At 39.0% G+C, this 71,938-nt stretch overlaps 2 protein-coding genes and 1 long non-coding RNA gene across 6 annotated transcripts in view; all 3 read left to right on the top strand.

Moving 5' to 3' along the window:
• The window catches only part of SCEL (sciellin), a 69,015-nt gene extending 67,398 nt beyond the window's left edge, over positions 1 to 1,617 (top strand). For both annotated transcript variants that reach the window (XM_053936136.1, XM_053936137.1), the window contains one exon: positions 1 to 1,617. This exon is cut by the window's left edge and continues 26 nt beyond it. The gene's annotated coding sequence lies outside the window, so the exon portion shown is untranslated.
• Positions 1,618 to 12,042: 10,425 nt separating this feature from the next.
• On the top strand, positions 12,043 to 57,319 carry SLAIN1 (SLAIN motif family member 1). Of its 3 annotated transcripts, XM_053936381.1 has the most exons (8): positions 12,043 to 12,624; positions 15,723 to 15,862; positions 35,840 to 35,989; positions 37,869 to 38,018; positions 40,067 to 40,405; positions 49,774 to 49,938; positions 51,891 to 52,182; positions 56,111 to 57,304. In XM_053936381.1, exons 1-8 carry the CDS (start codon positions 12,176 to 12,178, stop codon positions 56,184 to 56,186), a joined length of 1,761 nt encoding a protein of 586 aa, XP_053792356.1. In that variant the 5' UTR covers positions 12,043 to 12,175; the 3' UTR covers positions 56,187 to 57,304. The 3 variants fall into 3 exon arrangements, with proteins under 3 accessions (XP_053792356.1, XP_053792354.1, XP_053792355.1); XM_053936379.1 differs by lacking the exon at positions 51,891 to 52,182 and having other exon boundaries at positions 12,077 to 12,624; positions 56,111 to 57,319; XM_053936380.1 differs by lacking the exon at positions 40,067 to 40,405 and having other exon boundaries at positions 12,077 to 12,624; positions 56,111 to 57,316.
• Positions 57,320 to 66,905: 9,586 nt separating this feature from the next.
• On the top strand, positions 66,906 to 69,750 carry LOC128784224 (uncharacterized). Its single transcript, XR_008429405.1, has 3 exons — positions 66,906 to 66,999; positions 67,348 to 67,534; positions 67,721 to 69,750. It is a non-coding gene; the product is annotated as an uncharacterized LOC128784224 (long non-coding RNA).
• Positions 69,751 to 71,938: the final 2,188 nt, after the last annotated feature.

The raw sequence follows: 71,938 nt of genomic DNA, 5'->3' as shown, positions 1-71,938 counted from the left end.
ACAGAACATATGATGAAGAAAATACTATTGTTTAGTTAACTGTATTGGCCTGTTAATTCAAAACACTGGGAAATTATTCATTTTTACTGCTGGGAATTCTCTGAATGAAGTCCTACTGCATGGTTCTTAAAAGAATTATTTTAATGAGAATTTAGCTGCATTTTCATACACACATTGCAGGAATCAAAACAAGATATTGGTCAATATATTTATCAGATCTGTGAAACCACTAAATTTTATGTAAAATCAATGATAATTTATTGAAATTTTCTGAATGCCAGGACATTCCTACATATTTGTTTTGAAGGTGCTGTATTCTCTTTTCCTCTAATATAAAGACCTGTTTGCTTAATACAGCATGAATGGGATTCTCCTCATCAAGATTAGCCATTGAGAAGTCAGTTACTCAGTTTAAACTACTGTTTTTCATGTAGAGGGAAGTGGGTTCATATTGCACCTTCAGTTCAAGGGGAGACATCAAACTCCAGAAAAAGGTTCTTCCCAAATAACTTAAATTATAAGTTTGAGACAGAACAAATGATTTTTGGAAAATGCATCTCTACTACTGTAAAAGGAATCTGGACAAAAATTGCTAGAGGGTTTTAAGAACCACCCCACTCCATTTAGTAGTTTAAGAACTACCCCACTTGCAATTCTGGTAACTATTTAATTACCATTTTTTAAGAAGTGCATGCTTAATAGTTGCCATGAAATAATGAAATACCTACGTTGCATGACAGTATGTTGTTGTATTTATCTTTCCTAGTTTTATTAAACTGACTATTGAAACACTTTGGACGGATTAATCTTGCCTAAATTTATACATCTACAGTGTAGATTTCTGTTTCTGAGTTACTTGATCTATTCTATTTTATATAGAGAAGCAGATATTTGTAGGAAGCAATTCAATTGGTCAGATTGCAAACATCTATTTTACTGTGACATTAACCAATGTACATCTTTACTTCCATGGTTTGCAAAGGAACCTGGAATGAACAGCTCTAGATTTCTAGACATCTACACCGTGTCAGTTGCACTCCTTCCTTTGAGACTACAGTGAAACCTTTTTTTTTTTTCCTTTTGGAGAGAATATAACTATTGAAACTGAAAGAAGAATTAATGCTTTGTTATAATATGTTGCCTAAAATAATCAATAGTTCAGTAGCTTACTGGACAGAAAAAGGTATTGACTACTGTCATGAGATGCTTTAGATTATGGTTTATTCAGAACTGATTTTTCTACCTTACATCTCAGTTTAAATGGACTTCCTGGACATGACAAAGACAAAGTTAGTGTTTGAAGGCTGCTGGACCTAGGCGAGAGCTTAAAAGCACGCTAAGTATTAAAGCCATAGGTTAATAATAGACTGGTGAGTGGCTGTCCCAGTCAAACTCTCTCTCCTTGACTGCACATTTCGTAGGGGAGGCAGGATGTATGGATGTCTGTGTAATTTAAACCACTCGGCCTGCAGCTGAGTAAGGATGTTGTCTGGCGTAAAGGATGTTCAGACTGATTATGCAATGGAGACATGAGACAGCAGATACTTTGTTTTGTTAATGTTATTAATATCTTATGAATTAATGTCAGTAACTCTAATAAATCTTTAGTTATTGATATTTTTTTCTGGTGTGTGTCTCTTGCTGATGACATGTCCTAGTTAAACTATAATTGTTAAAACTCTGTGCTTTACCAGTAAACAATGATTTGCACAATGGAGTTAAAAAAGTACTGGCAAAATTTTAATGTCACAAATTTGGTCCTGTTGAGAGACCAACACTTACTGCTAAAGCCCGGTTACAATGGAAGATATTAGACATTCATTTGAGTCAGCACATTAGAATCTAGGACTTCCTAGTGTTTGAGGGGGATGAGAGATTTCAGTTCACTCCCCCAGAGACCACGCTCACTGACAGAGAAGTAGCAATAAGAAACAATAAATAATAATTCTGTGCTCATTAAGTCATCCTCACTGAACAGTCCTGGTAATTTTGCCATGTGGGTTTTTTTGTTACTTTTTATTGTATGTTATAAGTTGGCTAAGAAGAAACACCAGGTTTGTGATTTACCATATCTGGCAGAGCAGTACTCATTAAGAGAAATCATATTAACATCTCAATACCAATGTATCAAAACTTAAATGTTTTTTGTCCCTTTTGGATATCATTAGCCTGTGGTGTTTCATTTCCCTTTGACTAATCCTTCCATGAAACAATCCAAATGAAGAGTTTGCTGGCAGCTGTTTTAATGAACGTGTTATCTTCAATAATGCATTAAATTAGACTGAAAAGCTTTATTGAGAGATGATGTACTAAATTATGTGGGGGGTTGTGATTCATCAGGCCCATTTTTTCTGTGTGTAATGGATACTTTATTTTACAATGCTGGTGCATTGCTCTATGGGGAGGGGAATCAAGCAATCAGAGGAAAGGAGTGAAATAATGCATATAATGCATATTGATGCATTTAAATATGTAGATTGCTTCAAAACTACTGATACTTACAAGAACAAGGAATGTCATAAGAACATCTTTGCTGTGTTAATATATTCTGTTGTATCCTGTGTAGGTTCCCACAGAAAACTCAGGCATAGCATCCCTTCCTATCAGTGCTTGACACAGAGTGATAAACATCTGTAACACCGTCCCCTCATCCTCTTCCTCTTGAAATAAAGATCAGTGTCAGTTTGGTAAGACATACTCTCTGTTACTTCACAGAGTCTCCTTAACTAGGCTTGTAAAGAACATCAAATGGATCTCGCATTTATTCCGTAGGTCACCTCTATTCCTTGCTTCCTCATATAGGGATGTGTATAGTGTTGGGATAGCTCCAGGTGTTCAGTTTATTTACTCGCAATGATGAGGTCAGAACTCTGCTACTCTGCTTGCCTTCCTTGATACTTGATGTTTTTATATAATCTCATTGTTTAGAATGAAAAGTACCCACTTTCTTGGTTGGTTTTGCTCTCTGATCATACGTGAACATTGCTCATTGTAGCTACTCTATTACATCAGGAGGTGATTTCAGCTTTCAGACTAGTTGATGCCAGAGTACAAGGGAGAAATGCCTCTTTTTCTTCCTTCTGCTGCACAACACCTCTTTTTTCTTCACAGCAGCAGAGACATCCATCATTCCATAAAGACAAAGGATAAAGAGAGTAAATACATAGGTAGGTTTGATGTGCCGATGTCTGAAATTGTTGACAAAAATAGCTCTGTTTAGCTGCTTAATTGATGCAGAAAAACTGAGTTCTTAAACTGATAAGGTCCTTCTTTGACTTCAAAGGCCTCCTCTTCTGTTTTGTGCTTTGCCTGGTCTGAGCAACTCAACTCTAATATCATCAGCAAAACTAGGACTTACAAACATTCCTTGCATTTCAGAGAGAAGAATCTGCACATATTCTCAAATATGTTTGGCACAATCTGCTAAAATGAGACCTTCTTGAACACCTCAATAACTACCACCTTTTAAAACCATGGAGATGATGTTCTCTGAACAGAGGAACAGGGCCCAGAAAATGGGAGTGCCAAGTTCAATGTCTCCCCCAACATACCTAAGCAGGTTGTGTAACAGATGCGGGTATGTGGAATAAACAAGATGTTCCTGGTAGTCTTTTTGCCACATTCCCTGCCCAGAACAGGCTGGATCCTTATGGCCCATGTTCCACTGGATAGCCACACTGCTTATTCATTATATGCTTATTGATAACTCAGGAATGACTCCTGAACAAAAAATACATTGTCTTGGTAGCAAAGACCAAATCCTGGAATTTCATCATCTCATCCAAGTGGTCTAATTAAGAATGAAAAGCAGTGTCAAAGATTAGAGGGACTGTCTACATTCAGATTTGGCTTGAGTAGGACAGTGAGAGAATGAAATTTTGGGGAGTTTCATCTGAAGACTATTACAAATACATCTTTATATGATAATCTCTTCTAAGCCTTAGTATTTTCTTTGCCTTTCCAGCCTCTGAGCCCTTTTGGGCAGGAACTCTCTCCAGTTTGTGCAGTATCCAGCACAGCAGTGGCCTCTGGGTGGTACTGCTGCACCTGTATGAATGACCCAAGAAAAATTCAGAGTTTACCTCCCTTTCCAAGAAAGCTGCTTGGAAATTGAGTATTTTTTCATGGGGTTTTTATAACTGTGTCAGGTATAAATTGACAGCTACAGCATTGTAGGCTGTGCCAGGACTTAAAAGTGACTGGTTTGGTCCTGTTAGAATCAATATCTGAATATAATCATGCCAAAAGCCCTTGTCTGAGTCTTGACATTGCTGTGCAGTCATCAGACATCTGTTTAGCGAGCTCAGACAGCTATTGTGGTCAAAACAATTGGCAGCCAACATTTTAAAACTTACTCAGGAAAAAAAGAAGACACACTCAATTCTGGAAAGAAAGGACAAACTTCTGGCATCCAAGCCATTTTTGCAAATGTTTAAATACTAAATGAAGCAGAAAAGAGAGAAAACATTATGAAAAAGATTAAAGCATTATGCAAATAAGTAAATTAAAGAATTTTAATAGTACTATTGTTGTAAATAATGCTGCCATTGAAATTAATAGTAAACCTTGACTGTAAGACGAATATTGCAGTAAAGATTGGTCTGTCTTCATATCTTCTGGTTTCTCCAGGGAGTCTCCACCTACGGAACTTTGAATTATATTATCCCTGTATGTAGTTCAAATCTTGTAATTAAGAATGAGAATCAGCTAACCATATTTGTAGCACTGTAATTTCAAATAGCCAAATAGTTAAACAATATTTGGGAAATCTACAGAAATATGTGACTGATAATGCATTTGAACACTGTTTTTACCTGTTTTGACAATTGAGAATGCATTTGAGCATTGACTTTATCCATTTGCCCAAGTGACATATATGAAAGTAACAGGAAAGCCTTTTGAACAAAACACTAGTTTTCTCACAGTAAAATTCCGTCTGGGAGCAAACATAGCAGTTCTGACATGCCTGACATCTGTGGAAAGCTGAAGGATGAAAGCCAGGAAGCAGCAATGTTTTTTTTCTGCCTCTTCGACTCTAGTGAGAGACATCCCAGATACCCAGTCAGAGGAGGGCACATGATTTGAGAACTGTGGTTTCTGGGTTTTAATTTGGAGATCACCAGGACTATTTAAAAACTCCCCTGCCTTCTAATTCAGAATCAGAATCTCCTCAGTAGAAACAGAAATGAAACAGGGAGTGAAGATAGCAGGGACTTTGCTTCTCATAATGAAAATGGAGCAAACACAAGGGAAAGATCTAGGTAATAAGAATACACTCCTTTAGTAATAACACAATTCATACACCCTTCATCAATCTAGTGAACTTACTCATGGAATACTTTTGCTGTACTGCATTTCTTCTATTTCCAGACTGTCCCAGAAAGGGCTGATTCTAGACCAGCTCCCCCCCAGCCCTGGAACTGTGTCCAGCACTGATTGCACATCTCCACGATGGACAAAAGGGACCCAGAGGGAGTAAGACTGATAGATCCATCACCACCTGTGATAGATCCATCACTACCCACACCCAGGAGTTCTGGCATGGCAGGAGGAAGGGCAAGGGGTTTTATGCCAGTCTAGTGATGTTGCAGCAAAGATCTCAAGTACTCTGAAAGTTATACAGTTTATGGAACAGTGGGTCCAGAAAAAAAAAAGTTTGGGTGTAAGTTTTCTAACTGTACCTAAATTACCCTCTTGGTATCTTTGTCATTTTATTGTATCTTTTGTGATTCAGTGGGTTACAGATAGTGCAAGGACAAGTTTTTACATGCAAGCTTTTACACACTATTTTCACAGGCTTTTTTTCCTACCCCATCTGACAGTAAAAAATAAATGATAAAAATAAATTACATGGGCTTTTCAGGATAGTCAGCAAAGATTCTTGCTTGACCAAACTGAATTTGGATGAAAGTTCAGGTACTTATTTTTTTCAACCATTCCCTCCCTATCTGAAAAGCTAACACACCCATTTTGACACAAGAAAAGCCTTTCAAGCAACTGCAAATTTTCCATACTCTTTTGACATGGTGCCACTCAGATATGCCTTCTCAAACACAATTGCTGCTGGACTGAAGGTTTTTTGTATTATTTAATTTTTTTCCCACATACATCACATAACCAATGCTAAGCACATTGCTGTTTATTTTTTTAAGATGATAACTTCTAAACCACTTTGCAGCATCATAAAGTCTTGAGACTGTTGGCCTATACTTACTAACATTTTGCACACTGTAAAAATCACTTATGTATCTACATGATGGACTTGATAACATGGATAGTAATTTTTTTCACTTTTTTGCAAAGTTGATGAATTTCTTTAATCTCTTTCCCCAACTATATGCAAATAGACAAAAAGTAAAGATGACAGAAGATTAATAAAAAGAAAAAAAAATCATAACCAGGATTAGATGATTCCATATTCCTGTTATCAGGAAATAAGGCATTTTTCCTGAATCAACTGCCACTGTTCCCTGAAGATAAACCAAGCTGAAATCTGGAGTCCTGGCAAAAGGTGTTTAATGAATTTTTAGCCTCCTGAAGAGAAGCTGTATTTCTGTCATTATGATCTTCACACTCAAACAGTGTTTCAAAAGCTTTACTTTTAGATTATCAGCTCATTTATTAACAACCTTGAACACAACATCTCCCCCTCAACCTTCTCTTTCTTATTCATCAGCGGTAAACCAAATTATACTTTCCAATATACTTGTATACTGGAGACAATGTAAATATTCAAACTTCTTTGAAAGTCTAATTAGTCTTTGTTATCGGTGAAGATCATTAGAAAGAAACCCATCCTGATTTGCAAGATTCAGCCTGATGCTTTCAGTTTATAATATACAGAAGGGATGGGAGGGAGGAGGGTCTAAAGCATTTGAAATTCGGAGTGATTTGATAACAATCAAATAACAACCCCTTGAACAAGAGCTGTCATGGATAATTCCGTCTAGATGGATCTACAAACTAGCAGACCCAAAGTTTAATTCACAGACAGTATCTTTGGATACCATAAGCACTGGAGTAATTTGAGCTCACTGAAATGATGAAATTTTGTATTTGTTCTTATAGTAAATCCATTCTAATGGTGATTACAATGTACTTCAATTTAATATTAATTAAATAAGGAAAAAGCCTGGAGGAACCATGGTAATTCAGAGAAGGAAACAGTATAAAAAAAGAGAAAGTCAATTAGCATGAAATTAGCAACAGCTAGGAAGTCAAAATGTTTGAAAGAGACACTGAGAATGAGGAATCCATGCTGTAACTTTAGGATAAAGTGTTTAATTGCTCAAATAATGCAGAGTAAATGTACAAATTTAACAATAACAAATTGCTAGGTCTAGGTAGTATCCATGTAAAACCTCCATGGAAGCTCAAGTGTGACATTGTTGAGCTTCTCACAAACATTTACCCGACCGTTCAAAACAGGCATGGTGCCAAATACATTGGAAGCATTAGCTAGGACATCAGCCTTGAAAAAACCAAGAAAACTGCTCTGGGGAACTAAATTTCATTTAGTCTTATTTTTTTTATCAAGCCAATCTGTACAAATTGGAATAAATGACAGCATACAGAAGCTAGGGATATGTATGATATATTGGAGGAGAGTCTGCACAGATTTTTTAAAGCAGAGCATGCTCATGAATATATGAGTGTCTCTGGAGAAGGCAATATGCTTTTGGTTAAGCTGATTTCTTTAACTGAGAACATTTGGCTTTATAAGAAAACAAGAAGTGAGAACAGAAAAAAACCAATGAGATAGAAAAATCCGTTTTCATTATGGAGTGAGACAGGAAACAAAGGGAGACTTAGCCTGACTTCTGTGGGGATAAGGCTATATAAATTAGGGCTTGTCAGCTGGGAAGAGAAGTATCTAAATTTTATACAGTCATGAATGACAAAGAGAAGCTGAATAGTGAATGATTAATCATTCTGTCTTTCTCAGAAAACCAGAACTAAGGGGCACCCAATCAAATTACTAAGCAGCAGATTTAAAGTAGATAATAAGAAGTAGTTTTCCTAACAATACATTATTAAATTGCAGCTCTAATTGCCACAGGGGGTTGTAGAGCTCTAATGTTTAAATGGCTTAAAAATGGGTTTCAGCAAATGGAATATTATTGCACATTGGTTGCTATCAAAATTAAATGATCCAGATGTCCTGATTCAATGACTTTTGAAAGAGGGAAAATATCCCTCAATATTTTTCTTGTTTCTGAGATATTTTCCTTACAAAGCTACTAACAGCCCTTGCTAAAGGCAGAATACTGGATAGGATGGACTTCTGCTGGCATGATAGTGGCTCTATTTTTATAAAACTACTTTCACAGTAATTTTTCAGACTGGAACTGCACTTTAAAATAATCTCACGCGACTTGGAGTTTGCTGTCCATGCTCTGACCTTATTGTCACACATTTTTTGTATAGCCCAGACCGGATTACAGCAATTAATTCTTTACTGGCTTGCCTGAAAGGCAGATCCAGCCTGCAGCTATTGCAGCATAAAGCAACAAGCTTATTACCAGAAAAGAGCAGATGGGATTTGCGGACTTCCTGCTTCTTTGTTCTCTGCATCGACAGCCTATTAGTAACTACACTGATTCAGAAATTCCTACCGTAGGATACTGTGCAAGTAGCATTCTATAGCAGATTTCTACTGATTTAGGGCATATAATTTCTCAAGTCCGGGAGTAACAGGTTTCATGGGCACATTAGGATGTTTGGGATTGGTGTTAGACAATTTTATTGATGCCTTAAAAAAAGAATGGAACCATCAAGCCTTTAGTGTGGTTTGTAAAGTGCTGATAAAGTTCTGGGTTTATCAAACTCATCGTCTATTGCTGGCATACTGAATGGAACTCATTAACAATTTATTAGTAATGTCAATATTGGGAGGAGAGTAATTTATGTTTAAAAACCCAAACAATTAGGTTAACTATTTCAATGACTAAGATGTTCAAATCATCTTCGCAGTATTCAAACTGATCAACCTGAAAACCATGGGACAGTGTATTTATCAACATACATTTTATCTGCCAGCACCTCTGTGTGAAGCTATGTTATTAGTGGAATTATGTGTTAGTGAAATTACAAGTACACTTAAAATAGAGTAACAAATACAACACAGTGAAAAGCATTTTTATCCTTTACTAAATCCATTTGCACAGGAAATGCCTGAAAAAGACAGTCTCTCACACTGACTGTGAGCATGGTAGTTGAAATATGCACAACTTCAAGCTGCTTTCTACCCATACTACTGGGTATCTCACTTAAGAAGTCCCAGTCAAGGAGGAGCCAAGCTCTGGACCATTTTCTTGGTGATATGATGTCTCTGATCAATGCATCTGTCTGGAAAAGATGTATTTGTACCCATGCTAGGGCATGACACTGAGTCCTAAGCTTTTTCTCTTCAGCAACTGAGTTCTGAAATGAATGCCTGCAAGCAACATTTATGTAGGTGGCACAAACAGTAGAGGGCATTTGAAAATTGTTAACTGTTTGTACTCATAATTGAGGACAAGCATTCCCATAGTGACTCTTAAGATCCTGAACTATGATGCTACATGCTCTACCCTGTCTTCAAATGTGTCCCCTGATGTATCTCCGAACAGCTCCAAACTGGTTTCTGCACCAAGATATTTTTAGTGATGCAATAGCCAGACCACACCATCATGTTCCTGTTCTGACAACTGAAAATTTCAGATACCCATTTATTGGGTTTTTTTGCTGGTCCTTGGTTCAAGACTAAAAGACTTTGCATCCTTGGTTCAAATAAAAAAAAAAAAAAAATCCTCCCTTTTGAATCTCTTTTGAGTATTTCAGGGAATCATCAAAGTTGGAAGACACCTTCAAGATCATCTAGTCCAACCATCAACCTGGCACCACTATAATCACCCCTGAACCATATCCCCAAATGCCACATCCAGACACCTCTTGAATGCTTCCAGAGACAGTGGTTCCACCACCCACATGGGCGACTTATTGCAATGCCTAACTACTCTTTCAGTGAAAAAATGTTATGATATATAACTGCACCTCTACTGCCGCACTGCATCCTCCAGCACTGATATTATAATAAACTTCTTCTTGGCTTTTTTTTTTTTTCATTGTAAACTAGTGATGTATAATAAACTCAATATTACATATGCTACCAATTCATCTTTTTATATAATTTTGCAATCTTATCAATGTACTTCTAAGAATTAAGGTTAGTACTATTATTAGTGATAACAAACTGAGAGATACACATTTTGCCTGGGACTAAACATGTGGAAGCTCAATTCTCCTTTTCCTTGTGGGAATAAAGATTACAGCTATCTGTAGTAGTGAAAATTGGATTCTGTTACTCATTCTAATAAAACATGGCAGAAATGGAGCCAGATGGTTTTTACGCTCTCAACATTTTCTCCCTTCTTTCTTCCAAAGGGACAGAGAAGACACAACCAAAGTTTTGGGTTAAATGTTATCTGGTTGCATAGTAGTACACTGGGGGCTGTATTTACTCTCTCTTTACTCTGATAGAAGTTATATCATCTGGAAGTCAATGCTTTGTGCTCCACTCTAGCTTCCTTTCTAGTCATTCTTATAGGACTGGTTGTCATCTATACTGCAAGAGTGCTTAAAAGACTGACAAACAATAGTGGTGTTGTCCTGTGCACATGTAGAAGAAAGTTTCCAGATTATAAACAAAAGAGACAGGATTGTGACAGGTTGGATGATTTCAAAGTTGACTTATGCCCTGAACAGAGTCAATGTCTGTTCCTCCTCATACCAGAAACCTGAGACAGCAACAAAGCGAGGTGAAGGCAGCAGTGGCTGACAGTGCTACTGCTCTGCCTAAAGCTGATGTTCAAGAACTGGATAGTGACTGACCAATAGCTATTTTTAGTGGGTAGCTGAGCAACTTACAACACTTAGACTCACAGAATCATTTAGGCTGGCAAAGACATCAAAGGTCACTGAGTCTGTTAACCCAGCACTGCCAACTCCTCGCTAAACCATGTGCCACATCTACACATCTTTTAAATACTTGCAGGATGGTGACTCAACCACTTCACTGGGCACTCTGTTCTAATGCTTGATGACACTTTTGGTGAAGAATTATTCTATAATATCTAATCTAAACCTGCCCTGACTTCATGAGATTGGTTCTTGATTTCGTATCAGAGCTGTAGGAGACTTAGGACTGTGACTTAGAAGGTTGTCCCCTAAAGCTGTAGCCAGAGGAAATGAACTGAATGAGGATTGTGTGATGCCTAAGCTGCTTTGGGCAACACTGAATCTCTGCTCACCTCCTAGGCGACACAAGGGACACAAGCAATGGCTTCTAACAGTGATGGGCAATGCAAGACAACGCAAAACCACTACTGTAAGTGACATTACTTATTTCTCTCTCAAAGATTTGCAACCTACAAGCCCACCTATGTATTTGGATTGTGTTAAGAAAGACATTTCAATCCGAGGGCATCTTTCACCTCAGGAGCTCTCCTATACGTAACCAATATATAGTTACGTAGCTCTCAGCAATGCTCGGTTCAGTCTTTGCTTTACCACCAATGCAACTTCAAACACTCGTCACTGTCCTCGCTTTACGCCAAAACTCCCAGAATCAGCATGTTTCAAACCTACAAACGGCGGCTTTTGGCTGAATTACCTCCTTTCAAGCCCAACAAAGCCTTTATTTGTGATTCCCATTCCCCTCACACTCTCAATCTGCATAATTACAACCCTGACACCACCAGGCTCTAATTACACGGCTCACGAGAGGTTCGGCGCCCTGGGCCGCATCCAGCCCGCGGGCGAGGCGGGGCGAGACGCGGTGGGGTGCAGGGGGGGAAAGGCACTTTTCTTTAAACAGCCAGGGCTCCCCTCGGAGGTGGTCCGTGCCCCCCTTCCCCGGGGCTGGATGGCGGAGGCGCCGGGCGGCTCTTTGTTCCTGCCGAGTGCGTGTGCGCGGCGCTCGGGCTGCCGGAGTGGGAGGGGATCCCGCCCGCGCCGCCGTTAACGGGAGGCGCAGGAGCGGCGGAGCGGGGTCGCCCGGGCGGCACAGCGGCGCAGGGCCGGACCCCGGCGCTGCGAGCGGCGCTCCCCGGCGCTCCCGCCTCCCCCGGGGGCCGGGCGCTGCCCTCCGGCGGCGCGGCGGAGCAGGTGCCGGCGGCGGCAGCGGGCCGGCAGGATGGAGGCTGCCTTGCTGAAGCCGGCGATGATGGCGGAGGTGAAGGGGAGCGGCGCCGGCTCTGCCGTCAGCGCCGAGCTGGAGGTGAAGAAGCTGCAGGAGCTGGTGCGGAAGCTGGAGAAGCAGAACGAGCAGCTCCGGAGCCGCGCCGCCGCCGCCGCGGTGGCCACCGGCCCGCCCAGCCCACACCTGCTGCTGGCCCCGCCGCCGGCCCCGGGCGGGCTGCGCCCCGCCAGCCCCCCCGCCGCGAGCCCGCCCTGCGTACCCAGCTCGGTGCCCACCCTGCTGTGCCCGCTGGAGCCCCTCGCCTACTTCAAGCCCTCGCCTGGGCCGCCGGCCGCTGGCGGCGGGCAAGAAGGCGACGGCGGTACGGGGGCGGCGGCCACGGTGCTGGACGAGGTGGCCGTGCTGGAGCTGGAGGACGGCTGCGGAGAGGACGAGGATACATGGTATATGCGGCTCGGCCCTGCCCTGCTCCCCGGCCCGGGTGTGCTCGCCGGCCGGGCCTCGCGCAGCGGTCTCCCGGCTCTGATTAGCATTAGCCCCCAAATCCACTTGCTCTCCCCTCTTACGCTGAAATCTGCTCTTTTTTTTTTTTTTTTTTTTTCTCTCCCCTCCTCTCCATCCCCCCTACAAACCGTGCCGCCCTTCCGAGGGAAGGGCCCGTGTACGGGACGCGGCTTAGGTCGGGGCTTCACCACCCGGCTCGCCCGCGGCGTCGCGCCCTCCGTGGGGAGCAGAGCTCGTTTTTCACCCCGAGGAATATCGTTCCGATCTCAGCCTAGTTTCAGCCTCGTGTTTACATAAGGAATTAAGAATAGCGGAATTTCGTTCCGGGAAAGCCTTGATCTGAGCAGCGCTGCCTCCTCATCCTAAAATCTCTACCAAATTGTCTCCCATCTTCAGGGATTTGGGAGGGCTTTTGTCTTTTAGACGTTGATCTAAATTGTGTGTCTTACACGCCCATGTAGCTCCAAAAGGCACAGCAGGGTGCTAGTAAATGGGATAAATTGGAAATGAACGGCAAATGGATAGAGCAAAAAATGAAATCGACCTGGACTTGTTAACCTGTGTAACCTGGAATGGTTACGCTCCCGTAAAAAGAAACAGAAGGGGAGACGGCAAGGTAGAGATATAAGTAGATCAGCAAAGCTAATGCCTCAAAACCTGTTTCAGCACCGTGGGTGAATATCGCAGGGACAGTGATGGAATACTGTCTTGACTGTGTAACCATGTGGAACGTCATTGATCCTCAATTTGTTTTCAAGTGTCAATAGCAATATATAGATCACCTTTATTTAAATAAGTTTTAGAGTATCTGTCTAAGCTTCTATGTAGCTCTCCTTTTCATGAAGTTAGTTTTTGAATTAAGCTATAAGTTAATGTCAGATGAGAATAAATTGTAGTGTAAGGAAGCTGTGTTCAAATATCCTGGATTTTGGTCAGAGATAAAATGTTCAAAAATTAATCTAAATGTCAGAAATGTTTCTGATGGTTGTTCATGGTACACAATATCGTGTTTCTGAAAATGGCTTTTGAGAATCATGTACAAATTGTGTGGAATTTTTTGTCAGTGTTGCTTCAATGTGTGTGTAGTTAGTCTGTGCAGGGCTGGTTTGGGCTTGTCAGTCCAGACTTAAATCAAATTTTATATTGGTTCTAACTTCTAGCTTTCCAAGCATTAAGGAATATTAAATTTGTTTTATAATGTCTTTTTAAACAAAATGTTTTCCCTGTTTACATTTTAAGGTGGTTGTCAGTCATTGTTGCATTACGTGCCATAGTGAAATTTCCAATTTGATTTCCTTCCTGGAAGCAGTCCTAGATTTGGGTGCCAGAACTTACCTTTATGTCACATATGTATGTGTCTACAGGCAGAATTTAATGACAGGGATTTATTAATAAACCTTTTGCGCTAGGAGTGAGTTGTTTTAGTTGTTAAATGTTTTTAGTTCAAGGATAAATCTGTCATTGTCCATGAAAGGTCAGGCATGTGATGCCAGTTGCTTGGGGCTTTTTTGTAATCTCAGTCTTTAAAGCAAACTGCTTCCTGGAAAGCCAAAGCTTTCAATGCCTATCCTAGTTCTTGATTAGTAATTTTAGGCCTTAAGTACCTTTGATGTTTTGTGTTTTGCTTGCTTTTTGTCTTGTTTTGTTTTTTATTTTTGACTGAAGTTACAAAAAACCCCAAAACCAACCAAACTTGTCAGACTACTTTGTAATGTTCAGCTTTTTACAGGAAGGTCTGATCATCAGTCAGATGTTTAGCTTTTGAGGCACTTCTGCAGGTTAACAGGAAACCTGAAAGCTTTTCATTGCTTTGCTTTTTGGTTTTTGTCATTTTTTTTAAACGTGTGGTCAGGCACTGCAGGAAGTCTGGGGAAATGAGTCCTCTCCTCAGAGCAATTCAATAGCTGATCTCTGCTGGGATTGCCAAGAGAGAGAGATAGCAATCGCAGTGGGGATATTTGTTCCTTGTGAACTGGACAGACAGTGCTGATTGACTTCAAAGGCAAAGAACTCCATGGAGCAGATGCTGGAGAAGGGGTGCTCTGCTGGGTCTTGGGTAGCTCTTGAGCCAAAACTGTGAAGGTGAAAGGCTGCTGCTGCCTGTTAGTGACCCCTTGAGGGTTTAGTTTTTGGTCTCGCCTTTCACTCCCCCTTTGTACAGGCCAGATCCTTTTAAAGAGTGCTGGGTGTTCTTCTGGTGCCTTGAGAATCTGGCTCTGGGTGTCCCTAGCCTCATGTCTTGGAGGTGGCTGGGACAGGGAGCTGTGAGTCAGTCTTGTCCAGCAGACAAGAATAATTTGCTCCCTGGAAGATAAGCACGCTCCCAGGTGAGTTTGCATCTGCTGTGCCTGCTAATCTGCCAGGGTGACAGCAGCAACCTAGATCTCAGCCTCAAGAATTGTCCCATGAAATCTGCTTTGAAACCTGGTTTCCTAATGTGCAACTGATCAGTTGCCAACTCTTGTCTCAGAATAATGCACATACACTACGTTTTTTTGCATGTGTGCTTTTTTTTCTTCCTTTTCTGCTGGTGTTGAAGATTGAAAATAGATTTTCAGTGTTCCTCATCAAATGGTTTTTAATGATTACAAATATGACTTGAACAACATCTGGGTCATCTGTGTGAAGATAAAATCAGATGCTGAAATTATATAAATCTCCAGTAAATATAAATATAGGGAAAAGCAAGAGCACTTTTGGTGTTTGTACAGCACCTGATACATCTGAACTTTGGGCAGTGCTGAAATTCAGACAATGGTAGTGATTAGATAGGAGATTTTAATGTGAAATCTACTTGAACTTTGTTTGGACATGCTGGAGCTGTAGAGTTGATATTTTATCACCTTTTTTTCTGAGGAGGGAAGAAAGAAAACTGATGTAAACTCTTCTACTTCAGGATATTTTTCTTTTTATTGATATCCTCTTGCAGGGCTTTGGATGTTATAAATTATTAGTGATATAATAGGAAAGTGAGCATACAAAAACAAACTTTGCAGTATTGCGTATCTTGCTGATACTTCTGTGTGTTTTGGTTAAGGTTGTACGTCTTGCCTACCAAGTCTCACACTCCTCAAGAGAAATCACTGAGTCCTCTGCAGTGGTGCAGACGTGTTCTGGATCATCCAACTCCTGAGATAGAAGCTGCAAAACGTTCCCTATGCTTTAGATTGGAGCAAGGTAATCTTACTGTGTTAATTTCGTTATTAGAAGGTTGGCATTTTTGGTCTGGTGTTTCACTCCTCTTTGGGGTTTTCACAATTTAGCAGGCTTCACACATGGCAGATGTGGAGTTTCTTCATATGTATGCAAGTCTTCCTTCATTACATAAATGCTGACAAATGATTGAATTTTTTCGTTTCTGATCATGCAGTTTTTAAAGTATTTGCCTCCTTTGTTATCCATCTTTTCTCCTGCACAACTTGTTGTTCTAACTTGTCAGTTTGTGTCCAGGGCTTAAAATAGAGGATCTCCTGACAAAGAAATATTGATGCTAACTTCACTGTTGGTATATCTGTTGAGGTTTGAAAAAAGGTGCTTTTCATTTTTTATAAAGTCAGAATTATCATGGGGGTATAAATCTTTAAAGACATATTTGTCAACATCTGGTGCAGCGTCAGAACTTTGCTAAGTACAGCACCCACCAAGAAGAGCTGTAACTTGATTGTAGTGCTGTTTTGTTGGCCTCTTGGTGATCTCAGGTACTGGAATCCATCTGATGGCTGATCAGTGCTGGTGAACTTACAGAGTTCTCTGTGTGCTCTGACTTTTATTTTAAATAAATACCCAGCAGCACTTTTCTTACTTTCTTACCATCTGGGGTCTCATTAAGATTGTATTAAGTGTAGTTGAAGAAGGTGATTAAGGGAGGATATTAAGGTTTATAACTCACTAGGAAAGAAGAAAATGAACAATACACGAACATGACAGAAGAAGGAATAAAGGTAATGACAGCATGAACATATGGCTGTATAAGTTAGCTGTAGCCATCATTAGGAGAAATTTAGTGTGTTCCTGTACGCTTTGGAGGATATGGGTAGCTTGGATAAGTTTTATCCAAAATCAAGTGTTTAACTGAATCAGGCTCTGAAGGCAGCACTGGCCTCTTCACATTGATGATGAAAGATGCTACAGTGATTATTGATCTAGAAATACTTAGTTGAGCCTACTTGCCTCAAGTTACTTGGGCCAAGCTGTGGTTCCTATATTGGTAATCATCCCATCTAGTTTTAGGGTGGACTTTGGCTTGTTAATTGGGTATCTGGGTTCAGGTGTCTGTAGGGTGAGCTGAGTGTCATGTTTGACTATCAATGGAAGATTTGTGTGTAGAGTCAGAGGAATCAGGGGAGCTGCTCATGTGACAAGATTTAGGTGTTGACTGTAGAATGAATTTAGTAGCTCTCTAGAGTCCCCTGACAGTAGTGGGTGCTTGGCACTCAACCCCACATGCTTACCTGAACGTGCTCTGTGTGGGTTTGGGCATCCAACAATAGAGTGCAGTCTGGTGTAGAAGCTGTGTTCAGATTGCCCCACATAGGTAACTAGTGCCCTTTGAGATGGCCTGTTACCCTGTTTTCTGTTCAGGACAAGATGCAGACCTTCCTAAGGTCCTGTGCTTTTACTGTCCTTTAATGATCCCTTGGCCTCCCCAAGGGCCTCTCAGGTAGCCAGGCACACCTGAGTATGGACAACTGAGTCAAGCCTGTAATGTCAGTGTAGAAACAAGCAAAAGGACTGCATGACCTATTTTTTCCCCTTAAAAGGATTTATTTAAATTGAATAGACAATAAAGGTTTCAAATTGAAATCACTCTATGGTTAGCAGTTCAGTATCTCTCTCTGCAGAAGTCACAGCAAATGACTTATGTCACCGAGTTATGTTGACAATGAGTTACTCTGATCCATATGTTCTGCTCGTGGCGATTGGCTCATGAATTTCCTGATCTCTGTAAAAAGTTTCTGAGAAATTATATGCCATAAATAAAACCTATTATGGGAGCAGTATGTTCAAGGAGTGAATAGACTTGTATTTATACTGCAGCAATTCTTTGGTAAAATTGCTTTAATTAATAATTCAGTTAAGACTTGATTAACACTTATATTTCTAACTATTTTCTTATAGCACCTGTACCTTTGTAAGTAATACATAATAATAAAACATCATCCTTCTCACTCTTAAATTTTTAGGAGTTGATTTCACTATATTGATTTATTCCTTAGTTTTTCAACCAGATATGAGACTTCTGTAAGAATCTAAAAATTCGGTTTTTGAAGTACAGCAAACTTTCTGTAGCCTGACTTCCCTATGTTTTGTTTTGCAGGGCACTCAGTCAGTACATGTATAAATATGTACACATAATCAATCCATCCTGATTTTATAAGTGACTTCACTAAGTATGGCATTCTTCTTTCTGGTACTAAAGTTTCAAACTTTGTACTTGTAAGTTGAATGGTATTTTCCCCTTTTAGCCATATGCCTTGCAAGGGCATTTTCAAGGAATTTTGAAATCTACTTGTGCCTCTTCTGCTTGGCTCTGAATCAATGGTTAAGACTGAAGTACTTGAGAACTGTTAAATGAGTAGTCAGAAAACATAGTGTACCGGGGTGTGATTTCTGAAATGGCTTATTGGTAGAATTCGCTTAGTGCATGGTGCATTAGCCAAAAATTAAACCAGTTTAGTTGTTACAGCTCTTCACACACCAGAGTGCACATGGAAATAAAAAGCAATAAAAACTGGTTTTTGACTGCAAAGTCAGCATAGAGAAAAGCAGAGAGAAGAGCTGTGAGCCAAAAAAAAAAAAAAATTTTGCCAGTCTTGTTTTTTTGAGTTGTAACTAATTCCGATTTTCTTTCTAAGATTTTAAATCCTGCCCTCATTTATTCCTGCTCCTGTGAGTTTTTCTTACTGCATTACATCCTGATTTTCATAAAAGTTTTCATTTGTTATATGAAAGATCCCTGCATTAGGGTATCTCATAACAAGGCTAAAGGTCTTGTGAGAGACTTCTGCCAAAGCACTCCAAGGCAATGAAATAGTCTAACAGCTACTTGGTCTTTCAGGCCAGAAATTACTTGAATGGTGGTATTTTCTTTTCACTTTGCTGCACTCACCAGCTTGTTTCTTTTCTAGTGAAAATGACTGTTTTGAGTATTTCATGGTGGAAGTTAAGAATTCATCTTGGCGTAAATCCTTAAGGTTTATTATAAGCACAGAGGTGGTCTCCAGCAGGTGGTTCTTCTTTGAGCCACTCTGAGAACCTGGGCAAGCTTCTCAGCATTTTTCTGGTCTACCACTAAGTAGGTAAAGCTTTTATAATGTTTATAATGAACTAGGCTTATTATAAACCCTGTTTCTGTGGATTAAGCATGTTAGCTTTAAGGAGGATGAAAGTTTAATGTAACCTCATATCACAGGATCTTTGCTTGGAGTTGTGCCTGTTTTCCATGAGCAATTACAGTGTTGAGGTAATGTTTGTTGTTTGTTTCAGTTCTATCTCTGTGGGCTGGACTGGATCTCATCTTTCTTCTTACTCTTCATCAGTTATCTTTTCTTTCCTTTTGGGTTTGTTATGCTTACAGCAGCTCTCTATATATTGTAGGGTCAAATAGCTCGCTGTTTGGATTTTAGTCTTGCTGTCTAATTTTTTTTTTTTAGGTTAATTGAAGTTAACAGGGCCACCTAACAGTCTTAACGGTGTGGTAGAGCCTCTTCTGTGTTTTCTTAACAATAGTTGAAGATGTTGGGGCATGCATTAATTCAGTGAGCAGAGAGATGTGACACGTAAACTTCTAGCTGATGCAGATGGGTATAACCCCTCTGAAACTGATGAGATGGTGGTGACTGACAACCTGGCTGAAGATACCCTGCCTAACTTCACTTCTGAAAAAGCTCTGGAGCAGGCAGGTGGATAAACTGAAGTGCTTAAGAAGCTTAGTAAGGAGTCGGTCTGTAGGAGCTCAGCTTTTATGCAGGCAGGGCCTCAAAGTGTAATTCATCCTATTCAGCCTTCCAGATAGGAAGCTCTTCTTTATTGGGAAATATGAAATATTGGCTAGATTCAGAATTTGGCTTAGATGAGTTCTTATTCAGAAATGCCATTTCTGATGTTTAAGAACAGTAGGCAGCTGAAGTCTAGGTTTTGCAGTTGGCTGCAGTAGTTTATAGTTTAAAGAGGTAACCTCTGTTTTCTTTCCTAAATTATTACTGTGCTTCAAGATGGAAGCTGTTACGTTATCTGTGGATGACAAGATACGTTGTGAAACACAGATCCATTGCAGTTTCTCTCCATTGCTTATGATTCCACGAGACAAAGATTCTCATTAGAGGAATTTTATTTGTTATTATGCTGAATCCCAGTGTTACATATTAAAGTTGATGCCCAAACATACAATGTACCCAGAAGAAAAACAGGGAGGAAACTAAACAAAATTATTTCTTTTGATAGTACTGTGTTCTTTTTATCTATTAAGTAAAAACCAAAATATGGTAGGTTACAGCTGGTAGGACTCCAGGCAGAAGGTTTTATCGGATGTGTAACTTGTGGCTTATGCAGGAAGAGGCAGTGTTATCTTATCCTAACTCTCTTCCACTTTGCATGGGTTCATAGTGAAATAATGAGTCTTTAAAATATGGAATACACTTCAACTGTTAAAAACCATTGTCATAGGGAATTTTTATGCTGTAGTCTGTTAACACCAGAAACAAACAGAAAATACTATTGGGAAAAAAAAAGTGAATAAAAGTTTTTTATCTTGTATGCTTGAAGTGGATCCCATGCTGAAACAAGGGCAAGGAGATTTTTTTTTTCTTCTGAAGTAGATTTTTTTAGGTTTAATTTTATTTGCTGTCCATTGATGATTCAGATATGTATGTCGTGATACTCAACTGGATTAATAAAATTTCATGTAGCTTTCTTGCTCATATAAAATGCAGGTTAGTTCTATGGAAAATGCTTTTGAAGCAGGAAGTAATAATGTGTAGAAGCTTACAGATGATTGTTGTTTCCATCATAAATAAAATGTTTAATGATCTAGAAAAAATGAAAAAAGTTGCACGAAATTCTAGTTTATTTTTGTGTATAAATGTGTACAAGATCGGACGCTTAACTTTCGATTAACTGCAGAGTTATCTCTTGCCTTTTTACTGCAGCTCTTCAATATGGTTTCTACTTTGTATTAAATTACAATATGCATACTATTTAAGAGTTTAATTTCATATTTGGGGATTGATTGTTGTGCAGCTCATAAGTATTTGCTTAGAACAGAGTTCTGGTTATCATTTTACTTGCAAGGGGAAGCTGAATTCTGAAGTGTCTGTAAAGGTAGAGAGGTGGTGTTAGATCATGCCTCAGTTGAGAAGACACCAATCCCATTTTAGAGTGGTTTTTTTTTAATCCATGCTGACTACTGAGCTGGGATTATCATCTCATCATGAGTGGTTGAACAGCTAGAAACACTGTTAAAATTCACGTGAGGATTTCAGTAAGTTTATTCTTATTTAAAATAATTTATACTCACAATGTAAGTTCAAAGCCTGTAATGCAGTGTGTGTCTAAAAGCACTAGAAGTAGCATCAACACTGCTTTATGCTAAAAGTACAGGCACATTTAGTGTTACCTAGCGGAGTACTAATCCCTGGGTTGGCTTCTGAAGTGTGCAACTACTTTCCTATATAGAAATTAAAAAGAAATCTAGATTTTGATAATTGACTTGAGGGCATTTGGAAGCCTATCCTCTGGAGATACTTTTTCTATTGAAACGAGGATCTTCTCAAAACTGGACTGTTCTGGATGCTGTCATTTCATTATTGCTTCTGATAGTCTTATGTATCTTACGCACTATTAGTCCCCAAATTATTGTTACAGCTTTTGTCTTTCATGTTGTCTTTATTTCACAGTCTGTTTTTTTTCACGTCTGCAGAAGAGAGCTGGGAGTAACACTTCAGAAGGCAGACAAGTGTGATAGAAGTAGCACTGCTTCTTCACTAAAAGGTTTATTTCTGTATTTTCACTTTGGCTGTTTGTTCAACCTAGCCAGCCCTGTGTGCCCCTCTAATGCAGAAGGGGGCATTGCACTTCTTGCAGTGTGACTTGGAACAGGTCTCCTACTATTTGGAAAGAAAGCTTCTTTGTATTCACTTGTCTTTTCCCATTAGGTAGTACCAAGTACCAGTGTTGATTTTGCTGCTTGCCCTGTATTAATTCAGGGTGAGGAGACTTGTACCTTGAAGTGCACAATTCTAAAATGGTTACTCAGAGAGTTAGAGGTGGATAACTTGGAAGATATCCTCATGCAATCAGATAAATTCCTCTGTAAATGTTGATGAATTGTGTCCTCTGCTGCATAGGAGAGATCAGTTGCTCTTTCTTAGTTTTGTTTGTAGATGATGGAGGACAGATTGTTTCTGAGTTAAGTACAGTAAGGGGTTGTAAGAGCTCTTTTTGATACTAAATGTTACGCATAATTTCACTGAACCTTAAGTCATTTAAGCTAGATACTTGGGAGAAACTGGCTGTCCACTGATGCTGAAGAAGCCAAAGGACAGTCCACCCAGCTGTTCTTAAGCAGTTGGGTGAACTGAGTCTGGAGATAGTAATTTCTCTCCACTAATTAGAAAAAACTCTTGGAGTACTTAGCATCAGAAGGATTTGGATTTTTAACAGGTTTTGAATACCTTCTGCATTTTGCAAAAGGCCCTGGTGCCTTTCATGCAGAGCTAGTTTCTCATGGTCTCCTATTTCTTCAATCACGGCACTTCCAACCCTGTTTGTAATAATTTGTTTAGAAGCTAAGTTCATTCTCCAAAATGAGGATGCAGGATGCTTGTGGATTTTTTTGTGTTTTCGCATACCAGTAGCTATCTGTATCTTTCTATGAAAGGCACAAAAGTTTTGTTCCACATTCCAATCACTGGTGAAATGGTGTAAATTCTATTGTTTTGTCTGCTAGTCTTAAGTTAGATATATGGGATATTGCTTTGTGTTGTATCTGTATCACAGAGGAGTATCTGTGTGACTAAATCTTCCTTGGACATACATTTTATGTCTCAATTTCCATCTCCAGACATGGAACTGTTCCTCTTGTGTCTGGCTGTAAGGACCTTGTTGTTGGGTCTCAGGTATTTATGTGAATTCATAGAACATAATGGTCCAAGTTTGTTCCACCTAATTTTAGGTTTGTGTCTAGTAAATACACAGTTTAAGGTTCAGTCCCTTTGATTGTGATCATTGATCTTAGCGAAGGTGCCAAGCATAATCTGACACTCTTTTGCATCCTTGGGGTATCTAGGTGGGCATAATACAGGATCTGCACAACAGCCTTACTGAACTGGACCATCTGGAGCACCAAAATGTCATTACATTCTGGGTTTAGATGACTGAATCATATGCCCTTGCTGTTCTATGCCAAAGGATTGGTTCTGCTCCAGACTGTAGGTGTTAAAATGAGGCTGTCTACAAGTAGGCCCTTCTGTGTGTATGTATGCATATTTTTTTGTCTTTTCTGTTTAGAATTGCTTTTTACATATAAGAAAATACAATATGCACTTTATATTGATGCTGTCATTTCATGGAAAAATTATCAGCACACAAGTAAGTAAGTGCAAGATCACTCATGTGGTGAAAGTATGCCACTGCAAGTTGACTTAAGTAGTATTAGCTGCTTGCTACTTCATGTAAAATCACTTGAAACTTACATAAAGATTTATGTCAGAATTTAAACTGAGCTCTTAGGGCTATGGACTCTAATTTTTTTATTCTTTAGGAGTGGCTCATATAGTGTAATTCCAATTTCATTTGGCTCAAGATCCTACCCCAATGCAGACTTAATAAAAGAGTAGGAATGAGTAGTATGTCTTTAGAATTTGCGTCTGACTGGTACCACATATTTTTAATTTTTTTTTTTTATTTTATTTTAGAGTTAGTTGGCACTTGATGTATTTGTGACTTTTGTCTTCAGGCAATTTTTCTTCATAACACATTTGAAGTCCTTGCAGGGCAGGGTTTTGTGGCCTGCTGTTACCTGGGTGATATCAACTGAGTCATCTGTTGCATTGTTGCCTTCAGGTGTAGAGGAGTTGGCTCAGCATCCTAACATCCTAATGTCCTTTCTTCCTAAAACTCCACCATGTCCTTCAAACAGCTCTGTGACATGCTAGCAAACCTTCTCCATTTTCTTTGTTTCTCCTTCCTAACCTATAGGAAAGGCAGGATATAGAGTGATTTGCAGGCCAGCGTGAAACAGGACAGGGTGGAGTGGTAGAATCTTGGCTTCAGCCTGTTCCTCCATAGGAACATCAGTTTTCTATTTTGTCATTTCTGCTTCATGTATTGAAGTTGTATAGCCAGTATTCAGACTGCCTCATGGTTGTTTCTTAATGTCTTTTGAAGCACTGAGTGTTAAATACTTCACTATAATCACAAATGAGTCTTTATTTATAATAAAAAAAATAATCTCAGTTTGTAAGTAGGCACATATGTTCTTGTTGTGGTGGACATAGTCCAAAAAATATTTTACCTGTTCCTGGTTTATGTAGATGCTGATAAATCTCTGATAATTATTTGGAAGAAATAAAATGTTTCTTTATAGAGTCGCGTGAAGGAACAGCTCAAATTATATTGTCCAAGCCCATTTCTGCTTATCATGGACATGACAGGTTCTGGTGATGGAAGCACCTAAAAGATGCTGCAGAGTACCTTTTATCCTGAGCAGTAAGACAGAGGCAGAAGGATGCTGCAGCAGTGTAATAGTTGTACTGATGATGCTTCTGCAATTTGTGTGCTTTTGACTCCTGTCAGTATGCCATTCTCATGCCTTCCCTATTGTACTGTGCTCTGGGGTGATATTATATTCCTCTCTCTTCTGCCAGATTATACCTGTGTTGCTTGTTAGTGAGGAGCAAAGAATGACTCTTTGTTAAACGCTTGGGTAGTTCTTGGTGCAATGTACACCTAGAAGGTACTCGCAAGGCAAGATTTATTGAAGGAGTCTCCCTTGACATACCTGAAATCACCCCAGGGAACCTTAAATGTAGGAATGTGCTCTGAGTTAGTGTCAGGAGACATTGGTCTTTCTCAAGGGAATCTGAAGAGGCTGGTCTGCTTAGCTTAAAAATTGTTGCAGAAGCCCTAACTCACATGACAGTAATGATAATGTTATCTTTATCAAACACCTGTATGTCACTTTACCCATTTTCCTGGTAGCAATTTTTGGTTAGTACTTTTTAATTTGACTCAGAGTTGGTGTTGAACCTTAATTCTGTGTGAGGATACATATTCTGAGTATGTTATTATATTTAACAGTCAGTTAAACCTCTATTAGAACTTTCCTTAATCGTAAACTCTCATGATTTTTTTTTCCCATATGGTGTTTTAGAAGTATGAAAAATCTGTTTCACAGTAGCTTTTATTTTTTAAGTGTTTTGTATATTTTCTCTGCTTTTGGTAATAGTGTTAACAGTTTCCCATGATAATCACATAACTGTGGCACCTGCTATATTTATCCAAAAGCCACAGGGTTCCTGGAGGGTAAGTGCTGCTTTTGACCTCGATTTGAGCCTAAGATTTAGCTTTTTCAGTCTGCCTCAGTATAGGGAGCAGATATACTTGAACAAAGAAGAAGGGATTGTGGCATCTTGGAATGATATTGAAGTCAGAAACTGTAAATGGAGATGTCTGGCAAAAGCCTCCTGCCAGAAATTTAACCTGTGAATACAGATGGCAAGTAGATACAGTTTTAGGGGGAGCTGTAGTGTTTATATGGGTGTTGCTGGGATGCAGAGGAATTTCAGGACTAAATAATAATGATAGGAAAAGTGCAATTTAGGGTTAATCCTGGACTAATAGGACTAATTTTATCTTTTCTGTGTTTTCATCTATCATAAATGATCAAGAGAGTTATATCCCAATAGACACATATATTTGAATTCTACCTGGTATGTATTAAAAGATCCTGTACTATTATGAGAAGAATGGGAAATTGTCCTTCTATGAGTCTGTTTTTAACAGAATGGATAATTTTTAACAGAATGCACCTTTTATGCTTCTCTGTTTTGACAATGGTATTGCAACAAAGAAGAAAAGAATTATGTAAGCTACCAGAAAATTTAAATTTAGGAAATGTAATTACATATTTTTAACTGTATTTTTCCTCCAGCAATTTGTTCAGAGAAAAAATACACCTTTGATTCAAATTCTTGCTATAGTGTCTGTTTAGCAGTATAGCACATGTCCACTTAGGAGTAGTGTTGTATATCCTGTGTGGCATGTGTAGATGACGTTCTCTTTATTAACTGGAGTTACTGTCTTTGAAGAGTCCACTAAGAAGTTCATAATAGCATTTTTTTTTTTACTAATGCAATGTATAGACTAAATGAATAGTACATTTTCAGCATGAGAGTACCTTGTGTAGTAGCTAAGCTCTGATCTGCAAGGGGAGTTAACTAATACCTGTTCTTTGTATCACACAGAGAAGCCTTGCTCCTTATCCTAGAGGAAACCCCCCTAAGAGTGGACTTAAAGAATGAAAGGGCAGAGGCACCCTTCATCTTCGTTCATTTTGTCAGAGCAGAACTGTCAGAGCAGTTGAGCTCTTCTTGAAATATATTCAATGTTTTTTAAAAATAAAATTTTCTACATTGTGATTAAATGTTTGTCCTGATTATTACATAGTGGTGATTTGATCTTAATTTGTTTTTCTGCAATGGTACTGTTGCTTACTGTCTTCTTCTGTCACGTATTCAACTTCAAAGACCAAAGCTGCAGAAGGGGAGTCTGTCCAGTAGAGTTCTCTGGGATTGCTGTGATTGCAATGACTCAGCACCAACCAGTACAAAGAATTGAAATGACAAAGCAGATATTACTTTCTAAGGACTGAGAATGTTTCTAAAAGAGTGGGTGAATTGCTGTCAGGGAGATTTTAAATCTGCTGTTGGCTGATTGAAGTTGGGATGTCTAGCATATAGATTTAAAAGAGTGGGGAGATTTATTTCTGCACCAAAAAAAGCCTGATTAGGCTAACTGGTCTTGAAAACACGCCTTCCTTCTCAGGCTGACATTAAGAAAATACTGTAAGACTCATAATTTTTTTGGCTATGTAGAAAGTAGCTTGCTGATGAGAGAAAAGCTTCTCATGTTCTTAGTAGCCTTGAAGGGTACAGAGCATATCCAGGCACACAGAAGACCTCACATGTTCTTGTTGTGTTACCAAAACAGAAGTACCTAACATGAGACTGATCCTGTCAGTGCACACAGTCTGTCTACACCCTGCAGAGCATGCCAGACAGCCTAGCTCCAATATATCTACACAGTGCAGTGCTGCATGGATAGTACACGTTGGTATAGCTGTCACTGGGATCCAGCGTGAATGAATGTCATGATAGCACTCATATTTTGGCTTTCAGATTTCTAATTACCATATATGTCTCTCTGTGTGTTAAGCATTGTTAAACATGCTGTAAGTGCTTTCAAGATAAGGTTCATACTACTTTATTTAAGCCATCTTAAACTTCAGGCTTGAAATCAGTTACTAGTTGAAAAAAAGCAACATCTTTGGAGCATGAGATCTGTCTTCCTCCAGTGACAGAGAGTAGCATCATTAGTTAGGTAGGACTGGAGGTCACATTTGAATATTGTACACTAGTTGAGCTGAATACAGATCTCAGTTTCTTAAAGATGGAAGATATGCTGCATTTTCCCAAATGTTCTTCTTCTACTTTGCCTCTGTGACTGAAATTCAGGTTGCCTTCCATACTCTAACTCTCAAAAGAATTTTTAATCATCAAGCAAAATTACTTTCCAACTTTTATTTACCCTGTGGTACACTGGAGTGAAATATTTTGAAAACTGGCTTTCTACAACTTTAGGGCAAACCTGAGACAGGAATCAAGTGTCTCCCAATTTTTTTATACAGAGGAAGGTAACTAAATAAATACAGTTTAAAAAATCTTCTGTGATTATGTCTAACATACGCTTAAGTAGAAGTAGTAGAAAACTTAAAATAGCAGAAATGTGTTGGTCTAAAGCCTACTTGAAGTCACTGGAGTCTTTAATTTACCTGGGGTTTGTGCATTATCTTTAGGTTCCTTCAGATATTTGCCTACAAATTGTGTGCTTTAGGGGATGAGTGTCAGATAACTTTGAGAGGAGTCTTCTGCTTTATATTTGAGGTTAAAAATGTGATAAGCTGAGATAAGCTGATATGTATTGTTTCCCACATGACTGAAAACAAAAAGGTAATTTTATGCTCTAGATTTGGCTGGCAATGATCAGTAAAAGTTACTTCAAACTCTGGAGTTTGAAGCCCTGTATTTAGAGATTTTACTACAGGGGGACTTTGCAAGACTTGCCTTGACATCATGGTGGTTATTCTGACTCACATAACAGAGCTACGTGTGGTATTCTTGCCATTTGCACAAGTGTTGGGAAGGTCAGGTCTGTGCTAAAGATGTGAATACAGTATAGTTTTGTTCATCAAGAATGTGTAAAGATGTACATCCATGACCTGCTTCGACCAAAGTCCCTGGTATGGACATACGTTTGTTCTGGGAAGTTTTCCTTGTATTGATACAGCCTGTCTGTAGAGTGTTCTATAAAGAACAACGTTGCTCAGTGGTGTAAGAGTAATTTTCAGGTAGTATTCTGCTCTATTGGCAAAATGCCCCTTCACCAACAGGCTTACTTGGTTTTTATATTAAGGAATCCAAAACAATTGAGTGGGTATGTGGAGTAGACTGGTTAGGGGAAGCAAGTATCTTCTAGCTGCAAGGCAGATGCCCAAGAAAAGCAGCATTGTCGTAAGTAGTAGTACAGTAAGTTATCTGACAGAGAACTATCCAAAAATGAATTTACCAGCTTCTACTGCAACTGAAAAAATTGTCATTACAGCTGCCATGACACATACGAGGGTGGATGAAGCCCTCTGAATAGGGGGCATGAAATTGCTTCTTCCTCTTGGATGGTGAGGCAAACTCCTCATATAAGGATAAGCACAAGGGACAGAGCTGACTGGCTGAGGAAGAAGAGGACCTCTAACAAAAGTCGCATAATCACTGTATGTACCAGATGGATTGGGAGCTTAAAAGACTGCTTCTGAGTGATACATAAACATGTCCAAAAAAGCAGCAGGCCAGATTTCTCTCAGTCAGCTTCACCACTTGAGAAGTTTTAGGATGATGAAGGGCTTATTTAAGTGCACAGATTTATGATCGTGGGCCTATATTAGAAGCAACTCCCACTCCAACATACATTATTTATTTTACATGTGATACTAGGTTTTTCTCTTAATTGATCCAGAATCTTGGCTGTCCAGGGTTGTGCGTTAAAGGGCTCAGCCTGCCCCAGGGGATGTGCCCAGGGGGTGTTGTAGAGCTACAGGTGTTCTGTTCCTTTCTGTTAAGTAGTTTGCACTATTGCAAAATAACAGCTCTGGTAACTATTTTCCATGTCAAAAGTCGAAGGAATTTGTCTGTTTTTTTTTTTTTTAATATCTTGATCAGGGCCTGACTTTAGACTTTCAACTTTCTTTGTTTCTTTACACCAGACCTGAAAATCAGTGTCAAACCCTACAAACAACATGATTTCTAGTGAGGTTGCCTAAATTGTGCCTTTTTCCTCCTCCATGAGGCTATGTCACTGATCTGGTTACAGTTGAAGGCACCTCTCTGTGAGATGATGATAGTATGGCAGCTTTGAGCCAGAGAAAACAGGTCTACCTACGTCCTCATAATTCTGGGTAATGGGCCATGATTTATGATAATAAATCTGGCACAGTGGCTATCAAACTACTGGTCACCAGTATTTTACTGTGTGAGCTGCATCCTGGGCAGGCATCCCTGCTGAAGATGCTGCCGGTTTGGAATTACGGCAGCTGTGGAGGTGATGGCCACAGCCACATGCTTCTTGCTGCTGTGTATCTGCAGACATTCCCTTGACTGTTCCAGACCTAGAAAGAATATGTCATACTGGTCTGCAAAGCAAATCTCCACTGGATTTAAAAGGTATGGACTGTATGGCAAAAAAAGGTTCCTAGCACTCTGCAAGCAAGTAGGCAGTCAAGAGATGTCCTGAGACCCAAACATGCTGTTTCTCAGACCTGGGAGATGCTACAGACCCAACCAGCATTTAAAGAAAAAGACAAAAAGACCTTTTTCTGTTCAAAATGCACCTGTTTTTGTTGCTTGTGGAGTATTGTGGCAAACAGAGCAATTAAACCAGTTCTGAGTGATTGCAAAATACTCTTCCCACAGTACTCTGTGGGATTTTGCTGTATCACACTGTCACTGAAATACAAACAAAGCAGTTACCAAAGGTAACAAATTCAAGAGTGAAAACCAGGTTGGCATGAGTTTCACAATGTTTATGCAAAATGAGTATGAGTGTTTGGATTTTGCATATGATGTTATGGTAACATGCATGTGTGTAATCAATGATAGACCTGTGTTTTATTAAGGAAAATATAAACTCTTTCACAAATTGTGCTAGCAGAAATGTTCCCTCTTTGGATTAACAGGCAGTGAGTAAAATGTGATTCACAAATATCACAATGCTCCAACAATGTTGAAGTGGTATATATGTCATGACTCCTGACACAGCTCTGCTTAAATCATAGTGCTGTAGACTGCAATAGCAAAGTCATTGTGAAGACACCCTTTCTGCATTGGAGGAGTAGAGATGCAACTCCTAAATTAATGTGGTGTGGAGCTTTTGGCAAAGTTATTTCAACAGATTAATTATCCCTACCAAACTTGGTGCAGCTGGCTGCTTTGAAGGTATGCTGATTGTGGGAGAGACATTAATTTCTTGCCACAGTCCTACCTTCCTCTGGGTAATGCACTAGCTTCCTCAGAGCTTCTTCAGAGCTCTTCATTTGTGCCTACTGGGATTGCTGCCTGTTCAGATCTACTAGTAGAGATGACTGGATGATGGCTTCCCTGCCCATTTCAGTCAGTACCTGCTGGGTGAACCTAACCAGAGACCTGGGAATTTACAGCCAGAACCAGTGGAGACAGGAGGTCTATCCAGGTGGCCCAGCAGGCTTTGGAGGAAGATGCTTCAGTGGCTTGAGGTGCATTGTCTGCACATCTTGTTGATAGATCTTTATCCAGTGAGTGAGGTTACCTTTGTCATGAGGTGGTTACGATTTTGTTTCCTTTTTTGTTGGTAATTGTTAAAATTCGATGAAAATGCTCTTGCTTTACTCAGCGCGGTGTGGGTGTGTAAATGATTGGTGTCAGACGTGGAGTTCATCTCCCCTGCCCTTACACACATCTCGGAGGCTGTTCTCTGACGTGTTTCTTTTGGAGATAGTGTTACTTCACCTTCCTGCCGCTGTTCTCAACTTCTCCATTTCTCCCTTAAATGTGATGATACAAGTGAGCTTCATCTTCCTGATAAAGGGGATTGAGAAACTCTTCCTTCTTTAAAAAAAATGAATTAACGCAGAGGTCTGCTTCCAACTGGAACTGCTGCTGAGATAGTTGTTCGGTGACTTCAGTTGAATACAAGCTGGTTTCAGGAGGAGGTATGCAAGCATTGCAGTGCTCTAGTGCTGCGAGAGTTGTCTTTTTCAGTTGCTTAGAAAAAGTGAAAACTGAAGGCAGTCTTTGTTTTTAAGCTTTGTTTATTGTTCTCTATAATGAATACAGTCAGAGAGTTTCATTTGAATGTATGCAGAGATCTGTATTGGAGCCAGTCACACTGGGCTGCCATTGTTGGCAGAGCAGACAAAGGGGTACAGCTCATGTCCTTTGCAAGCAGAGGTGAGATGAACCATGCCCTGTCCTTCCTTTTGAAAATAAATAGTGTCCTGAGGTGACTAGGTTAGCCATCGATGTCTGTATGTAAGAGCATCTTCATTGTGTCTGGGACATAGGATCCAGCATCCTAAAGCACCATAAATAGATACTGGAAGAGAGAGAATATGGGGAAGTAGTATATATACCTGCCCTGACACCATCCTAGCTGTGTAGCCAATTCAGTGACTGACAGAACCAGATGTGAACTCTGAATTAGGTGTGATTTATTAACCTTTGGTGGATTCTTCTTTTGTGAGTTTGTGTATTCTTCCCGTGTTAATTTTTGCATTCATAGTGCCCTTTGGTAAGGATCCCTACCAAAATCCTGTTTTTGAAGGCTTTTAAGGCCTTATTTGAAGGCTTCTAAAATTAAGTGGGGTAAACACTCTTCTTAATGAATGCAATATTAATGGTTTGCTAGAAGAATATATTTTGTTCCAGGTTATCCTATGTAGTGGTACACGAGAATGAGTCTTCTGCTTAGTCTGTCTTACTTCAAACTAGCTGAAATGTGAGCTGCTCATGTATGCTCATGGGTTCTGGTCAATCCACCAAATAGAATGAAAATGCATCAGACTGACTTTTTTGTGTAAAAAGTAGGAGCTAGGGAGGAAACAGAGGTTTGGGCCCTAGGTCATGCCTAAGGCTTAATTTCTGAGCATAGTATTTGGCCAAGTTCTCAAAGGAGGGAAGCTGGGAAGCCAAATTTGGCTGTTAGCTCTAACCAGAAAATTTGCTTTTGGATGTGTGAATGCAGGTAGAGTTGTGCACCCAGGAGGAAAATGAATGCTGAGACAGTTGCATTTTTCACAAAGCCCCTGTGCTTGTCTGTTTACATAGCTGTACAGTAAAAGGTTTTCCTTAAAAAAAGAGCCAAGTTAAAAAACCCCACAACCCTACCCTCCAAAGTGCATAGCTGAAAGGTAGTATCGTTTTTTGGGATTTGTAGGAAGTAGTTTACACCTTGAAATTCCCTTTCCTTTCTAGTCTTTTGAATTCTTTATCAAAACCAAGGAAATAATACGCAAAAAGTTGGACACTTCTAATAACTGTAGACTTAAGATGACTGGGACAATTTATGCTTATTTTATTACAATATTCATTCCACCACTTTAATGCTTCAAGAAGTGAAATTTAAAGTATTTGCATCTTTGATGTCAGCAAATGAAATTGATTTTTGGTTTCTCTTCTCTTGGTTTTTGTTTTAGATGTCCCTGCTTTCCTTTTCATGGCTGAATCTCTTCCTTCCTTCAGTGCATCTTCAGTATAAGTTACTCAGAGCAGAATTATCTATGTTTCTATTCAACTGCAAAGATTAGAAACTTAATTTGTTTTTAAAGGGTACCCGATCATCTTACTTCATCTGCAGGTAACTGGCACTGGGGCTTTAAGAAGAAGCTACAAATACTGTAAAATTCAGATCTGAACAGCTTTATATTAGACTTAATATAAAGGTCTTAACAACATTGTCTCATCCATGCACAGCAGAGTGGTGCTTATCATGCTAACTAGGACAGCCTCACATTCAGTTTGGAAGCAAAAGAATTGTTCTAAAATGAGTATCCATTGCACAGTGTTGGGATTTTACAAATTTTGCATGAATTTACATATTTGCTTACATGTCTACAGCACTCACTTCCTACATATCTTTTTATGGTTTTGGCATTAGCACAAGACTTCAGTCTAATTTTGCTGTCTCTGTTAGTACAGTAAAGTGCTCAATATGTACGTTGATATTTCCATTTGAAACCTAATGAAAGCTGTTTTTTATATTTGATCCTAAACAATGGATTTACTCATATGCCTAAAAAGTATCCATCATTTCCTGATGTTTAAACTAGAAAGTTTTATTTTAGGCACAGTGGCAGAATTTTGTAGAACTGGGAATATTTTACATTGGTATCTGTAGAGATTTAGTATATATAGAGGTTAGTGTAGATAGAGCTTCTTGGTCTCATCAATTTATCCATCTTTCCCTGAGAATACATGCTCTTTAAAAGAGGAGTTGAAATCTGGTTGGCCATAAATACTAATTAAATTCTTGGGTTCTTGCTTTCAGAGTCGCGCTAACTGTTGCCTTGTGCTCTGTGGGCCAGCTCACAGTGGTTATTGTAGAGGGTAATGAATGATGTTTATTTGTGCTGTGTGCCTGACCACATCTGGGGGTGAGAACATGCTGGCAGCTAATTGGCCTGGGAAATGATCAGGCTGCTGCAGAGCAGTAGCTTGTCCTAGGCAGGAAGATGAAATCTCAGGCAATTGTCATCCCTTGCTCTTACTGATGATTCCTGATGGAAATGACAGACATGAGCTGTGGATGTGATACTGAGATCTGCTCTTATTATATGGATTTCTTTCACTGAATGCCTCAGATCAATTTGCTGTTATTAACACCTAGTGAATTAATCTCATCCCCAGGGGCTCATGTTAATTACTAGTTTTTAGAGTTATGTTCAACTGTGTTTTCTCTCTTTTTTGTCCTGAGACACTTGAAGGCTTCACTTCAGAACTGATCACATTAGTGAATGTTGAGAACAAACAGTCCAGCTGGGAAGTCTATGTTGTGTGCCTTAGTTGGCATCGAGCAATTTCCTGAAAGTGGTGCTGATGCTGCCTTTAAAGATTTCAGAACTTCAGGTTTCTTTGAGCTTGAAGGAGTTAGGATCACCAAAACTGAGAGAGTTGCAATAATTCTTTGGTGAGGGGACAGCAAAGAACACAGTTTGAATTTTTATGTTACTTATGTGTACTAAGCTACCTTCCTCAGAGCCTGAGCCCTGCAGGTAATCCTTATCCCCAGCAGACTGCTTTGTGCCTGTGCTGGAACCAAGCAGTTGTCTTCATTCCAAGCTTAGTAGCACTTGTGGGAAGAGTTGAAGAGGCTTTTACTCCTTAAAAACCCAGGATACATTTAAGTAGGTCAAAGCAAAAGGAATAGGAGGAGAAATGGCACTGTTTGGATTGGTGACAAACTGATGATTCCAAGAGTTGTGAGGATGTGATTGATAGCCCGCCAAGACATCCTTCCCATGGCTACTTGAAGTTGATGTTAGCAAGAAGGAAGAATAAAGTCAGTATGTCCTGCTAAATCATTTTGTTGGTAAGGAGGTTTCAAAACAGGAAACTTGAGTATTATTTGAATGGCTGTTAGTGTGTAAAATGACCAGATGAACAAGTCCAAATAACAGAGCAGATTGTGGTATTGCGGTATTAAGTAGCCATGCGATGGAGAATGGCTTTTGGACCCTTATGGTTTTGAAAATCAGTTTGTGGCATCTGACACTGCACAGAACACCTGCTGAGCATTGAGGTTATGCCATTGATTTCAAAGCTAGGTGTAAGTATTTTTATGGCTCCCCCTCTATGAGTAGAGATGAGTAAGATCTATGAGTAGAAAATAGATTCTATTAAAAAAGACACGAAATATGTTTTTAATCTTTCTTTGTATCTGTATGAGTTCTCTGAAATTTATATATTTTAAAATTTTCCTTTTTCTTAAAACAATTTTATTACTAATATTTATTTATTTATGGAAGAGCATGTGAATGTTGTTTATTTTACTTTTTCAAGGTATGTAAAATAGCCAAAACAAAAGACAGTTGTGTTAATACTTTACTGACTGAGTAAGAAAATGTAAATTAAATAAATGTAAATGAAATAAGCCTTTGGCTTTATTTTTGCCAACTCTAAGTGCTTTGAGATATTGCTTAGAAGACCAGGTACCTTGCAAGCATTTTGTAAACAATGTATAGAAAAAGGGATGCCTTGTTCTGTTATTCCAGAAACAATGAAAAAAAAAAAAATCATGCTTATGCAATCAGGAATTTTGTGGTATAAAAAGAGAAGGGAAAATGTGGTAGCTTAAAAGCTTGATATGAGATTACAGTTGTTTTTAGCACTTGATGGTTAAGCATCTTTTACTGCTCTGTCTCTGAAGTCCCATAACTGATAATTTAGCTGCTAATTCAATTGTGTGATGATTAATTGTTATGAACAATTCCTTGAAGAGCACTATAAATTTCATTTTCGTTTCTCTGCTAACTGTAGCAGGTTTTGCTTCCTCTGTTATTTGTGTGTTGGTCACCCAGTGATGTATGTGATGAATATATACCAAAAACTTGTGTATGTAAAATATAGTCAAGAGATATATTTGCTAGAAAACCTTTTAGAGCTCACTTTTACATGCAGAAGACTGTGCTGATCCTCTGATTCGCTGCTGAATTTTCACCATTTTTTCCTCCTGTAATAAGTAAAAAAAATACATGATGAACAGATTAAGATGAGATGATTTTTCTCTCTGTCAGTACTGTTCTATTAATAACTGTAAATCTTGTTTTCTCCCCCTCCTCCCTCGCATCTGTAACAGCTAGCCGATGGCGGAACCTCTTCTCTACACCTGTCTCCTTGGCTTTTCCCTATAGTCCTGTTGCAAGACTCACCCCATATACCAATGGCTGTAATACTCCCAGCTTCTCTAAAACTTCCAGTAAAGCAATACTAACACCTGAACGGACAGGTAATGCTTATCTTTTTATTGATGTACGATGCTTACAAAAGTGCTTGATTTAATCTAATCCTGCTAGCCTTTAACAGCAGTACTGTTTTTGGATGATTGTATATGAACTCATATCTCAGAGGGAAATTGTAGTTTTGGGGTTTTTTTTTAATGGCCTAAAATTTGGCTGTTAACTACAAGTGTTATGCAGCATGTTACAGGAGAGTGATGCTAGTAAATACCACTAATGATTTACCCAGTAGTACAGTTGTGACTGTGTCAGCTTAAACAGTCCCCAGCTTTGTTGCTCATTTCTGCCCCATGGTGCCCCTTCCTTATGTCCACAGAAACGTACGTACAGCTGTGTAATGAAATTTGAAGTGAGAATTTATAATAAGAAGAGCTGGCAGAATTATGCCTGTTTTCAAGCTGGCATTGTTGCTAATGTTCATTTTATGTTTTCCACTATTTTTCAGGGAACACACAAGATCTAGGAAAATAGAAAACTTTCTGTGGTCTGTAAATTCCAGGGATTTTCATTTTCCTTCTTCACTACAGATATCAGGAGTCAGTTTATATGTGTGACTTCTCTTAAACTACAGTGGCAATGGAGAAAACAATCTTCTGGGGAGAGGCATTAACATTTTATTGCTGGCAGGAGCAGGCATGGGCTGGGGATAGGTTGATGGTCAGTGTCACACCCATCCGTGTGCAGCGTTCCTTACGAAGCTTGAAATCGCTGCAGAAAACAGCATTGCTGTTTTAAGGGATATAAGCACTGTGGGTAGGAACAGCTCCAGACGGAATGCCTGTCTACATGTGAGTGAAACGTCTTCCCTGTTCAAGGGAATGGAGCCTAGTTCCTAAATGAACTCATGCTATTTGAGATACCCTCAGGTACCTTGTCTAGCTTCCCTCTACTGCTCCAAAAGAGCACAGCTGTTACTACCTCTGCAGAACCTCAGGGATTGCTGTAACTTGCACATTTAAGAAAGCAAGCACATTTACTCCGTACAATCCTTCAAAGCAAAGTAATTCCCTGCCTGTCCTTTTATTTTGGAGATATTATTAGAAAACAGCTGAATTTAGGATGAATTTTAGGTGACTGCTTTCAGCAGTGCTAGAGGATGTAAACACACCTGTGCTACAAGCACAGCTGGTGAGCCGTAGTCACAACAGTTCTTGCCCTGCAGGTTGTGGCTCTCTGGTGGTCCAGAGGACGTTAGAAAATTATTTACTCTTTTAGTGGATGGGATTTTTCTTTAAAGTTGGACAACAACTAGCTTATGCAACTAATTGCAAATTAGTTTATATTTTACTATCACACTCAGGGAAAAAGTAGAATCCAGAGCCTTTCAAAAAGGTAGCTCTGTGAAGAAAGCAATGCTTTCTCTGTTGCATAATGTTCAACCTTAATTGTTACTGTGATTGATTTATAAGATAATTATAGATAGTTTAAAAAAGCAATAGTAAAATTTAGCTAAACGGCACTGATGCAACGTTTTGAGTACTGAGCAGAAGTCAGAGACACATATCCACTTGTTTTTCAAAACAGAGTAGGGAGAACCACAGTCCCATAAGAGAAATGCAAATACGGGTATTGGTTAGACTACACTAATCTAAGCTGTATCAGAACAGTATTGGGTAAATTATTCATTGTCTGGGCTATGCAATGCTGTTTTGGGAACAAGCCGAGGAATTCATGATCCATTCCTACACTTACTACTTCTCATGAATATCAAAGCTCTTTGCTAATTGTTAGTGAATTGAACTACACTTTTGAAAATTTTTATGTGCTATTCAGAAAATGTTTTAAGCTACTGTAATGTAAAGAGCAGATGATTCTGAATGAAGGTGGCCAGACATATTTGTAGCCTAAAGTGTATGTTTTCTTACTTAGGGTACATTTCTAGGAGTTCCCCTTTGAGTCCACAGTCATCGATAGACAGTGAACTGAGCACTTCAGAGCTGGAAGATGATTCCATCTCCATGGGATACAAGCTGCAGGACCTCACTGATGTTCAGATCATGGCTCGTCTACAGGAGGAGAGTAGGTGGCACTTTTTTGGTTTTCCTAATAGTCTGAGGAAGACTTCCCATAACAGTTAAAACTGCTCCTGTCTGATCTCAGTGAAGTAAATATTTTTTAAGTGGGATTGCCTCTTGAGTGGCAGGTGGAAGTACTCTTCACCTGCATGGAGAAGGTGTGCATATTCTTGGGTTCATGTTAACCTGAACTGGTACCGGATCTTTCAAAATTTGATGTTTATATTTTTCTGAATATTAATTGAAATAATTTTATTTCTGGAGAGGAACGATGCTAAAGCATTTTTCTCATGCATGCATTTAATGAGAAAGGTAAAAATAAGCAGCTCTCTTGGCTTCCTTTGCCTCCATTTCTATTTTCTTACATTTTCAGATAAGTTTTGAAATTAAATTCCACTTAAATGTGGAATTTGGGCTTTTAAATTCAATATCTTGGTTTAAAACTAGTAATTATGCACAAATCTGAGCCTAGAGACATAGATTATAGTTTGGCTTAATAGTAATTTTTGTAAAATGTCTTTATTAATAAATAAAGGGCATTTGACTTAGAGGTTACTGAGACAATAAGTGGAGTATTTCTCCTGTATCCTGTTAGTGCCAAGTGAGATACCAAGGAGGAAGTGATGCGATTAAAAGCAAGAGAAATGCACAGACAGGGCCTGAATGAAAATGCCGAGTAATAAGTGATTATATAAAACAAAAATAATAAAATTAGCAGAAAAAATTAGAGCCGTGACCTGGCCGAAGCCACCAGACTGGGCAGGCGGAGTGATCACCTGCTGGCAGGAGAGCTTGCTGAGTATCTGGTGGCACGCATCATGTTCAGCAGAGAAATTAACAAGTGTTCTAATTTTAAAAAGAAAAAAAGTCATTACTGTCAAGGATACAAAGGATTGCATTGTTTAAATGATAGCTGTGCTCATCTCCTTCAGAGTGAGGTTTAAAAAATACCAGGTACTTAGCTGTTTAAGGAATCAGGGCATTGGGAGTCTGGAAAGAAAAATGCTGGTTTCTCTTCAAATCTGTGTCATGTGCAGTTGATTGTATCTCATCCTTGTAGTAGCAGCTGGTGGAGAATGTTTGAGCACGTGACAGTTGTTGACCACTTAATCCCATAGAAAGTGGTAATTCTATATGTGCACACGGGCACACTCTCTTCACAGCCACAAATAGAAACTCCCACTTGAGGAGAGGGAGAGGAAGCATATTAAGAAGTTTCCATTATGAAGCAAAGACATCTGTTAAAAATTAGGGCTTCTTGTAAGTCTAGGAAGGTTGTTGTCTGCAGCTACTGTCAGAGTTACTTGGCTCCTGGAAGTGCAATGTTTTTTCCTTGGTTGCTGTGCATCTGGAGAAAGAAGGGCTGTGCAAGGGATGTGAATGTTTCCCTCTCACTTGACCTGGAGCAAACAGACTCTTACAGGGTAGTGCATATTGTAAAATGGTTTTCAAAACCTGGCATTATGAAAAGAGGGTGGTAGGATTGTGTACCTGTGTAAAATACAGTTGTGTTACCACTAAGCCTTATCCATGAGACTGGATGCTATCAGGAGCTAATTCTTGTTCAGGGAGGCTGGAGAGCCAGAAAATTTAGATGGGTTATAGGTTTAAGAAATGTCATTGTAAACATTTTTGTTACATGAATACAAAAGTTCAATAGCAATTGAAAATCTAATGTGTGTGTAAATCATCTAATTAAGAGTATTGAGAAGTTAAAGACTTAGTACTCATGTTGTCCTTATTGGCAGAGAAATAGGTGCCTCTTGAGAGTGGTTCCTCTTAAGAAAGGCATCTAAAACATCTTTTGGAGACTCCTGTATTCTTTTTTAGTATTTTATTAAAAAAAATATTTTGAAGGAGAGGATTCAGGCTTAGATGCCTGAAGGGTAGATCAGATGAATCCCACATCAGATCCTCGGCCTGATTACATTTTAAATTGAATTCTTGATGTAAAATTCCATCTACTTACCTGTGTAGTTTTCAAAATTGAAGTGCATATTTAGAGTTAATCACTTAGCAGAAGCTGAATCATCCTCCTCTTGGAATTTACAGGCCTTAGGCAAGATTACGCTTCAACTTCAGCATCTGTGTCAAAGCACACTTCCAGTGTTTCTCTGCATGCGGGAAAAAAAGGGACATGCAGTGACCAGGAATATGATCGCTATAGTCTTGAGGATGAGGAAGAGTTTGACCACCTTCCACCTCCGCAGCCACGTCTGACTCGCTGCTCCCCCTTCCAAAGAGGGATTCCTCACTCACAGACTTTCTCCAGTATCCGGGACTGCAGGAGGAGCCCTACTTCCCCACAATTCCCTACAAATACTTATCAGCAGCCCTTCTACTCTCCTCAAGCCCAAACTCCAGAGCAGCAACCAAATAGGATTAATGGAGGTGGGTTGCATGCTTTTCTGAGAAGTGGTCTTTTCTCTGCCAAGTGCCAGTGCCATTTTAAAGATGAATTGTACATAAATTGTGACAAATAATTTAAGCCTGCGTAAATGATGAAGGGATGTTATTGTTAAGCAGTTTATTACAAAATGTAATCTGTGACCTGGTCATGAAAGTTGTTGCTTTAGTCTGTTTTAAAATGCTGCAAAGATGACCACAAGTGAAGAAAGAAACAGAAAGTAAAGAAGAGCATGTTTTAGCAGGCTAATAGTTGGCTAGAAGAACCTCTGGGGCTTTCAAGCTTGATGTATGCATGTCCATTGTGGATGCAGTAAAATACAGATACGGGTTTTCAGATTTTAATTTCCTTTCTTATTCCTGAGTTTGCTGTTAATGCAACTGTGCTGTGATGAGTGCTTATGGCACTTTGCTTCTGTTCCAGGTCTGATAGGGCTGATTTTTAAAGTAGTTGGAGATAATGTCACTCCCAAACTATCCTGAGATATTGCTGCTTTTTTGCACTGCATTTGAGATACATTCCAGAATATGGAAGATTGGTATCTCAGTGCTTACGCATGATTTAAGTTTCCCTCCATTGTTGCTGTTAACTTCTTTTCTTTCCTTATTATAGTCACAGTTTTTCTTCTTTCTTCTGCATTTTACTGTCCTATACCTTCAATCTTTCCCCCAAGTTAATTCTGAATAGTCCATTTCCAGCCAGGGTCTTGTTTGTAACATTACAGGTTACAGCTCACCCTTGGGCAAGAAAATAAATGTATTGTTCAAAACAACATATAGTTGCTATTTATGGTGCTACAGGTATGCATGTAGCTTTTCTGACAAACAAGACATGACAGGTTGGTGCCCAAACCACTTCTATTCAAAGTAAGCCATGGCATGGAGGTATAATTGACAAGTGGCAATGTAGAAGGAGGAGTGATGTTAACAGAAGGTAGAGTAGTGTGGGTGTCTGTTGGTACAGCATTTGTGCCATATTAATTTTAATGTTGCTTTTCTTATTGGGGAGGTACAAGAGTGGGACAGCATTGCTGGGCTTGCAGGAATGTTGGGAGTTAGAAAGGAAGGCTCTGGGGCATTTTTGTTCAGGAATAAGAGAATGATTTGTTGCTGCCATGTTTTTATGTGGCTCCCAAATGTGTTTTGAATGATTTTTTTTAATGTTCCATGTCAGTGGAACTTAAGCACTGGATTTCCTGCATAGAAAGGCATGGAAACCTTTAAGGCACTAAAAACATTAGACTAGTTTATTAACTATGAAGTGTATAAATGTAAAAGACCACCAGTTCTATCATCTGGTTGACTTTTTTCTCAAAAACTTGGAGGTGTTGGATAATGTGTTTGGCATATCCCAGAAGCTGGGACTTCAGTTACCTGTTTGCAGGAATGACAAACACTGCTGTAATAGTCAGTACCACTGTGTTTAGGAGGGAATGAGCTCCTCAGCCTCTGCACCTTCAACCTCTAACGCATGCAACTCTGATCCACTTAAGTGGCAAATACCAATGGTATTTGACTGTGTTCTTTTGGCAGACAAGGAGATAAGGAGTCAAATGTTCACTGTACTGAGGATGTCTGTGTAGTATTACATCTTCTCATCAGCACTTACCATCTTGGCAACAATTTTGTTGTCTCTCAAGAATTCCTATACGATGAAATGGAGGTAGACTGCAAAACAAGAATTTGTCTGCTCTCTGTGATGGATGGTGTGTTCCACACTGTTAGTTTGCTAGGGCAATTGAGAAGGAAGGGCGTGGAAGATGGAAAAACTGATCTTCTGGTTTCTGCCTTCAGTATATGTGGAAAGCATGATCCATAATTAATAATTAGGTCACACATACCACAGGCTGTACTGCTCTTGGCCATTCCAGCAGTCTTCCTAAATCTTTATTCCTTTGTCTTCCCCCAAAGAGATCACTTTCGTTCTTGTATGTGCAGTCAAGGGTCTGGCCTCTGCTTCATCTGGGCATTCACAGAGCTTTTCATAAAAGAACAAGCAGCAAGTAACTGTTGAATTTTGACACTTAGTCTGGGGTAAAAATCCCAGTATTTAGCTTTGACACAGTATTTCCACTAAACTAGTCTACATAATTAGCTTAATTACAATTTTTTGCCTTTGGGCAAATAGTTTGAGGGATGCTGTCCTACGTGCTTTCAGTGATCTTTGTTTGGCATGGTCCTCTAGGTGAAGTACTTAATTACCTGCATGTGAAAAATACGGTGAAGGTGTGATAAACCTGGAAAACTCTACTAACTCTTTTAGGAGTATAGTATTGTTTACCTGATGAGAAGCACCTACATTTAAGTGCTGAGATGTGGGTGTCCACCTGTGTATGAAAGGTCTAATTCAGCTGCTGGGATAGAGCTATATATGAGCTACTTTGATGCACCCTGGCTTCACCATGACCCTGTGTCAGTGCTGTTTAGCTTCCATAAGCAACCCGGGATCTGTAGAATGCCATGAGGTACCTTCACATAGGCACTGACTTGTGCACCAGGTGTCTGGTTCCTCACTACAGCCAAAGGTCTGCTTGTTCTCAATCCACAGGGTTGCATTTTAGATAGCAGATAAATGGTTTGCATAAAATTGCATACTTTTGAACCATACCACACCATGTTACCCCCACTCTCAGGTCCAGGTTCTTTATCTCGCCTTATTCCACTCATGTCTGAATGAATGGTGTCAGTCACATTTACTGCCAGTCCCCAATAGCTTGCTGTACTGGAAGGCTCCTGGTAAACATTAGCATAAAGTGGCAGGTGTATGCCAATCTCAATATGTTTAAATGTGAAATATGTTGCAATGTGTTTAAGTTGTATGTGCGGCCACTTATAGCATGAGCTGTGGCTGTACTTGTTACTGTTTAAACAGCATTTTCACAACTGCTGTCTGTAGTGTGTGTATGTTACCTTAGCTTTTGAATAGATTTTATTGCCAGTTCTGGCAAGAATATAGTAATAGGTAAGCTTTGTGTGAAATCTGTCTGGTTTTGTTCTCTTTGTTTAATTACACCCTCTTCCTAAATCAGCTGAATGTTCTGTAATGATGAGTAACATCAGAAGAATTTCATTTGTAAAGTTCTTAAGGTATTCTGATTTATGGGAGTTTTGTAATTGGTTGGTGGGTCAGAAAATAGATAATTTAAAGAAAATCTCAGAGAGACAGGATGTGCACAGCTTTTAAGTATCTGTTTCAATTAGCTGAAGTGAGTATGTCTAGTTAGTGTGCATTTTATACTTCAATAAAGCTTTTAATATGTTTGCAGTGAAAGATTTATGCTTATGTCTCTCTCCCCTTAGTCTAATTTGAAGAACTTACTGGTTAGGAACTTAAAAAACTGCTAACTGCTAATATCAAGAATATTTTATATGTAATCATTTTCATAGAAGAAATACCACCGAAAGTCATAAAATCACGCTGCTCTCTGCTTTATGTTCTCCATAAATATAAATTCTTTTTGTTACTTTGATGCAAAAGTAACTGCTTTCACTTCAACTTTTTAAAAATATATTTTATTTCTGTTTAGTAATTTTATTAATTAGCTGATAGTATTTTTGCCCTTTATACTTCTGATTTTCTGAAGCCAGAAGTAATGGTTAACTAGAGTGCTGTGAAATCATCCAGAGTAATCAAAATCCAGGACAGACAAGATACTGAAAATGGGATTGATTTTCTTGTGTTAAGGCCTACTTTCCATCTCTTGAGATCAGCTTGCTTACAACCTTTTTTCCTGGCACCACTTATTTTATGTGCATTTTAAAGTGTACATTTTTACAATACGTGAAAATTGGAAACTTTGTATTTTGGACAAATTATTCTAGGTAAAGAAGGAGTTTATTATGATACAGTAAGAAGGGTTGGATGAAAAATACATGGTTCATGGAGTAGCAAAGCATTCGGTCTGGTTAATCTTAATGTGTATTTTCTATTACCTTTTGACGTTGCTTTTTAAGTTTTGTATGTATGCTTGGCATACACCTTCATAAAAAAAGCCACAGATACCATATTCACTTGAAAAACTTTGTTCTTATTTTCCAGAAATTACTAGTTATGAGTAACTTTCTTGCCTACACTTCAGAAATATTATGGACATTGTTGACAGTTGCCTCATTTTGAAAGCTTCAGTTTTGGTTTCTATTTGCTGTTTGGGTTTTTTAAGCAAACTCCAGGCAGACATAGAAGAGCAGCAATGCATTGTGTTTAGATACGGGTTCAGCATAGATGTATTATTAAGTTCTCTGCTCATAACCTCTCTTGCTCGGTAAGAAAGGAAAAATTCTTTCTAGGAAATTGTTGCAGACTTTCTTACAGAAAAGGAGTAAAACAATCTTACTTTGCTACCTTTGGATTATATTGAGGACAGTGATCAGTGGGAGAACTCACGAAAGGCTAATAGAAAAATCTTTAATTGGCCCTAACTGTCTGTGGCAGGAGACATATGCATGTGAAACCAGGATGAGATGAAGTAATAATTCTGAATAAAAGTAGGTATTGACATTATTGAGAATGACATCACTCACTTAACTGAAGGACTTTCTTTAATCTGTGTTTGTGCTTTTAAACACTGATGTCTCTGTTGTATCAGCTTGTGATTCCACAGACCATTAAAAAGACCCTGGTGTATTTGGGATGTTACAAATGTTATAACTGTGACAAATATAATGCAGATACTGATCTCAAGTCTTCAGAGGTGAGGAAGAGAAATGAATCCCAAAAAGTGAACTTGTAATACAGTCTACAGGAGAAGTTGTTATAGAGTCTAGAAGTTTGTTAAGAATTTCAGAACACACTCTGAATGTCTACATAATATAGAACATAATATTTATAATTGAGAAGCATGGGTTTTTCCCTTATGGTTTTACCCCAACCTATTTGTGCATACAATACAGATAAGGCAGAATTGAATTTGCAGGATTTGTGTGAAAAATTTAAATATGCGTGAGAAACTGCTAAGATAGCTCAAACGGTGATACAGATTTCTCTGAGACACCAATAATTCTGATTCATTGTATTACATTTCTGTGCTTTTGGTGAGGTTTGGGAGTCCTTTTGTTCAAATAAAACATTGACAACACTTGCATAAAATAACTGTGAAGGAATAAATGGATTTTAAGAGACTTCACTGTACAGTCAACTTAAGCCCTTCTTGCAAGGAGAACCTCATTGGATGAGGCATTTTGACTGATAGAAGATGATACGGACCAAGGACTGCAACAAGGACCAAGGACCAAGAAGTCCCCATCTGGCAGTCCACCAAGAGTCTTCTGGAGCAGCTCTGCTCAGAGAACAAGGTCTGTTTGCGTGCTCCATGGAATTAATCTTCGGCCAGTGATAGTATTAGGTCAGGGAAGGGAAAAGAAAAGCAGCAGTGGAACGGGGACAGCCGCCGGTGGTATGAGGATCAGAAGACAGGTGCTGCCTGTTCTGGTGTCCTGACAGAAAGAAGCTGGGCCACTGATCCCAAGCTGACTTCAGAGAAGAAATAGTATCAGGGGAAGAAATTCCTGGCAAAAAATCGGAACTGAGGCAGCTGGGTGAGAGGCGAACTGTTGTCTTCACTGTACATTTGTGGAATTTTTGACAAAGAAGGGGCACTTTTTCCTGCTTTTTGACCTGTTGCTAGTAGTACTGAATACAATCTGTGCTGTGGGGTGGCCTTTTCATGTACATTTTCAGATGAGGGGATAGGATCTTTATTTCACAATTCCCAGATTTTCTTTTGCTGTAGAGGCAGTGGGCTAATTCAGCATGGATGCCACGTATGGGGAAAAGTGTAAACATGAAGTAGGCAATTCTGCTGCAGATCTGTGAAAGGGCAATGTATGCTGCCTAAAGAAAGCTCATAAAATGACAAGCACATGTGTGTATGCGTGAATTATTCTTAGAAGGTGGAAAGAACCAGGAACCAATTATTAACTCCCCGTGCATGACCTATCCTTGAATTTTCTTCACATATTCAAATACCTCAACAATAACATGTCTGTAGGTCATAATATTTTATCTCAAAGAAAGCTGGGAAAGGCAAAGATACACCTGTGATGCTTTATATGGCTGCATTCTACTTAAAACACCATAATTTTTTCAGCCTAAGTTGTAGTTGAGACTCAGTAGTGGGTCACAGTAGTAACTATGGACGCTGTTGGAGATCATCAACTCCAGTCATTGACTGACGACCACCTTGCCAACTAGACCATGACACCAAGTGCCATGTCCAGTCATTTGTTGAACAAGTGTAGGTCCTTTGAAGTCCCTTACTGATGTTGCTATCCACATCTTCCTAACAAAACCAGCTGCAAGCAACTGATGATTTTTTTAGGTTTATCACTGAACCAGATTAGTGCAGAAGAGGTAGCAGAAACTGTAGCAAATTTCAGTGTTCATCACAAACAGGACTGTTTGAGCAAATTAATTCTCAACTGAGAAGACATCTCTACTCCTCCTCTCTGTTAATTTTTTCATCAGTCTTAGGACAGCAAAGAGGTCTGAAAAGGAAGGCAGCTTGGAAAAGTATTTTTGTTTTCTTTCATATATTTTCAGCAAGTTCATATCTATTCATATCTCAGTGGCCTGAAATAATATTAAAATCACATAATTCCCACCTTCTGCTTCCACATATTAAGCTCTCAAGAACCATAGTTTCATTTACAAACAAAATGTATGACTATTTCTACTGTTCTTAGGAGGGAAGCAGGTGACAGAACAAACTTCAAGAAGGAGATGAAAGAGGATGCATTATCCAAAGAGATGAAAGCTGCAAAATGCCATCAAGGCGAACATTTCTGGGTTTTCTCCAAACACAAAACTGACCCACTATTTTCATTGCTTTTCAGGGTCATTTATCTCAGCAGACACAAGGACCCATCAAAGAAGTAACACTGCTGCTTGATGGATGAGAATTTGCAGGTGCAGCAGGAATCTGCTCCCTAAGGACTGAATGAAATCAGCAGCAGAGCAGACTGCTGGAACAAGAAGGAGTGATTGATTAATGAACAGGAGGCAAAAGACATGGCCACCCAAGACATGGAGGAAATCCAAGCTACTTCTGTACCTATTTTTCTGCTATTGTAGCTGCATCCATTGGACAGTTCAAGGCACTAATAATGCCTGGGGTAGCTGATGCAGTCTCTAAGTGGAAGAGCATGTAGAGTCCAAAGAATTCTGCTATACAACATGATACTTAAAAAGCTATTTTATGCAGTGCCCTCTTCCTACTGCCATCCTGCTGCTCAGACCTTTTTTTTGTCAAGCTCTGTAATGTTGAATTAGGATTTCAGGACCTAGTACTTTGAAAGGTTAGGCTAGGACTCCAGAATTAACTGTAGCTACAGACAATCCCATATTCATGATTATTTTTTGCCACTCTTGCCCAAGGATTGTTTCATAGGGTGATAGTTCCCTCTTCAGTTTGCAGAATTCTTGAATACTTTAGAAATAGATACATACATTAGCTGTATGGGTGCTATTGTTTGCATCCCCAGGACAGTTTTGAAAGCCTGATAACTGTTTTTACATTTTTACATCACTGATACTAATACTTACTATCTGGATGCACCACAGTTGTAAAACCCCTTGCTAATTGCTGTACCATTGACAGTTTCAGTCTGCCGCTGTCCGTAGTTAGTCACTGAAGCACAATTCTGACTCGTTTGGTGAAAGATTGTCTGTGCTGTAGTTCTTTATTAGGATTTGACTGTACTCTGGATTCCAGGGATTCAAACCTTACATTTCCTTTTCCTGCTGGCGATACAGCCTTTCTGTGGCACAGGTTGCTGGAGTTATGTAGGCATCACAAATTCTGAAGTTACTGTCAGTGACTCCTAATGACTTGTATAGATAGAACTGTACTGTCATGTCTTACTACTTTTCACTTGTTAGCAGCTTTAAGGATTAGAGGAGCTAATGATGGTGCTAAATAGGTTGTATATTTATGTGGACTGATCAACAGAGATCTCTAAATAAATCTGCATTTTCTGTGAACTGAACTTGCCGTGTATGAGCCAGGAGGTCGACCCATGCCAGCAGTTCCAAGCAGTGTGCTGTATGGTTCCTATGCATAAAACCAAAGCATCAGTCTGGAAATGCCCTGCTCTCTGGGGGAGACAGCAGTCATAGCTGCTGTGACAAGACAAGCACACCCCTGCTTTCTGTTGCAGTATAAGAACCAGCCTTTGGAACCTATGTTAGGAACAGGAGCTGGTGACCTCTGTGCTGGCCATGCTATGAGCGGGGACGTAGCCATGTCGGCAGGGCAAAACACTTGTGCTTCTGAACCTGGCCAAGAGGCAAACCTCGGTGATGTTGTCAATGACAGTTTAATAAATGCCCATTGTTTTCCCACAGCAGTGCTTTACTGAAGTCTGTCATATCACAAGACCAGGTTCTTCAGTCTGTGCCTTTCTCCCAGTCCCTTCTGATTGCACATAACTGAATCATCTCCCTCTGGCCTGATGGCAGAAGAGACCAGAAGAGTTTTCCTTTAGATTACCTCATGGTGTTGTGGTTGGGAAGCTGCCTTGAGATGTCAGGAAGGTTTCAGTTTCTCTCTTCAAATGAACTGGTGTGAGTAGGATTGAAGATGTCTTCTGACCTCTTAGACACTTGCCTTAACTGTTGTACCTGCCCCAAAAACACTGGGGGCATTTACAGCTTTCTTTTTGTGAAAAGCCCTACAAAAAAAAAAAAAAAAAAAACCCTACCTGAAGGTGCCTACCAAATCAGGTACCACAAGTGAGGCAGGAGGGAGAAACACTAGATTTGAAAATTCTTACATCAATCCAGAGTTCTAAGCAACTGAACAGCATCAAGACTTAGCAGTTTTTCAATGTGGCTGCTTGTAGAAACTTAGCATGCTAATAAGGTTAGGTTCTGAGTGGAATTATGTAGCATCTTACTGGCACCTAAAGCAAGACTTAAATCACTTGGGATTGATTTCTCATCTGTCTTTTGACATCCACAGAGTAAATAGCTGTGTCTGACTGCCAGTGCAGACTTGCTTTTGTATTCACTGCAAAGAAACAGGCACATTTAGGGCATGGTTCACCCAACCTACTTTACACATCTATGTGAAACTAATCATTATTTGTTGTTTAAATCCTTGCAGTTCCGCAAATGTACTGCCTATTTGTGTCTTTAAAAATACTTGTGAATAGAATAATCATTCTGTTGCAATAGCCATAATGGTTCAATTTGAAGGCTGTCAATACCATATTCTTATTACTCTGGTAGAGCAAAACCTCTCTTTTTGTTGAAATAGTTCGTTATAATTCTGATTTTCTACAGGACTGACGCTGAGGCTGCTTGTGTTCGTTGGAAGTTCTGACCTGACTGTGGATGTTGTCTTCTTTTGCTGCAGACAAGCTCCGCAGAAGCATGCCTAACCTTGCTCGGATGCCAAGCACCCCCACCATTAGCAGTACTGCTGGCTTTGCTGGTTCTCCTGTCACTGTGAGGAATAGTCAGAGCTTTGACTCCAATTTGCATGGAGCCAGTAATGGGATTTCAAGGATGCAGTCGTGTAGTAAGTACCTGTATTCTTTGGCTGAGCATAAGAGATGGAGAAAGTGGTAGAATACATGTCCTGGTCACTGATCCTTTGTTCTATGAAAAATTAAAAGCAAACTGTTCTTTTGCACAAGATTTTAATATACCCCAGGATTTTCAAAGTTTCTGTTTTGGAAAGCAAATTCTGCCAGTCTTGTTATTGAAAGTTTCTTCACTTTTTTTTTCTTTGCCCATTTATCTTGTGCCAGCATTAAAACTGAAATAATAATAATAAATAGTAATATTGTAGAAACACCAAAAATGCAATTAATTCATGTAAGCTCACATTTTTAGTTTTGATACTACAATTGAAAACTGCTTTTCTTCGTAATTTATACAATGCTGGTTGTACAGTACACTGTATAAACACTGTCTTAAAAGACATGACTTCTCTCCTGAAGTTGAGCCACTTTCTTCTGAGGAAAGGCAGTAAACAGAGGCTTATATTCTCAAGTATAACATACTTGTTGAGTGGGGGAATTAAAATTTCTCTGTAATTGGTTTAATTTAGGTGACTTCTTGATGAAGGGAGTATTGATCAAGTAGATGAATTATTAATGTAGAATGTGAGCAAGATAGATCAAGATCCAAACCCATCTTTTCTAGCACAATGGTTGAGGTTCTTGAGTGGAAATTGGAGAAGTGGATTTCACTGGACACAGGCAGAAGCCTGTGGAAAAAGAGGAAAAAATAAATAATATGGGAAGAGGGGATTTAACTTATGCTTTCCATTTCCTGTGAGGTTTTGGAGGGAGAAGTTGGCAAAAACTTCTCCTGTGGGCGATTTCTTTCAAATTTGAGCACAAGTCATAAATGTCTTCAATTAAATTTCTTCTTTTCTGGAAAATATTCTTGACTGATGGGTTATTTTGTTGTATTTTCTCCTGCTTGAATATAAGAATGGAAATAGTTCAGGCTTCAACATGGATTTTCATGGTCATGCATTCAGAGTTTAATTTTGTTTATTATTTTAGAAATGCGTATTTCTTTGTGTGTTCATGTTCTTATATATGTGTGTGTATAAAATTCCATTTTTCTGAAATACTTTTTTAAAAAAACATTCATAATAAGTGGCTGTGCTGGAATATTTTAGGAGCTATGTTGTGATAAGAGTTCCATAACAATATATTGACAGTATAGTTTAATTGAATCAGTCCCCTGCAGTTTTTCCTGTGTCTTTAAATGGTTTAAAGATACCTTTTTTTTAAAGACTTGAAAAAGGATTGCTCTAAATGTAGTGTCTTAATTTATATGCTTCAGGCTGTTGACAGTTTGCTTTTGGTAGATGGACTCAGAAAGTGATATCTGCCAAATGTACACCAGAGGGCAGGACTGGGTAGAAAAATCTATATCTAAAGCTTCTGGAGCTCATAGCATTGATTTAAAATGATAGTTTACATAACACCAGCTGTGGAATATGCCGTTACATTCAAGACCTTTTATAGCCTTTCTATTGTTTTCCTGCATAAAGCTTAAACTTCTGTGATGCTTCATAATGCTTTAATGCAGTCTTGCTTGAACAAGATGTGGTTGTTGCATGCCACCTTACAGAAATCCAAATCACCTAACAGTGACTAATTTATACATTCAGCAGTTTCTCCTGTTTAAAGCTCTATGTGCGTAGGTGGATTTAGTGTGCTTATAGTGTCTAATTTAATCTCTTTGAGGGGAAAAAGAAGGATGAATATGGACTGGGATTTTTTTTTCAGGATGGGGGTGAAATAGGATATTTTAGTTTATTTTAGTTCAGTTCAGTGTTACTGGATACAGTATTGGATTCAAGAGTTTTTTCAGCAGTTTGTAATCAGCAAGTAAATTGTATAATGGTGTGTTTATCCTTATTCAGATCTATCTAGAAATGAGCATTCCTACCTGGTCTTATTTGTTTCATACTGACCTTGTTGATTTGTTTTCTATCACTCTTCACAGTTCCATCACCAGGTCAGCTTCAACACCGAGTTCACAGTGTGGGACATTTTCCAGTGTCTGTCAGACAGCCTCTCAAAGCTACTGCCTATGTAAGCCCAACCGTACAAGGGAGTAGTAACAGTAGCAGTATTCCAGTGTCCAGCAACTCTCAGCTGTATTCCAGCACTGGGATCCCAATGCCAAACAAGACTGCTGGTCAAGGCATCGTAGGGCGCAGTGCTCTTCCAAGACCATCGCTGGCTGTCAATGGGAGTGGCATTCCCAGAAGTAAAATTGCACAGCCAGTTCGAAGGTGAGAGTTAAACAGGCCTCAGTCTCTGTGTGCATGGCTTAGGCTTAGGTTTAAATTGTGGAATTTTTTTACCTCCTGAATATGGAACTATAAAACATAAGCTTCTGTCTCCCAGCGCTGAGTCACAGAAGGGAGGAAGATTGCTTGCCAGAAATAGTGATGGACAATGCATGCTGGTAGCCCCTAGTAAACTCTGCTAATGGATAGTGTGTAATCCCATGTGAATAGGAATGGATTGCCACCTGTCAGTAAGAAATCCAAACAAACACAAACCTCATACCATTAACTGATGTGGCTTACCTTCTCCCTGACTTGTGCCTACTGCTATTTCAGTGTCACAATCTTAGATTGCTCACATAGAAAGAGCTGCATCCCTGTTGTTGTAAATGGCAGTAGTCTGTAAAAATGCAAGTTGTACCACTACAGCATTGTGAAGAAGGAAATACACTGGATAGTACAGTCAAGGGTTGAACCAGCATCTTTTCAATTCCAGCTGGGAGACAATTGGCACACAGGGAATCCTGAAATATCACATAGTTGCAATAAGCTGTACTGTTTAGCAAATGCAAATTTTTGCATGAAAAAAAAAAAGAGAGAAATTAATCTTCAAATTAATTATTTTTAGGTCAGCCAATAAAATAGGCTTGATGAAAGATGTGTTTTAATCACCTTATCATAGCTGGGGGTTAAACTCTTAGCTACATGTTCTGTAATGAATAGGAATTAAGTCTTCTCCAGGAAAAGCTTCTCTCAACTTGTGTTAACTCCTCCAGCTATTTTTTTCGCATTGCACGCATCCCTCCTCTTGTGAGGGCCTGCTGTGTGACCACAACATTTTCTGTTGGATGAACTGTCACTGTTTAGCTCTCATCATTTTTGTACTTTTCACTACATAGTGGCTAGATCCAGAATAAGTTCAATTGTTCACATTCTCTCTTTGGTTGAGTTACTTGGGGATTACACTGATGTGACTTACAACAGATTTTGACCAACTGTGGTGAAACTTTGATAAAGAGCCATCAGGTTTCTTCTTTGATGAAGACTGTACCATGAGATTTCCATTATAACCTTCTTTGCTCTCAGCAGGAAGCTCTCTCTGTTAGACTTCTTTATAGTTGAGGGTTTTCTTTCCTTTTTTCTTTTTCCTTTCCTCTACTTCATGTTCTTCTTCAGAACTCTTAACTCTTTCATAGCAACATGTGAGGAAGCCTTTCTGGGTCATGAAGACCAGTCCCTTGCTATTTTGTAACATCTCATACAACAATCAATATTAAAGAAAAACAAAATTAAGAGGTTTCAGTGGGAGACTGAGACACTGTACTCTCAACACTGTTTTTATTAGCAACTGATTCAAATCAGTAACAAAGCTATTTAGAGTCCCACAAGTCTGGGCTGCTGTCTCCTTTCCTTCAAATGTGCCTTAGCAGCATCCTGTGTTGCCATAGAGCCAAGCCAGTGATCATTGAAGATGGATGGTCTTTGCACTGTGGGAGTGCAGAGTTCACAGGGCTCGAAACACACAGGTAGACTGGATGTCAGCCTGCAGTTCTTCAACACCCTCGTTCAATTTTGTAGATTCATTTGGAAAAACACAGGAAGTTTCAGTTCATACAGACTTTCCTTGGAAGGAATTCAGTTGTCAGTTTTTTTCACTGTGCTATTTTATAATTAGTGGTATTTCTGATTATCGGTTTAAAAGTCTTCTTTCAAACTTAAATAGTGTTTGTAGTCATGACTTGATTAAAAATAGAACAGGTCTTTTGTTTTTTTAAATAAATCAGATGTTTAGGGAAAAGTGCATACTCAGAGCAAATCTGTCTTCTTACCTTTGGCCAGACCGTTAAGTAGCCAAATTACTGGTATTTTAGATACTTAAAATGGGTTCTTAGACATACTATATTGGGGTTGCATTAGGGAGCTTCAGTATTTACTGCATAGAATAAAACACTGGATGAGGGAGTGCTTTTAAAAATTTGTAATAAAAAATTACCATAGCTGAGATCAATAACCTGGCTAAATATTAACTGGTTTTCTCCTTACCATCAGTGATTCAAGCAGTGTAAAGAAATTGTTATAGTGTAATCCATCTCTTCTTAGCTTAGAACTAAGACAGCACCTTGTTTTTTTTGCTCCTGTTGAGTGGATCCACACAACCCTCAGCCCTTTCCAACTCCAGTCTTGGGGGTTCTTGCAGACCCCACCTTCCAGTTCTCTATGTTTTAACCTTATGCAGTGTGAAGGGCAGTGGGGGCAGCTGCCCTTAGGGCAGGGTAAGCAGGGAGCCGAGTGGGACAGCTGGGCTGTCCTGCAGTGCCCATAAAGCCAGAATGTCAGTCAGCAGCTCAGGGTCTGGATCATGCCAGATACCAGGCACAAGTGTGGCAGGAATGTAAGCATACCTGTGGAGCCTGGGCTTGCTTATTCCTGCCTTGTACTGGAGCCAGTTGCTGCTATTCAGCTGGGGATGAAAAAGTAGAAATGCGCTACAGCCCCTCCAAAACTGTTGTCTCAAACAGCATGATGTCACACCAACAGCTTGTGCTTGTTTGAAATGGTTTTCATTGCTGGCATGTTTTTCTGTCAGTGCCCTCTAGCAGAGATTCACCTCTGGATATATAGCAGTATTGTCACAATTATTTTCAAGTTAGCTAATTCTTCTTCTTTTTTTTTTTTTTTTTTTTTTTGCCCTCTCTGTTTTTTTTTTTTTTGTTTTTTTTTTTTTTAAGATTATTACATATAATTCTTTTTTCTCTGGAAACCAAAGCAGCAGTTGCAGAAAGCAGCAGAGGCAGATTATGTTCTTAGTCTCAAGTAACTGGATTTATATCAAAGATAAATGGTGCTGCACCAAAGTGGAGCTGCACAAAAGCAGCTTGGCTGAATCTAACTTTAACCAACTGTTTTTACTTATGTGCAATGTTTTTGCTACTAAAAAAGCAATTGTAGCAGAGAGTTGAAGCTGCTCTGTTGACTGACTTACCAACTGCCTGCTTACAAGATATCTCTGCCTTTTTACAGCAAAAAAGCATTTGGAAGGGAGAGGAGGCATCAGTAACTTATAACAAAAGCTGAGCAGTGTGAAAACAAGGCTTGAGGTCTGCTTTTATATGAAATAGTTTCACAAAATCGAAACACATTTTTTTCAGCAAATTGGGTTGTGACAAAATTATGGTTGTGGCAAATTAGATACAGAGCCTGTTGTGTTACCAGTAGTTAGATCAAGTCAGACGGTTGTTTTTCCTTATTTGAGTTTTACTTCAAATAATTGCCTCAGTAGTACCTGGAGGGTTTGGAAGATGGTCAGGAAGTGTTTTAGAAATCCTCATTGATGAATGAGAGATGCAGCCCAGGTGTGAGGGTGGGGACCCAGGGGATGGTAAGTTCCAGTCAGGAGTTGTAGTGCTGGAACTGGTGGCTCTGGAAACACATTGTCACATGTCTTGTTACAGATAAAAGAGGGTCTGGAGCAGAAATTGGTGGAGTTCTCCAGCTGATAAAATTCTTTGCTGCTTGCACAGTATTTTAATAAACTGCTGTTTTTTCATGAGCATGCTGAGCACAATAGCTTTTTGGAAAGTGTTTCCCATTAGCTCTCTGCTGCCCATAGTGACAAAAATATGTTTTTACTATCTATAGCCCTGAAAAACCAAATATGGCCATTTAGACGCATCTCATTAATGACTACAATTATTCACTCAATTCCTTTTTACAAATCTTTCATGCTCTTCTCATTGGAAGTGGCCTTAATTTCACCATAGATCTTTATATGTGCATTAATATGTAGCCAGAAATGCACCAGTGGGATGTCTCTAAGGAAGCCCCAAAGCAATTGTCACTGAAGAAGTAAGTTACGTCTTTTACCTTGATTTTTCACAGGAAATATGACCTCCTTTTCCTTTTTTTTTCCCTTGTCATATGGTTAATACAGTTTTCTTCAGCCTCCAAAGCCACTGTCATCACTGAGCACGATACGGGATGGGAACTGGAGAGATGGCTGCTATTGATGAAGGATAGCCCTCGACAGTGGAAAACACATCATGTGGATTTCATTACCCAGCTGGCTGGGTAACAACGATTTGAAAAAGGAGGGTCATACAGTATTATTTTCCCCAGGATCTTAATGTGTAACCATCTACAATGCCATGTCATTTTTAAAAAATGAACATCTTATAAAATACTAAATATTGCACTTAATCAGTTACCTGAACAGCTGCATTGTTACCAGACTAACAATGGCTGTGTTGGCATTTGGAACTGAAGAAAGTATTATATGTGTGCAAAATACAAGAATATTTCCTTGGAATGAACTAGGAGATTCTGCTTTTGGGCAGCTTTGCCATACTGAAGTTCTGAGATAATTTATTCAGTGTAAAGGCATCACACATTTTATTTTGAATTTCGGGGTACTTATGTATGTGCTTGAGTTTTTTTCTAGTGTTTTCAGTATATTTTATTTTGTATACTTAAATTCATTTAAACTTGCCTGAACCTTGAACTACAGAGATAATTTAACTTTTTCTGTGCCATAAATAATATTTTTGGGGTAATGTACTTTTTTAGTGCTAGGAACATATCTTATAAAATCTTACCAATTGGCAATACAAAGCAGTATATTTATGTTGCAGAAGCACAAATAAAAGGTAGCATTCACTGGAAATTGACATCCAGCTGGGTCAGCATGGTTTTGTTGGTCTATCACCATTTGTTGAATTGTTAATTTATTGTCATAGTGTTTTGTATTTAAAATGGCATCATAAATCACATTGCACTTACAAAGGTACAGTGATCTCTAAAACTACTATTGATTTTCAGTACTTTATTACAAAGAATAAAATTGTAATGTTTTGTTAACAGTTGCTTATGGAAAATGAGTTTTAATGCAAATAAATCTTTTTGATAGATCTTTTACAAAATCCAGTTGCACTAATCAATGCTTTCTTATAATGGCATATGACTTAATATTTGATTACAACTGTGTATACTGCTGTTTTGGAATGTTTCAGGAAATAAAGAATTTATTTCAGCAATAATGCTCTTCTTCAGTGTACAATGTAAATATTGTGAGAATTTAGCTACTCACATCTACTTTGCTCCATAAGTTTTTACTTAACTTTTATAAAGATTATACTGGATTTTTGCAGATACTGACTTACCTGAAATTTTTTTTTAATTGTGTTAGGAAGCCATGGTATGACTATAAGCCAAATATCTATTATTTTCAAATCAATCTTACTAAGATCTTAAGAGACTTTTTCAATTTAATGTTTAGAGTATGCAAATATGACTTGCAATAGGAAACAGAGATTGTGTATCTTTCACTGTGGCTATGAATTCGCTCTCAGTTTTGCTCCACAGTTGCTTGAGGACCTGCTTTCCTGAAAAGGGCAAGCTAAAATAAAAGCAGAGGGGAAATACTTAGTGGTGAGTAAAACTTTCATTATGCTGAGAAGCAATGTATACTACTGCAGTAGGATCTCTGCACAGCATAGCATTGTTTAACAGAAATAAACAGTTAGTTTTTCACACTGAAGTTATTTTAATACAGTTTAAATCCTTTTTTTTTTCCTTTTCCAAAAGAACAGAACTGTTGAAGAAGGTATCAAGCATAATCAAAAAAAGAAATTATCTCAGCACAGGTAAGTATTTAAGCAGGAGTGTGCCAAACTCACATTGTTTGTAAGAAGCTTTAATTTGAAGAAATTACTTTTAGTTAAAGCAGTCAGTCATTTGTGTACAATCTGTGATTGTGGTAGGGTTCAGAGGCAGCTTGGGGGGGTGCTTTGCTTTTGCCTGTGAGAAGGAGCTCTGCAATTCTCATGACTTCTGGTGCTAGGGATCCAGCATGATCTTCATAAAAGATGGATGAAGGCCCACGGCAGTGATTAGTTTCTCATTGATGACAGCACTGGTCTAAACTATCTCACTTTGTTCCCTAGTGCCAGGATTTTACCACTGTTCCTACATTATCTGGGACACCACAGCACCACATTATTTTCCAGTTTCTGAAATAGGTTGTAGCTGTTGGCTTTAATACCGAGTTGTACACAGGAGGGCAGTATATACTTTGAAAATATTTTCTTTTGGTAGCTAAAGCTGGTCTGTTTTCCAGGCTTGAATATTATGAGCTTTTTGAGAAGATCCAGTTGTTTTTCCCTTTTTAGTTACCCTGTTCCCTTGTAACACATCATGTCAGGATTTGGTAACCTTACAGCTTTTCTTTTCTAAGTGTTTTTGTCATGTATCTGTCACACTGGATGCCATCAAGCTCTAGAAGGAAACCCATGTGAGCAGCTGAATCTAAGAATCAACAGAACCACACTCATTTCAGCCATGGGCTGTGGTACTGCTGCTGTTTGCCTGTAGCTGGTGGAGCTGGCTGTCTCCCCTCAAATTTGCATCAGTGAACCAGGGTACTGCTGCACAGTGTCACAGACTTCACCACAAGTCTCAGTGGGAGCAAACTGAGTGGAATATGCAGCACAAAGTCACTTCTGTCGGGCTCAATTTTGTGAGAGGCAGAATCTCCTCCAGTGCAATGGGAAACACAGTTATTTTTAAAGACTCAAACTTACTTTTTGCAAGGAAAAATAATTTCTGAGTGTAAGGGAGCTTTTGAGAACTCTCTTCTTTCTCTTTGGTTCTTCACTTTTGGTCCATGAATGCAAATGCTACTCCTGCATTTCTTGTTGCTGAATCCCAAAAATGATGTTATCTCCTTCAGTCCAAACTTGAGCTCACCTCCTGAGCTACTGGGTGAGTCATGACCTTTTTCCTAAAGGTCTTTTCCCCTCTCTTTATTCAATGGGAATATGTTTCTAGTCTTTGAGCCCCATAATCTGGGGCATTGTCTTTGATTTTTTTCCACAAGCTAATATTCTGGTTAAGTCAAAGTCCTGCATTGAAGATGCACATTTCTTTTTTTCACCCCTACATATGAAATTCATCCTTTACCTCCTCACCTGAAGTAATCTTTGGCCTTGTAGTGGCTTTCAATGTGAAATCTGTCCAAAATTGTTGATTTCTCGGGGTTCTGATGGTCAGGGTGACCCTGAAATCGTAGAGTCTTTGCTTCCCTAGCCCGATGTAGCCAAAGAAGGAGCCTGGAATGTGTATGATTTTCTTTTCAAGGTTGTTTATTTCTTTTTATCTATAAACATTCTTTCTCTGACCTGCTGAGCTCCATCTAACAAGGAAGCCATGGCAGTCTGCCCCCAAGCCTCAGGTGGCTCCCACCTTATATATTCAAAACAACGTGCCTATGTTTACAATTTATTACCAATTCCCATTATCTATGTTAGACTGTGAATCTCTGCCTTAAACCAGTAGAAAAGTGCCACCATCACACCAAGACATGGAGGACAAGACGAAGGAGTAGAAGGCTAGGACACGCCCAAATTCCTCCATCTTGTACCCTCTTGAACATCATTCTAAAAATCCCAAATTTCTATTTTTCCACCCTGTGTTAGTTCAAATATCACACTACTCGAACCCTTGTGGCTTGTAATTCCTCATACAAAATTGACAGCTTTTTCCACAGACTAAAATCGAAGCCACAGATGTTTTTGACTTCGTGCCGACCCCTGCCAGGGTCTTGAGACAGCCAGGGCAGCCAGAGGAATGTCCTGGACTCCCACACAAAGTAAAACCACTAAGATAATTTTTCTCTATTTCTGCTTTGACAGTGCCACTGCTTTGACCACTTCATGTGTATTGCTGATTTTCCCCTCTCTGTTGAAAAGAATGGGTGTGATCTAGTTGTACTCTTCTACAAAGCCTTGGACTCCCATGCCTGCTATTAGTTTTTCATTGAGTCTTGAAGTGAATTCCCATATCAAAGTCCATGATGCCAGCCTGCATTGTTCATGCTGCAAACAAAGCACCTGCTAGCTCCATGTTGTCCCTCACTGTAGGGAATCGCTGGGCATCTCCATTTTTTTAATTCACCGTCAAATCCTTCTTAAAAGATGTTTTTCTTTGCCACAGTACCACTCAAAGCAGGACAACAGTTAAATTATCAGTGTTGTCATCTTTTGCTTTTAAGCCCATAATTTTAAATTTGACTGGTGATTGTAGCTATACCTGAACTACAAATTGGAGACATACACTGCTGTCGTTTTCCTTTAGGTTTTTAAGGCATGAAGCCCAGTAGGGTTTCACGCCCACTATTATAATATCTATATACTAATACACATACTAAAAACCAGCATTTTCATACAGAAAACACTATTTAAATATCCACTGTGAATGACGGGTGAGGTTTCATAATTAAAAGGATTTGGGATTGTAGCACAATCACTCTTGAAAGCAGATACATGGTGTTTAATCTTCATGCATGACTTACTAATTCAGAAATACTGGTTAAAAAAGGAGGTGACTAAGCGCGGGTGACTTTCCTTGTCACTGTTGAGGTGAAAAGGATATGTTCTGCTTAGTGTGATTTAATTTTCTTTTTCCTATTTGACCAGTCCATCTGCTCAGCCATCTTTCCCCCTCATCAATATTTCTACCTCTTGCACTCCCCAGATTCAAACTTTGTAATCCCTCTCAGTGATTACACATGCTCTTGTGGCTATTGTGGCTTGTGTGGCTGGTGCAGTTCTTGATCATCCACCTGCAGATTCCCACCCTGCTATTTTCTGCTCCTTACTCTCCAGCCTGGGGAGCAGTGAGTGCTCAGTGTGTCTTCTGTTTCCATCAGTGGGACTTTTCAGCTCTTACCTGCCAAGGTAAGCAGTTATGCTTAATCTGAATTAATGTCTGTGAGTAGGGGTTATACCTCTGCACTTGAATGTGACCAGGCTGCCTGGTTGTTGCAAGGGGAATTCAAGGGATTATCTTTGACCAAAAGAGGCCCAAGAGGTGCTGTTTCTACATGTGCAGTTCAACAATAGTTTATATAAAGTACCTAATGGAAGGAAGGGAGTGATTAGATAAGCTTATTCTTGAAACTCATTCCTCTTTTAAATAAGCCATTTTATATAAGCCATAATTATTTAGGTGTCTTAAGCATTATGAATCCCTTACCTATAAACAAACAAACAAGAATCCTTTGGTACCCAAATGTTGATTTTGGCATAATCATGGAATGGTTTTGGTTGGAAGGGAGTTCAAAGATAAAATTCCAACACCCCCCACCACAGGCAAGGACACCTTCCACTAGGCCAGGGATCTCCGAACTCTGTCCAACCTGGCCTCAAACAATTCCAGGGGTGGGGTATCCACAACTTCTCTGGGCAAATGTAGCTGTTCCTCACTGCCCTCAGTAAAGAATTTCTTCATGACATCTAATCTAAACCTACCCTCTTTCAGTTTGAAGCCATTCCCCCTTGTCCTATCCCTATATGCTCTAGTAAACAGTCTCCAGCTTTCTTGTAGTTCCCCTTTCAGGTACTGGAAGGCCACAATTAGGTTACCCTAAAGTCTTCCCTTCTGCAACCTGAACAACCCTAATTTTCTCAGCCTTTCCTCATGGGAGAGGTGCTCTAATCCCTCTAATCATGCTGGTGGCCCTCCTCTGGACTCACTCCAACAGGTCCATGTCCTTCCTGTGCTGGGACCCCAGAGCTGGATGCAGCACTGCAGGTGGGATCTCATCAGAGCAGAGGGGCAGAATCCCCTCCCTCACCCTGCCGGCCACAGTGCTTGGGATGCAGCCCAGGATACATGTTGCTTTCTGTTATTTGGCCAAAGGTTGGATTCAGTCATCTTGAGGACTTTTCCAACCTTAATGATTCAGTGATTGCATGATTCTTGCTTAATTCTTTAAAGAAGTAAACACACTTCTTAATTCATGCGTTATCTTGAGCAGGTATATGATATGTATAAAAGCAGCTGGTAGTCTTGTTTTTCACTGGTTCATGTGAACAACTGACAGATACATAGATTTGGCTGTCTGAACCATGGTAAGAAGTTTGGATAATGAATGGTGGTTGAACTTTAAACTTTTTTCCAGAGAAATACTTCAAAAGTGAACCTATCTTGACTTTTTGGAAGTAGAGAGAAGTTCAGTATCTAACACAGTCAAAAGGGGTGCACATTTACCAGATGCAGATGTCAAAATTGTATGAAACTACGGCTAGATAGGCAATAGATAATGTTCACAGACTATTAAGTGACTTGTATTTGAAAAAAATGTGATAAATACACAAAAATGAAGGCAACTCTTAGTTATTCACTGCTTCTTTACTAAATTCAGTCCTCTTTGAAGGGATTGAACATCTGAAAGAAACTGAGCTGTGCAAGTTGTTTTTGTGGCTGGTCAGAAAAAAAGCCTTGTGGCTCCTAGGCATGGAGTAGACTTGACCATGCAGTGTGGATCAGCAGGACAGATCCATTGCTCTGCAGTACCCTTTTTGTTTCCCAAGAGCACAGGTGCACGCTGCACGCCTGGCACCCAGATGCAGCCTTGGCTGCCCACTGCTTTCTGTGAAGGTACCAGAGAGGAGACATTCCTTTCTTGCTAAGATAAAGTTCTTAAAAGAGTCTCATTTCTGGGGCAGAGTCCAACTAGACAGTGAAACTCAAAACATGTTATTTTTGTTCTGTGAGCATAGCTAAAAGATAATGTTTTGCCTTTTCAGACACGATCTTTCTGCTCTGTAGAGTTCTTTCACTATGTTCATGCATTCGTTACTGTGGTTTTCTATTTTGACTAATATTTTTAGTTAGAAGAATTAAAATAATGTTTCTTCTGTGTTAAAAAAAATGAAACAATATTTCTTCTTTGTGTCTGTTCACTTCTTGCCCTGATATTTCTGTTGTTCCCCTAGAAAAACAAAATATTCCTTTGTCTTTGTGGCCAGACATATAGAAAGAATGAGCCTGTGGCCAAATTCCCAAACTGAGCTCTAGCAATCCAGCCAACCCTTAATACTTTGCAGTCTGCACGCAGATGTTACTAAACAAGGTATATTATCTGTATCCAAGACTGAAATTTTCAGTAATAGAAGCAGCATATTATATGATGAGGATGTCATCTGCAATATACTTCAACTGAAATTTTTGGAACCTTTTTTTTTTTTGCAATAATAGAAGGCAGAAAAAATACTTCTAATGTTTCTTTTGCTTTTCAACCCTTCCTGCAGGAGGTTATACTAACTTCATTTTTGGAACCCTTGATACATGCTTTTTCCTTTCTTATGAATTTCATTGAGCCAATACAAATGTGTTGAATTCAATTTTAGCAATATGTTAAATGAATACTGACCTCTTTAGGAGACTTACATTGTTTCTAGAACAGAGATATTCCAATGCTAGCATCAAGCTATAATAGAGTTTCTTTACATAATGTTGCTGATAGCCCATTCAGTTCTTTTAAAATGTAAATAATTGAAATGAAAGCTCAGGAACTCAGAAGAAAAAAATTTATTTAGAAGAACTGATACTCTTTTTAAGAGTAAATAAAATTAGAAAAATGTGTTTTGATTTAATCCATGTTTATCAAGGCAGTCACTGACTGCAGTAAATTATGCAGCTCTGAGTAGGTAATACATATTCAATGGAAAGGATTTTTCTATATATGAAAGAAGGAAAAAAGCGTCTGACAAAAATGTATAGCTGTGTCAATGGCTCACTCTTCACCAGCTCTGAATTCACATTAAACAACCTTCTTCTGCCTTATAAAAAGGAACACTTTTAGCACCTGATCTTTTCAATCAATGAGAAACAGCATTGATGGTATAAAATGGGTCCCATCCCACTTAATTTACAGATGCAGCTACTTGGGTGAGTGCAGCTGGTCTCAACTTCTTTAATTATGCTCTCATCTCATTGATAAGTGCAGTCTGATCCAGAAGCTGTGTGCGTGTTAGTGGAGCTTATCTTGCTTCTGAAGACATCTTATTACTTTGTCCTGTCCTGTGCAGGAGGAGTTGTGGGGTTGGGTGAGTTGGATGCAGGGAGACCATGCATCTGCCTTGACATGTTCAATACTATCAGCCTGATAGCTGATAGCTGGTAACAAATCTGTGGCTTTGTTATCCAGCCCTATGGTTTGTGTATGAGCTGAATGATTCTCTTTGATGAGGAGCCAAATGTAATTATGCACAGTCTGACAACATGGGTATGCTTTTCTGAAGCACTGAGTACTTGCAGCCCCAGCTGCATCTTGTTCAAGTGATAAGACTTTTAGCACCTCTGAAATTAGACACTAGGAAAAAATTATCTCCCTGATATTGTCTTACTAAGGTCCCATTTAAAATGAAGTTTCATTATTGTATTTTCACAGGTCAGTATCAAAGTTTACTCAGAAAGCAGTTTATACAATGGCATTGAGTGACAATGGCTTGGAATAAAATTCAGTGTCTGGGCATGGATATTTTGTATTTCTGTGGAATTCCAAACTCACTGCCCAGAACATTCTGTTAAAAGTAGTGGTTTAGGTTGTTTTGCATTGTCAATGATCTGTTTTCCAAAGAAAACAGGAAGAAATGTGCTATTTATTTGGCAAACTATTTCAGACAATTGGGATGATAGTTTTCCCTGGCACATAATGCCTTTATAAGGAATTGAGTGTAAATGCCAATATTGATTGAAAATATCAGGTATGCATAAAAATCTGAGTTAACTTTATAATGTGGCAGAGCAAAAACTACCCTTAAGGGGACATAAACATAATGGAGGACTCCATCATGGAAAGCCTTCGCATCATTCCCAAGAGTAGACTTACTGTTTGCATATAGATTAAACCAACAGTTTGCTCAAGAAATTCACGTCGTGCTTCAAAATATAAATCACAGGTGCGTGTGGGGTTTACATAAGCACAAGCATATTTCCAAGAAAGATAAGGAGATGTGGCAATCTTGGAGTGTTTCAGCAGTGCTTTGGAACATAAACTGCTTAAAAGAGCCTTGTTTCCTGCTGCATCGTTTCATAGCCTCACTCGATATCCTGTCTACTTTATATCCTCAGTGTGAACAATATATGATAAGATGAAAGGTAGTTTACATAAAAGCAGGCCATCTCCTTGAAGAGAACTTATGAAGTACATCTCCTGTATATTCCTTTAATCCTTTGTGAAGCAGTAAATGGCAGCTTTGCCCCCTGTTCTGAAACTTTTCCTTAATTCCACAGAGTGGTTAAGTTTGTTGTGAAATAGTTTGGGGTTTTTTCCCCCTTTCCTCTGGGTAGAAAAAAAGATATGGGAAAATCTGTCTCATGGAATGTGTTAGCCTGCGGATAGAATCACAAAGCAGTAGAAATGAATGCAATTTCTTGACACCTCAGTAGTACCAGAAAACCTGCCTGACATGCTCACACTTGAGTAATAGGATTAAATGTTTGTGCCCTGGTAGTGTTTGTGGGCTGCAAGCAACTTGGATTTCATGGAATAAAGCCAAAAAGTCTTGTCCAAAGCAGCTGGCTGTCTAAGTGAGGGCATTGCCTAAGCTCTGTGCACCTTGTCATGTGAATAAAGCTCTTCCAGCTTCAAGTGGATTGTAGAACTAATTACAAAAGAGGAACAGTCAGGACAATAAACTGAAAATCAGAATACCTGGATTGTCTTTCATATACATTTTCTTTAAGGCTGATCATTTTTGTGTTCTTTCATAATTGAGTTTCTCCTTATACAGTTTTTGTTTTAGCAAACTTACTGTGCACACATATAGTTATTGTTTAGGTTTTATGGGAACTAGAGTAAAGAAAATAAATTTTTATTCTATTGAACAGGTAGCAGGGAAGAAAAGCAGCAGAATAACAGAACTTTGTTATTCAAATCTGAAAAGAAATTATTGTACAGATATATGGTGTGTAAATGGCATTATTTTGTGTTATCAATGCATTTAGTCAATGAGCAAAGCAAAGTCTGGCTAGAAAGTCTAGGAATCCATAAGGAAATAATTATGCACAGCTTGTTAAGTTTTGTGATTTGTTCTGTGTGCTGATGAAGTTTTGTATTTTCATGTCATGCAAAAAATAGGACAAATACAAGTGAAAGGAGAGGGGAGAAAGAGAATCAGAAATAAAGGTAATTGAAGGAAACAGCACTTGTTTGAAGACAAGGAGACTTCCATAGGAGGTACTGATCCGTCATGTGCAACAACAGTCAAAAAGCCACAACAGGGAGTCACTTAATTGTCCCTATGCTGTTTCCTTTGAGCTGTATACAGAGAGCTGGCTTAAAAAATCTCCAGAGACATCAAAAGCACTGATAAGTGCTACTCAACCTTAATCTCACATATACTGTTTCTTGTCCTGAAGGACTGTGGATTTTCCTGGGATGTTGGAGAGACAAGATGATAGAGGTATGACCTGAATTCAGGTAGCAGAAAATGGAGGAAGTATTAGTGTTCTCTTGTTTCCACTCTTACAGGTGCCAGCTACTAATCCAACTGTCAAGATTGAGGAGGAGAAGGAGAAGGAGAAGGAGAAGGAGAAGGAGAAGGAGAAGGAGAAGGAGAAGGAGAAGGAGAAGGAGAAGGAGAAGGAGAAGAAGGAGAAGGAGAAGGAGGAGAAGAGAGGATGGTATAAAACTGAGACAATTGCGGTTCATCTGTATTTGTTATTATATTACATTATATTGAGGTAGCTGACAAAAGTAATAGGGAACCAGAGCATCTGGGCTAGAACACCTGGTGTTCTGATAGTGTATATTAGTTATGCATGCCCTGGCCTTTCCATCACAATCCAGACATTTTGGTGTTTTGTGTGTTACAACATCTAAATAAAAATACCATTCTGTTTTCTCATATTCAGGTCAGTCAGTGCAGAATTGGACCTGTTCAGCTACTGTGCACATGGTCAGGAGGTAAAACTGGATCAAATCAAGAACAGGTTCCTGCCTTGAAGATTTAGAAATCTGAAAAGCAAGGAAAAAAGGTAGTACAATACTAAACAAAACAAACCATGTGTACTTTAATAGAGCAAATCAGATAAGGTTTAGATTGTTTGTACTTGAAAGGGAAAGGTCTCTGGCAAATTTCTTTGGCATCCTATTTTTTGGATTTGCCACAGGAGCTGAGCTTGAAGTATTAGTTGTGAGATCAAGGACTCTGAGCCAGTGACCACACGGCTGTAGTTATCCCTGAGCAGATGTTGACCCCTTAAAGGGGAAAGGAAGAGCAGGAGTGATAGCATGTATGATGACTTGAAAACCAGCAGAGGAAAAATAACATGGTTCTGTTATTCAATGTTATAAAATCTTGTGACACTCATTTTTTTTCCTAGTGTGTGAGGTTCTGTCCTGCCTGGCCTTTTAACCACTTCTAAGCAGTTTCAACCAGGAAGTTTCTGTTCTTCATTTAAATTTGCATCAGCAGAGGCGAAATGAGCAGAGATTAAGTCTAAGTCTGGTGAAAACCCACAAAAGAATAATTTTTCGTGGAGGAGTGTAGGGGTGGATCTGATTGTGGAGGTGGGTGCCTACATTGTACAAAATGTCATGTCTACCTTCGACATTCCTGTCCTAGTTGGCAATCCAAAATACTAAGTAAAGTAAGGAAGCATCCTAATTGCTGAGGGAAAGAGAAGCACCTCAGAGGAGTGCTCCCATTAGGGCTAATTAAAAAGAAATTCTAATTAAATCCTTCCTTTTTTCTAGACTGCAGGTGCTTGAATTAAGTCTTCAACAGAGATGACTCTGCTCACTTGGGATTCACAACCACAAATCCTCTAATGAGGGTTGACACCCACATATGTTCTTTGAAGACATGTTTATGCTGCTAATTAAAAAGGGGCCATGAGACAACCCCTGGCCTCAAAGCCAAATGGCACAAACTGGCTCATGGCTGCACAGCTGAGGCTTCTTCTGGAACTAAATTTATCTCGGAGAGAGTTTCCTGAAGCAGCCTGAAAGGGAAACAGGATGTGAACTAAAATTTAAATATTGTGCATTAGTTGTGGGCCTGCTGCTTAATCCAAATCCTGTCTCATATTTATCTGTAAAGATGTGTCTTGTGAAATCTGGACAGAACTACCACCCTTAAAAGATCCTCCAAGACAACAACCCTCTATGCAGCCATCAATGGTTGTAATGTTTCCTGAAGAAGTGGTAGACCTATTTTATAGGTTCTAAAGGAGCGCCACTGCCATGAAGTTCCCTCAACCTCTCCTGTTAAACTGGACAGAAAAGACTACTGGAAGCTTCAGGCCAGACAGAGAGAATAACTTTGCATAACTTTGAATGCTAATAATTAGTTAAGGGAAAGGAAATACCATGTTGGTTTGGTTTGGTTTAATTGGTTGATTTTCTCCTAGGACTATTTCTGTTGATTAAATGAGTCTCAAATACAGGAATTGCCATGCAGTTTAAATGCCTACAGTTCCTTTTATTGGCTCTTTTTCTTTTAAAAAAAAAAAAATCTTGGAAAAATCCCCAAAGAGGTTACTGTAAAGTAGTCATGACAAATGTAGGTAGAAGATGCAAGATGTAGATGCAGGCTGTGTATATTATCACAGAAAGGATTGTGTTCAGCAGGAAAATCTGAAATGCATCTGTTGTAATATAGCCTTTTTCACTGCTTTTTTCTGGAAGAGGCTGCAGCTGTTAGATGTACTCAGTATTGTAAACCTCTGTGCAGGTGGTAACTAGCATCAGCAGACAGAACCTGTGGTTTCTGCCTGTTTGGGTTTTATTCCTGGACATGGCTTACAAGAACTATAATTATTATTTCAAAATGTGACCAGAAGAGGGGAGATCACGGAGGGGAAAATTAGCAGTCTTAAAATCCTAATATTAATTGCCTCAGTGTTTAGTTGCTATACTTAAAGCCATAAGCCAAACAAACACACTTTTTTTTTTTTTTTTTTTATTGCTCTGCAGATGCAAACTGGAACATAATAGCCAAAGGCAAATGTATCCATCCACAAATATTTTGCAAATACTTTTATGAAGTACCTCTTTACAAAGGTTGTGCTCAGTTTTCAGAAGCTTGTAATGTGTATTGGTTTTGAAAAGTTTCCAGAAAAAAACATGTCCGCAGTTTTTATGCCCTGGAAGAAATCAAGGAACATTTTGCAACCTAAAAGGGTGCAGAGTCACCACCAAATCAAGCCTAATGCAGTCAAGCTGTTGCTGAGCACTGGTTTGTCATCTAGCGTGATCCCAGTTCTCTCTTTTGACCAGAGCTCTGTGTCAGCCAAAATACTAGTTGAATGTCTCAATGGCTAAAATCCAAAAGAGAGCTGAAAAGTTTTCCTTTTTGTTCTCCATGGTTCTTACACCACCACAAGCACTGATAGGACACTGGGAAACTTCTTGTTTCTGAAATGTAGAAGTTTCACAAATAGAAGAAAATTGAATTAATGTTGCAACTGAAAATAGTATTGTGCAATGTAATTCCTCAGTTTCTAGAGGCTCCTATTTGAATTATATAGATAGAAAGTGGATCCATATTTCCCACCATCCTAAAGCCTCTGGTGTCTGGGGTGTCTTTCATAACTGGCTTGGTCTCCTCACTTGTGGGTGGAACTTTACATACTGGGGTGAATGTAAAACATTGCTGGGTGACAAAAACAGAGGTGCTTGTGGAAGAGCATCTCTGCCCAGTAAAGTTCTCCAATTCAATTTTTACAATTCAATAAAGTGTTTAAGCTTATTTAATGCAGTACTACTGTAGTTTTTTTTATTTTTTTTTTTCATTTGGTTTGGCTTAGTATGCTTTGCTTTGCTTTGCTTTGCTTTTATGACTCTGTGTTGATTAAAATCTTTCCTGTTTTCTACAAGTTTATCCATTTATCTCACCATTGACTTCTATGTTTAACTGAATCTCTGGGAAGTTACCTAGTAATGATTTGAAGTGATCAGGAGAGAGAAAAATACAAGAATTTTTCCCTCGTATCATTTTTTCTACTAATTATCCTCCTCATTGGCAAAAATATGTGCCTTTTTTCTCACTTGAATAATGTAAAGGTCATTGACTATCATTTTGATCATTTAGGAAAAATAGTTCAGGGAGTTTTATGTCATGTGCCATAACAAAGACATGTTTATACAAATCCTCAGACTTACCAAAAAGAGGTAGGAGGCAAAACTTCAGGAATTAACTGTAAAATACCACTATCTAGAAAGATAAAGAAAGTGAGTGTCCAGCTTAATGACTGAGAAAGCTCTTAAACAGCACTGGTATTGCTCCTATTCAAGAAAGCATGAAAATAGGTGCCTAACATTAATGGCAATGTATATTTAATAAATACTTAATTGCAAACTCTATATGGGCTGTTCTGAATCTGAAGAGCCAAAGCACTAATGCATTAATTTCCAGTTCGCAAACATTTTTAAAATGCTACTTCTTAAAAACACAAGTCCATATATTTTACTCAGCTATGTCCAGTAAGTTCAGCAGGCTTCAATAAAGTTGCCATTTTGAGAATGTCATTCTGTGTGTCTTAGTAGTCCTAAAATAAAATTTCATTTTCTAAGATGGAATTGCGACTCTTCATTGATAGCTCTTTTTTTTTCATTTTCTTCTGTCCCAGGGAACCAAATACTCATGCTGTGAGAAAGCCTCAGTGTACTTTATTAACAGTGATTAGTTAGGCTTTTTAGCAGCCATTCAAGGGAGAATAGTGGCAGTTCTTAGCATTTTACAAAAGAGGTCAAAGGTACAGATGGTAATGTCTGTGTCTCATGCAAGTCTCTTGACTTTTGGGTTTTTGCCAAGTGCTCTGCCTTCTGGAAAAGCAGCATTCACATCAGAGGTCACTATCAAACAGTCACAGTGTCTACCTGAGAGCCTCTGTAAATCAAAAACCTATGCTCAAGAAATATTCAGTCATCTCTTGCATGTGTGCTATACTATTTTGTGGCCTTTTCATCACTAAAAATAATTGTAGAATATTTTTCTATAAGTCTCAAATTTTCTTCTACAGATAGCAGTGTGCTTAATCACATATCTTCATTTTAAGCTATGGAAATGAATTTTGGAGTGGAAGTGCTACAACAGTGTCTGTAACTGATTTATCATAGTAGAAGAAAGGATGCCACAGGCAGCAGGTCCTGTGGCTTCTGAGTATGTGAATGTGCATGGCTCTAGATCTTCATTTCACTTGGTGGCAAGATTGCAGATTTTTACGTGTTAGGTCCTCAAAATCCTGCAGGCATGCGAAGAGCTGTAGAACCCATTGTTTGTTGATGTCCAAAGCTTTACTTTGTACCATATTTGTTGCAGGTTTGGGGAAGAGAAACTCCTTGTGAGTGGGGAGAAAATCCATTCCTGTGAGTGTACAGTACAGTGCAGCGCAGCTGAGTCTGTTTTGCTCCTCTTACAATTGCTGAATGCCAAAACCCTTAAACGAGGACATTTGCACAACTGTCTAAAATACTGGAATATCTTCTCCCTTCCCCAAAGGAAGTATAAGTGTATCAAAAGATACATTCTAAAACCATTTAAAACCCAGAACTGGAAACAATTTTTTTTTTTAATTTGAATGACAAGATCTTGCTTGAATTTACCTGGTTTTTTTTTTGTTTGTTTCTTTGGGTTTTTTTTTTGGGGGGAGAGGGGTTTGTTTTTTTTTGTTTGTTGGGGTTTTTTTGAGGGGGGACGTGGTTTGGGGTTTTTTGTTATTTTTTGTGTCTGCATTATGGTTCTTTGTGGGCGATTTTTTTTTTTTTGCTATTGTAAGCAATAGAAATTAGATTTCAAAATCATTATATAAAATAAAGGAAAAAGACAAGGTTAGATGGGGTTGGGAGCAATCTGGTCTAATAGAAGGTGTCTCTGCCCAGGGAAAAGGGGATGGAAATAGATGATCTTTGAGGTCCCTTCCAACCCAAGACAGTTTATATTTTTAAGATATACCACAAAATAATATGCAT

Source organism: Vidua chalybeata, chromosome 2, assembly GCF_026979565.1.
Source record: "Vidua chalybeata isolate OUT-0048 chromosome 2, bVidCha1 merged haplotype, whole genome shotgun sequence".
Classification (NCBI taxonomy): domain Eukaryota; kingdom Metazoa; phylum Chordata; class Aves; order Passeriformes; family Viduidae; genus Vidua; species Vidua chalybeata.
This window is presented reverse-complemented; position numbering and strand designations above follow the sequence as displayed.

Excerpts from the sequence above, each read along its gene's own strand:
- SLAIN1 (XM_053936381.1), top strand. The coding sequence starts at position 12,176 with ATGGAGGCTGCCTTGCTGAAGCCGGCGATGATGGCGGAGGTGAAGGGG. Across the intron at positions 12,625-15,722 it reads GGAGAGGACGAGGATACATG|GTTGTACGTCTTGCCTACCA; the intron begins GTATATGCGGCT and ends GTTTTGGTTAAG. Across the intron at positions 15,863-35,839 it reads ATGCTTTAGATTGGAGCAAG|CTAGCCGATGGCGGAACCTC; the intron begins GTAATCTTACTG and ends CATCTGTAACAG.